The 60,948-nt window shown below is 47.2% G+C and overlaps 1 protein-coding gene across 4 annotated transcripts; it reads left to right on the forward strand.

Annotated features, from left to right (window-relative positions):
- The first annotated feature begins 11,609 nt into the window (after positions 1-11,609).
- LZTS1 (leucine zipper tumor suppressor 1) lies at positions 11,610-52,848 on the forward strand. Of its 4 annotated transcripts, none has more exons than XM_063931828.1 (4): positions 11,610-11,716; positions 46,345-46,821; positions 49,167-49,793; positions 51,269-52,848. In XM_063931828.1, the coding sequence occupies exons 2-4, from the start codon at positions 46,456-46,458 to the stop codon at positions 51,773-51,775; spliced, it is 1,500 nt and encodes a 499-aa protein (XP_063787898.1). In that variant the 5' UTR covers positions 11,610-11,716; positions 46,345-46,455; the 3' UTR covers positions 51,776-52,848. The 4 variants fall into 4 exon arrangements, with proteins under 4 accessions (XP_063787898.1, XP_063787901.1, XP_063787900.1 ...); XM_063931831.1 differs by having other exon boundaries at positions 49,167-49,727; XM_063931830.1 differs by lacking the exon at positions 11,610-11,716 and adding an exon at positions 12,122-12,156.
- The last annotated feature ends 8,100 nt before the right edge of the window (positions 52,849-60,948 follow it).

Genomic DNA, 60,948 nt, shown 5'->3' on the forward strand with positions numbered 1-60,948 from the left:
TAAACATATCATAATAAATTAATTAATAATACACAAACATAATAGAACCAGTACTGCACTTTCTAAGCACACATTCTCCCACCTCGTGGTAAGGCTCCTGTCTCTTCTTCCTGGTAGCTACTCTCTGGTCCAGAGCACTGATGGAGGACTCAGATCCACACACACAGCAAACTTGGTAGAAGAAGCTACTACCACTGGGCATGTGCAGTGGTAAACGTGTGATGTGGCGCTAGCTCTAGTAATCATATTATATACCATTGCTGTTGTTGCCATAATGTGAGCCACTTGCCAAGAGGAGGGGGGTTTTCGTGCAACCGGAAACCCCCCCTGCGTTTGCCTATGCAACGTGCGCAGTTATGATATCCCAGATGCATTTGAGGATAACATGGCTGCGGAGGGTCCAGGTTTTGGGGGTTCTGTACCCCCCAGTCAGTTTGTAAAAATGGGGGCACATCAGGGCCCGCCTTGGTCTGCCTTTTCTAATTTACTGACTACGCTGGTAACTAGACTTGTGCCCCCTATGGGACCTCCTGTGCCTTATCAGCCTTATATGGTCCCTGCGGTTAATCCGCCATGGATAGATACTCTGTCCACTCAGTTACAGCACTTGAATAACTCTTTGGATAAACGTATTCCTCACCCTGTCCCGCCTAAGACTAAACCTAAGAAGACCTCTAAGCGGGCTGTTACTTCCTCTCAATCCACGCATGTTCCGGATACCTCTTCCGATGAAGATGGCATGTATACTAACTCCACAGACTCTGATTATGACGTTTCTGATGGGGAATCTATTTCACAGGTGGATGTTCCTGATCTTTTAGAGGCTTTCAGGCTCATTCTTCAGATTGATAATGATCCTGAGCCTGCTACTACATCTAAGAAACCGGACAGGTTCAAATGTCAGAAGGTTACTAAATTGGTTTTACCTCAATTTGACCACTTGCTTGACATACTGTATGTCAGGAATCCTGGGAGAACCCAGGAAAGAAATTCACCCCGCACAAGAAGATGCTAGCCCGCTATCCCCTGGCATCAGAAATTAGTAAAAATTGGGAAATGCCACCGCCGGTGGACTCGCAAATCGCTCGGCTGGTGGTGTCATCTGCTCTGCCTGTCACTACTGTCACTTCTCTCAAGGAGCTGACGGATAAACGTGTGGAGGGCTGCTTAGAAGCTATCTATACCCTTGCAAGGGCTGCGCATAGGCCCACCATTGCGGCTTCTTGGGCCGCAGAAGCTATTGAGGCGTGGGCTCAGGAAATGGAGGCTGAGTTTCCGTCCGATTTTCCTGAGCATGCCAGAAAATGTCCCCCTTATATTGTCACAGCATCTCATTACATTAAAGAAGCAGCTTCAGATGCCAGTGTTCTGGCGGCCAAGGATGCTACGACATCCATTTTGGCTCGCTGTATTCTCTGGTTACGGTCCTGGTTGGTGGACTTGGACTGTAAGAAAACCCTGGAGGTACTCCCGTTTAAAGGAAATATCCTCTTTGGTGAGGATCTCAACAAGACTGTCGCTCACTTGGCGTCTGCTAAGACTGCATGTCTACCTAGTACTACTCCTTTGGCCCCGAAGGCTAAGATTACTTCCTTTCATTCCTTTCGCCCTCCGGGTAAAGTCAAACGTACCCGAAACAGTCTCGCACTTCCAAAACCACCAAGCCCAAGTCTAAACGTGCCTGGGCTGCCCGTCAGCCTGCTTCCAAATCTGAAAAGCCTGTGGCATGACGGAGCGGGCCTCCCCCTGGGGGATCCCAGGGTGGGAGGCCGACTTCTATGGGAAGTCGTCACTCACGTATACGCTATAACCTTCAAGACACGTCTCCCTCCTCGCTGTTGCCTGACGGACATCCCTTCGGATTAGGTGAGGGCAACAACTCTCCGTTTAGTGGTACAATCCCTCCTGGACACCGGGGTGGTAGTGCTAGTGCCTCTGGCTCAGAGGGGCAGGGGGTACTATTCAACACTGTTCCTAGTCCCCAAACCGAATGGTTCCTCCCGGCCCATTCTCAACCTCAAATCTTTGAACAAGTTTGTGAGGGTCTCCAAATTTCGTATGGAGACCCTTCACTCTATTGTCCTGGCTTTGGAACCAGGAGACTATATGGTATCCCTGGATATACAGGATGCTTACCTGCATATACCTATTGCCATGTCACATCAGCAATACCTGCGGTTTGCTATTGTCAATCTCCATTACCAATTCCAGACCTTACCGTTTGGTCTGACCACAGCTCCGCAAATTTTCACCAAGGTCATGGCATTTATGATGGCTTCACTCCGCCGTTGGGGCATCAGGATCCTGCCTTATCTGGATGACCTGCTGATCCTGGCCAATTCCCCAGAAGTTCACCTCCATCATTTGGATCTGACGGTAGAGTTTCTGCAAGCCCACGGGTGGCTCATCAACTGGAAGAAATCATCCCTGGTCCCTGCACAGAGCATGTTGATCTGGGAGCATAGTTGGACACACACAACCAGAGGTTGTTTTTGTCACAGGAGAAAGTCCTGAAGCATCAGGACAAGATACATCGCTTCCTCTCTCGTCTGCGTATGTTGATACACTCGGCGATGCAAGTACTAGGCCTCATGGTGTCGGATTTCGACATGGTGGAGTACGCTCAATTTCATTTCCGCCCTCTGCAGAAACTGATTCTTGCCAAGTGGGATGGCCTGCCTCACCGGATCAGGTCTCAAATGATCTCCTCGTCTCCGGAGGTCCGTCTGTCACTGACCTGGTGGCTGCAGGACCAACGATTGAGCAGGGGTTGTCCCTTCTGGATCTCCAACTGGGTCCTTCTGATGACGGATGCCAGTCTGAGGGTTTTGGGCGCGGTGTTGGAGCAACACTCTCTTCAGGGTCGGTGGACCAGGAGTCTCTCCTCCTGATAATCATTCTAAAATTGCGGGTAGTGTTCAATGCTCTGAAACTGGCCCAGCATCTGGTACTGAACAGGCCTGTTCAAGTACAGTCAGACAACGCCATCACGGTGGCGTACATAAATCATCAAGGCGGCACTCGAAGCCGCATGGCAATGATGGAAGTGTCAAAGATTCTTCAATGGGCGGAACGCCATCTGTCAGCCATATCGGCAGTGTTCATTCCGGGGGTCCTCAACTGGGAAGCGGACTTCCTCAGTCGTCAGGACGTACACGCCAGAGAGTGGAGCCTTCATCCAGAAGTATTTCAACTCCTAGTGGACAAGTGGGGCCTACCAGATGTAGACCTGATGGTGTCTCGACACAATCACAAGGTTCGGAGCAAGAACAAGGGATCCTCAAGCGGCGTTCGTGGATGCACTGGCAATTCCATGGAACTTTCGGCTGCCGTACGTGTTCCCTCCGGTGTCACTCCTGCCCAGAGTAGTGAGGAAGTTAAAGCAAGAAGGAGGAATCCTTCTTCTAATAGCTCCAGCGTGGCCCAGATGGCATTGGTTCTCAGACCTACAGGGTCTCTCGCAAGAGTGTCATCTTCTGCTTCCGCAACGACCAGACCTCCTCGTTCAGGGCCCTTGTGTTTACCAGGATTTGGCACGACTGGCTTTGACGGCGTGGCTCTTGAAGCTTCCGTACTGAGGGCCAAAGGATCTGAGGCGGTCATTCAAACTATGTCAAAGACCCGTAAGCCGGCTTCTGCTCGGATTTACAATAGGGACTGGAATTCTTACTTTGCTTGGTGCGCATCTAACAATCATGACGTTTACAAGTTTAGTACGGCCAACCTTTTGGCCTTCCTACAACAGGGCTTGGACTTGGGCCTTCGGCTGGCCTCTCCCAAGGTTCATATTTCTGCCTTGTTGATATGGTTTCAGAGAAAAATTGCGACTCTGCCTGATGTTCATACATTCACTCAGGGTGTTTTACGTATTCAACCTCCCTATGGGGGTAATTCTGAGTTGATCGCAGCAGGAACTTTGTTAGCAGTTGGGCAAAACCATGTGCACTGCAGGGGAGGCAGATATAACATGTGCAGAGAGAGTTAGATTTGGGTGTGGTGTGTTCAATCTGCAATCTAAATTGCAGTGTAAAAATAAAGCAGCCAGTATTTACCCTGCACAGAAACAAAATAACCCACCCAAACCTAACTCTCTCTGCACATGTTATATCTGCCTCCCCTGCAGTGCACATGGTTTTGCTCAACTGCTAACAAAATTCCTGCTGCGATCAACTTGGAATTACCCCCATAGAGTAGTGTGTGGTGTGCAGCTTGACAGTGTAGAAGAAGAACGTGGAACAGAGGCAGGAAGGTACACATCATAGGAGTGAGGGAATAGAACATGGAGTAAAACTAGGAGGATGCAGAGCATTATAGTGAGTGAGAAGAACATGGAACGGAGTTATAATGGTGTGCAGCATGACAGCGGGGAGGAAAAAATAAGATTTTACTTACCGGTAAATCTATTTCTCGTAGTCCGTAGTGGATGCTGGGGACTCCGTAAGGACCATGGGAATAGACGGGCTCCGCAGGAGACATGGGCACTTTAAGAAAGAATTTGGATACTGGTGTGCTCTGGCTCCTCCCTCTATGTCCCTCCTCCAGACCTCAGTTAGAGAAACTGTGCCCGGAAGAGCTGACAGTACAAGGAAAGGATTTTGGAAATCCAGGGCAAGACTCATACCAGCCACACCAATCACACCGTATAACTTGTGATAAACTTACCCAGTCAACAGTATGAACAACAACAGAGCATCAGTTCAACCCTTATGCAACAATAACATAGCCCTTATTGCAGCAATAACTATATACAAGTATTGCAGAAGAAGTCCGCACTTGGGACGGGCGCCCAGCATCCACTACAGACTACGAGAAATAGATTTACCGGTAAGTAAAATCTTATTTTCTCTAACGTCCTAGTGGATGCTGGGGACTCCGTAAGGACCATGGGGATTATACCAAAGCTCCCAAACGGGCGGGAGAGTGCGGATGACTCTGCAGCACCGATTGAGCAAACAATAGGTCCTCATCAGCCAGGGTATCAAACTTGTAGAACTTCGCAAAAGTGTTTGAACCTGACCAAGTAGCAGCTCGGCATAGTTGTAATGCCGAGACCCCTCGGGCAGCCGCCCAAGAAGAGCCCACCTTCCTAGTGGAATGGGCTTTAACTGATTTTGGCAGCGGCAATCCTGCCGCAGAATGAGCCTGCTGAATCGTGTTACAGATCCAGCGAGCAATAGTTTGCTTTGAAGCAGGAGCACCCAGCTTGTTGGATGTATACAGGATAAACAGCGACTACGTTTTCCTGACTCTAGCCGTTCTGGCTACATAAACCTTCAAAGCCCTGACCACATCCAGTAACTCAGAATCCTCCAAGTCACGAGTAGCCACAGGCACCACAATAGGTTGGTTCATATGAAAAGATGACACCACTTTTGGCAGAAATTGTGGACGGGTCCGCAATTCTGCTCTATCCATATGGAAAACCAGATAGGGGCTTTTATGTGACAAAGCCGCTAAATCTGACACACGCCTAGCCGAAGCCAAGGCTAATAGCATGACCACCTTCCACGTGAGATATTTTAACCGTTTTAAGTGGTTCAAACCAGTGTGATTTCAGTAAACTTAACACTACGTTAAGATCCCAAGGTGCCACTGGAGGCACAAAAGGAGGCTGAATATGCAGCACTCCCTTTACAAACGTCTGAACTTCTGGTAGAGAAGCCAACTCTTTTTGAAAGAAAATGGATAGGGCCGAAATCTGGACCTTAATGGAGCCCAATTTTAGACCCAAATTCACTCCTGACTGTAGGAAGTGAAGGAAACGGCCCAGCTGGAATTCCTCTGTAGGAGCATTCCTGGCCTCCCACCAAGAAACATATTTTCGCCATATACGGTGATAATGTTTAGCTGTCACGTCCTTCCTAGCCTTTATCAGCGTAGGAATGACCTCGTCCGGAATGCCCTTTTCTGCTAGGATCCAGCATTCAACCGCCATGCCGTCAAAAGCAGCCGCGGTAAGACTTGGAACAGACAGGGCCCCTGTTGCAACAGGTCCTGTCTTAGAGGAAGAGGCCACGGGTCCTCTGTGAGCATTTCTTGCAGATCTGGATACCAGGTCCTTCGTGGCCAATCTGGAACAATGAGGATTGTTCTCACTCCTCCTTTTCTTATTATCCTCAGCACCTTGGGAATGAGAGGAAGAGGAGGAAATACAGAGACCGACTGGAACACCCACGGTGTCACCAGGGCGTCTACCGCTATTTCCTGAGGGTCTCTTGACCTGACGCAATACCTCTGTAGTTTTTTGTTGAGGCGGGATGCCATCATGTCCACCTGTGGCAGTTCCCACCGATATGTGATCTGTGTGAAGACTTCCTGATGAAGTCCCCACTCTCCCGGGTGGAGGTCGTGTCTGCTGAGGAAGTCTGCTTCCCAGTTGTCCACTCCCGGAATGAACACTGCTGACAGAGCGCTTACGTGATTCTCCGCCCAGCGAAGAATTCTGGTGGCTTCTGCCATCGCCACTCTGCTCCTTGTGCCGCCTTGGCGGTTCACCTGAGCCACTGCGGTGATGTTGTCTGACTTCTTGGCCAATCCGGAGCCACGAGTATAGTCTTTACTCCTCTCCTTCTTATGATTCTCAGTACTTTTGGTATGAGAGGAAGAGGAGGGAACACATACACTGACTGGTACACCCACGGTGTTACCAGAGCGTCCACAGCTATTGCCTGAGGGTCCCTTGACCTGGCGCAATATCTGTCCAGTTTTTTGTTGAGGCGGGACGCCATCATGTCCACCTTTGGTTTTTCCCAACGGTTCACAATCATGTGGAAGACTTCTGGGTGAAGTCCCCACTCCCCCGGGTGAAGATCGTGTCTGCTGAGGAAGTCTGCTTCCCAGTTGTCCACTCCCGGAATGAACACTGCTGACAGAGCGCTTACGTGATTCTCCGCCCAGCGAAGAATTCTGGTGGCTTCTGCCATCGCCACTCTGCTCCTTGTGCCGCCTTGGCGGTTCACCTGAGCCACTGCGGTGATGTTGTCTGACTGAATCAGAACCAGTTGGTCGCGAAGCAAGTGCTCCGCTTGACGTAGGACGTTGTATACGGCCCTTAGTTCCAGGATGTTGATGTGAAGGCAAGTCTCTTGACTTGACCACAGACCTTGGAAATTTCTTCCCTGTGTGACTGCTCCCCACCCTCAGAGGCTAGCGTCCGTAGTCACCAGGACCCAGTCCTGAATTCCGAATCTGCGTCCCTCTAGAAGATGAGAACTCTGCAGCCACCACAGGAGTGACAGCCTGGCCCTGGGGGACAGGGTGATTAACCGATGCATCTGAAGATGTGATCCGGACCACTTGTCCAGTAAGTCCCATTGGAAGGTCCTCGCATGGAACCTGCCGAAGGGAATGGCCTCGTATGACGCCACCATCCTTCCCAGGACTCGAGTGCAGTGATGCACTGACACCTGTTTTGGTTTTAATAGATTCCTGACCAGTGTCATGAGCTCCTGAGCTCTCTCTATCGGGAGATAAACCCTTTTCTGGTCTGTGTCCAGAATCATGCCTAGAAAAGGCAGATGAGCCGTAGGAACCAACTGCGACTTTGGAATATATAGAATCCAGCCGTGTTGCCGTTACACTTCCAGAGAAAGTGATACGCTGTTCAGCAACTGCTCTCTTGATCTCGCTTTTATGAGGAGATCGTCCAAGTACGGGATAATTGTGACACCTTGCTTCCGCAGGAGCACGATCATTTCCGCCATTACCTTGGTGAAGATTCTCGGGGCCGTGGAGAGACCAAACGGCAACGTCTGAAATTGGTAATGACAATCCTGTACCGCAAATCTGAGGTACGCCTGATGAGGTGGATAATTGGGGACATGAAGGTATGCATCCTTTATGTCCAGAGACACCATAAAATCTCCCCCTCTCAGGCTTGCGATGACCGCTCTTAGCGATTCCATCTTGAACTTGAGCCTTTTCAGGTATATGTTCAGGGATTTTAAATTCAATATGGGTCTGACCGAACCGTCCGGTTTCGGGACTACAACATGGTCGAATAATAACCCCCTCCTTGTTGAAGGAGGGGAACCTTGACCACCACCTGTTGAAGATACAATTTGTGAATTGCAGTTAACACTATTTCCCTCTCGTGGGGGGAAGCCGGCAGGGCCGTCGGTGAGGGGGCATCTCCTCAAAGTCCAGCTTGTATCCCTGAGACACAATATCTATTGCCCAGGGATCCAACAGGGAGTGAACCCACTTGTGGCTGAACTTACGAAGACGTGCCCCCAACGGGCCTAGCTCCGCCTGTGGAGCCCCAGCGACATGCGGTGGATTTTGTAGAGGCTGGGGAGGACTTCTGTTCCTGGGAACTAGCTGTGTTGTGCAGCTTCTTTCCTCTGCCCCTGCCTCTGGCAAGAAAGGACGCACCTCGGACTTTCTTGTTTCTTTGTGTTCGAAAGGCTGCATTTGATAATGTCGTGCTTTCCTAGGCTCTGCAGGAATATAAGGCAAAAGATCAGAATTACCAGCTATAGCTGTGGAGACCAGGTCCGAGATCCCTTCTCCACACAATCCTCAGCCTTCCATATGCCTCTTAAGTCGGCATCACCTGTCCATTGCATATTCTACAGGACACGTCAAGCAGAAATCGACATAGCGTTGACTCTAGAACCCAGTAGACTAATGTCTCTTTGGGCATGTTTTATATATATATATCTCTTAAGACAGCATCTTTAATATATATATCTCTATATATACATATATATATATATACATACTAGGGTCTCAATCTCTGCTGATAAGGTACCTGTCCACGCTGCTACAGCGCTATAAACCCATGCCGACACAATCGCCGGTCTGAGTAGTGTACCAGAATGTGCACGCTATCTGCAGGATCCCTGAGGATAGCTGTTAAGTCAGGGCTACCTTTTGGGCAAACGTGACACCCTAGTGGAAGATTCCCATCGTATCCTGGCCCTAGTAGGGAAAGGATACTCCCTGAGAATTCTTTGTGGGAAACTGCAGTCTCTTGTCTGGAGATTCCCGCTCTTTTTCATCATGAGAGGAGGGAAATTTACCTCAGCTTTCTTCCCCTTAAACCTGTGTACCCTTGTGTCAGGGACAGATGAGTCATCAGTGATATGCAAATCATCTTTTATTACAATAATCATATATTGAATACTTTCCTGCCATTTTGGCTGTAACTTTGCATTATCGTAGTCGACACTGGAGTCAGACTCCGTGTCGATATCAGTGTCTATTATTTTGGATAGTGAGCATTGAGAGACTCTGAAGGTCTCTACGACATAGGGACAGACATGGGTAGATTCCCTGTCTGTTCTCTAATCTTTTGTGCAATAAATTCACCTTAGCACTTAATTACACATGTCCAAACAAGTGTCGGCGTTGTCGACGGAGACACCCCTCACACACACATTTGCTCCATCTCCTCCTTAGGGGAGCCTTTTACCTCAGACATGTCGACACACACGTACCGACTCACCACACACTCAGGGAATGCTCATCTGAAGACAATTCCCCCATAAGGCCCTTTGGAGAGACAGAGAGAGAGTAAGCCAGCAAACACCCCAGCGCTATTAACCCAGGAATAACACAGTAACTTAATGTTAACCCAGTAGCTGCTGTTTATATTGATTTTTGCGCCTAATTATGTGCCCCCCTCTCTTTTTACCCTCTTCTACCGTGTAACTGCAGGGGAGAGGCTGGGGAGCTTCCTCTCAGCGGTGCTGTGGAGAAAAAACATGGCGCTGGTGAGTGCTGAGGAAGAAGCCCCGCCCCCTCGACGGCGGGCTTCTGTCCCGCTTAAATATACATTTACTTGGCGGGGGCTCATACATATATACAGTGCCCAACTGTACATATGCTAAACTTTTGCCAAAGAGGTCCCAATTGCTGCCCAGGGCGCCCCCCCCCCCCCCCCCTACGCCCTGCACCCTTACAGTGACCGGAGTATGTGAGGTGTGTGTGGGAGCAATGGCGAACAGCTGCAGTGCTGTGCACTACCTCAGTGAAGACCGGAGTCTTCTGCCGCCGATTTCGAAGTCTTCTTGCTTCTTATGCTCACCCGGCTTCTGTCTTCCGGCTCTGCGAGGGGGACGGCGGCGCGGCTCTGGGATCGGACGACGAGGGTGAGATCCTGTGTACGATCCCTCTGGAGCTAATGGTGTCCAATAGCCTAAGAAGCAGGACCTATCTTCAGAGAGTAGGGCTGCTTCTCTCCCCTCAGTCCCACGATGCAGGGAGTCTGTTGCCAGCAGAGCTCCCTGAAAATAAAAAACCTAACAAAATACTTTCTTATAGCAAGCTCAGGAGAGCTCACTGAACAGCACCCAGCTCGTCCGGGCACAGATTCAAACTGAGGTCTGGAGGAGGGACATAGAGGGAGGAGCCAGAGCACACCAGAATCTAAATTCTTTCTTAAAGTGCCCATGTCTCCTGCGGAGCCCGTCTATTCCCATGGTCCTTACGGAGTCCCCAGCATCCACTAGGACGTTAGAGAAACATGGGGGGTCATTCCGAGTTGTTCGCTCAGTAATTTTTTTCGCATCGCAGCGATTTTCCGCTTAGTGCGCATGCGCAATGTCCGCAGTGCGACTGCGCCAAGTAAATTTGCTATGCAGTTAGGAATTTTACTCACGGCTTTTTCTTCGTTCTGGTGATCGTAGTGTGATTGACAGGAAGTGGGTGTTACTGGGCGGAAACTGGCCGTTTTATGGGTGTGTGCGGAAAAACGCTACCGTTTCTGGGAAAAACGCGGGAGTGGTTGGAGAAACGGAGGAGTGTCTGGGCGAACGCTGGGTGTGTTTATGACGTCAAACCAGGAACGACAAGCACTGAACTGATCGCAGATGCCGAGTAAGTCTGGAGCTACTCAGAAACTGCTAAGAGAGGTGTAATCGCAATATTGCGAATACGTCGGTCGCAATTTTAAGAAGCTAAGATTCACTCCCAGTAGGCGGCGGCTTAGCGTGAGTAAATCTGCTAAAAGCAGCTTGCGAGCGAACAACTCGGAATGAGGGCCATGGAGTAGAGTTTAGAAGGTGTGCATAACAAAAGTAAGCAAGGAGAACATGGAAGGGAGTACAGTATGAAGGAGTGCAGCATGAGAGTGTGAGAAGAGACTATGGTAGGAAATCATTACAAATATAGAATGTGAGTGGTGAGATGGGGTATTGTGAGTGTGAGTGTAGACTGGCAGACTGACGTAGCTACTTTGTAGTCAATGCATAGGCTGCCTCCACTTGTGCAGATAACTGGTGTATTTCTTCGTAGACAATCTAACAGTCTGATTTAAGGCTATTATCATTATTGTTTGTTTTGCTTTTTTTTTTTAAATAAGCCTGAATCTGTAGCTGCAGATATGTATCTGTCTCTTATTAACTGTTATTGCCACTGCTTTAGGGAGGAGAGCGTAACAGACTGAGGGATAAGTGCATGATAAAATGAATTTGGGAGAGTTGATTGACTGTAAAACAAACTAATTCTTAAGTGAGTGCGGGAAAGTAGCAAAATAAAGTGAGAAATGTGAGATATTACTGAGTGTGTGAGGGAGGAGAGGAGAAGTGTGTGGGAGTCAGATGGGGTCTCATGTAAATACTGCCTTTTTCTGTGCCCAATCAGAGGGAAGACTGAATCCTATTCCAGCCCCTCATTGCTTGCCAATTTGGCTACCAGACTATGCTGTCAGTGGATAATCGCATCCTCTGAGCTACAGGTCTGGCACCTGACCGGCAACTATAAATGGCAGCAGGTAAGTGAAGAGGGTAATGGGAGCTTGTTCTGCGCAGAGGGGGGCAGTTGTGGTCTCAGGATAAATGCTGTCAGCTATAAGAAGGCAAAGCTGCATGTAGTAGTTTGCAATAGTTATTTAATAAGAACAGAAATTGGGAATGGTGCTGTGCAGCAATGCTTTCTATAACTTGGGTATAGGATTCTCAATGAAGAGACAGATGAAATAGAACACACATTTTCAGGAGTGGACTCTTCAATTGGCTGTACTGTAAATAAATCCTAATTAGCAATACTTAAAGGAGTAATAGTCTGTAAGGTAAAACCTGAGGCGCTGACACTTTGTTCAGTGGGAGAGGAAAAGGATCACTTTAGATGAAGAAGTTGATGTTCTGCATAGATGAGGGGGAGTAAGTAATGCGCGACATTCTGCATGGGCAAAAAGAGAGCAACATTCTGCAGGTAGGCAACATTAATACTCTGCACACAGGTGTAGATGGAAGTGGACTTACTGTAGGTTATTGGAGCAATGCTCTGCATGTCTTTGGAACAGGGGTAGGCAATCTGATTTCACAGCTACTGTGGAACTACAAGCAACAAAACACGGCTGACAGTGCATGCTGTGTCTTGTAGTTCCACAACAACTAGCGCTGTGTAGAATCCTAGTGTGAAGGTATCTGTGAGTTCAGATGTGATGGAGAAATCAGTGTACGACAGCTGGTCTTTGACAGAAGAGAGGTAAATGGACATGGAACAGGGGGTTGCGGAGACTGAACAGTCTGTCTTATTGTGTGTCTTTATGGAATTATGTTCTGCAGGTTTATTTTAATAGAAATGACAATGGAGCGTTGTTTGATGAGATGACGAAGGCGTGATGCTCTGCAGACCACTTCTTTGGTTACGTTTTGCATGTATCTTAGTCAAAATATTAATGGAGCAATGCTATGGAAAACATTGGTAGTATAAATGCTCTGCATCCATAATAACTCCAATTGTAAAGCGCAATCCGATATGCTGGTCCTATCTATCTATCTATCTATCTATCTATCTATCTATCTATCTATCTATCTATCTATCTATCTATTAATAAAACTATCTTTGGCTCTATTATGGCTTAAATGGAGTAATGCTCTGCTTAGCAACTATCTTGAACAAAGATACCCTGCAGGAATTGGAAGAATGGTTACTGGAGCAATGCTCTGTTGGTGAAGACGTCAGTGGAGTGATGCTGTTCTGTGCCTATTTGTGGAGTAGCTCTCTGCTAGTAATAGTGTTAATAATGAAACATACATATCTGGTAGAGAATGTAAAGCAACATATTCAGACCCGTTCACAGCCAAGTTCCCGTCTGTTCATCAGCTCTGAAAGAGTAAGGCTACACAAGTGGAGGGGTTAATGGAGGGATGGTCTGCAGGTTACAGGTGGGGAGGGATTAATGGAGTGATGTACTGAGGAGCTTCGGAATCAGGGATCAGCAATGTTCGTGTGGTCTCGCAGAGGCTGAGGTGAGATGTTAATGTAATGTGTGTCTCTCACAGGGGAAGAATTAAAGAGTCGTTCTTTCTAATCTGTAGCAGGAGAGATAATGTGCTGCTGGTCTCTGTCATAGAACTCTTAGCAGCAGCATATATGGGAATTGGTGTCTGGGGGGTGATGTTATAACTGGGGGAAATGTGTCCTTACGGTTATCAGAAACATTGAATTGTTATTTTTAAAGGAGTGTCAAAAAAGGGCTATTATATCTAGAAAGCTTGTATTTAAAAAACAAACAAACATTTTTTATTATTTATTATCTATTTATTTTAAAGATTTGGGATTACTGCAAGAGAATATATATCAATGCTAGCATTTGGCTGCAGCTTGGCTCGCGTGGATGGCTTCTGAAAATTGTTTGTCTTCTCCATAGTTCATAAAACTCCCTAGAAGTATATTTCTCCCCACAAATTTATATTTCTATAGTACATATAGTTATTTTGGACTTGAGGAGCCTGCGTCTGTTCTTTCCTTTCCTGATGTCACATTGAGATCATACATACCTCAGTTTCTTTCTAGGTATACAATAGTGAGAACGCCATCCGAATTCATCCCATAGTTTTTGTGTGATGCCGAAACGAACAAACAAAAATGACAATAATATTATATATATATATATATATATATATATATAGGTATAGATTTTACCTCCATCTGTTTTTTTTTTAATTGATAGATTTCTGTTGTCCAGATTTTCACTGGGATGTGATTTCAGACTTGTAAATGACCGGGGTTTTATGGTAGATGCTAGAATCAAGTGGGCTAAGGGACCTTTTCCGTAAGGGGGAGGAGTTACGACGCAAGGGGGAGGAGCTAGGCCAGCGGGATAGTTCCTCTACTATCCACGCCACCAACTATTACCTTTAGTAATTAGGTGGTGAGCGAAGCGGAGCGGAGCGAGCCACCGTGCCCGAAGCGTGGCGAGCGAAGCGAGCCCGCGAGGGTACTTTTCGGGTACCCTGTTCGCCCGTAGCTCCTCCCCCTGGTGACGTAGCTCCTCCCCTCAATACGTCACAAGGTCCCTTCAGCCCCTCCGATATAGAACCAACCGGGTTTTATTGCAGCAGTAGGTCATTATTGCTATGGGATTTTTTTTGTTATTACTGTGCTAAAATTTCCTTTTCTAGTTTAGCAACCATCCATTTAATTCCCAATTAAGTTGTAAGTTGTTTCTGCTTAGATTTGCTAAAATTAATTTGTTGGGCTTGATATAATAAGCAGCTAATGACCTCCTAAATGTTGGGGTGTTCTTTTAAACGTGTGGGTCTGTTGCCATAGGATGCTGTCAGGAATTGACATGATCTGGGTAAGTGGCTCCAGTTTCTGATGCTTGCTCCAGCCTGACTCATACAGCACAGAGTGTGCGTGGGAGGAACAAGCTACCTCTAAGACTATACAGTTTAAAAATCAGGGACAAGGAGAATTTCTTAGGGTTGAACGGAGGAGTGTGTGGGAGCTCTCTGCCTGTCTGGAAGAGTTCTGCCTAACCTGTCTCCGGGATTCTTGTTCTCTCTGAGCCAGAGCGCCTCAAGCCTTCTGTTCACAATCACCCCCTTATGTAATACCCTGCCAGATGCAGGGACAGATTCCATTCAGCAACTTAGCATGTATTTTTAAAGGAATAGATATGTTTTACCGGCGGCCGGGATCACGGCTGTCATGATCCCGACAGCGGGATACCGGCCACCAGTATGCCGGTAGCGGGGGGAACGCTAGAAAGCTGCGGGCACGGTGACGCGCTGCGCTCGCCACAGGTTATATTCTCCCTCTATGGGTGTTGTGGACACCCATATAGGGAGAAAAGCCTGTGGCGCCAGTATTCCGGCGGCAACATTTCACTGCCAGTCGGTATTCCGGCGGCGGCATTGTGAACGCTGGGATCCCGCCAGGCGGTCTCATGATTGCCTTCTTTTTTAAGGCAATACCAACAAGGTTTTGCCTGTCAAGTTATTGCAGATTTAAAAATAGCGGCTAACTCACCAGAATTGCGCCCTTGCCTGCAGGCTATTACATAAGGTCCGCTATGTATATAAATGTTTACCAAGTCATCCCTAGTACCAATCAAATCCTGACTTAAGTTTAAATATGTGCTTAGTACCCGCATTAGATCTGTAAATAGCTAACAACTACTGCTTTGTGTTTAAAATGTTTGGCATATACCTTATTATACAGCCCTTGTTAGAGACGCTCTAAGTAATAATATGAACCAGTGTGAACAGGATCGTAACTAAGGGTGTCTGGGTGGTGTCATTGACTAGGGTGCTGGATCCTTGGGTGACACAGTTGCTGTCCTATGGGACCAGCATTTGGCTTGCAGTGTGCCTGGAGCCTGTAGCACCGTTGCAGCGGTGCCTGGAGCGTCCCCTGGAAGCTCTGGGGAGAGCTCTACTTCCTAGTGCTGGTGGCCCCACCCCCTAGACATAACATAATGATATCACAGGTTAGGGGAGCATTGCTGGCATAGGACGGCATAGAGATAAGCTTGGACCCTGAGTCTGAAGTTCACTTGGGTTTGTCTGTTACTCAGAGGCATCATTAGGGGGGTGCGGGATGCTCCCGGGACCAAAATATCAGCTCATTACGTATATCACTCGGCTCCTGTAACAGTGAAATAGCCACAGAAGTCTCCGGGGGCAGCTCAGCATCTCCCGGACCCCGCGAGTGATGGAAACAGGAGCGGGGCTGTTAGGCCACACCCCTTTTTCCTCAAAATCACACCCCTTTTCCGCAAGACCATGCTGCAGGGGAGACTTATAGCGAAGCGAGTTTCATAGGGCATAGGAATGTCCCTGCTGTTAATATGGTGAACTTGAGTGCGGTATGAGAATGATTTTGGTCCCATTTGGTTTCAGTTTGACTGCTGTGTCCCAGGTCTGAAGACCGCGGCTTAGAGTTCAAATTTGCAGTCTTAAAAGTGTTACAGTAAACCAATGCTTCTTACATCCAGTCCTCGGGACACACTAACAGGGCATGCTTTACAGGTTTACTCACAATTTGCACATAATGGCCCTCATTCCGAGTTGTTCGCTCGCAAGTGAATTTTAGCAGATTTGCTCATGCTAAGCCGCTGCCTACTGGGAGTGAATCTTAGCTTCTTAAAATTGCGAACGATGTATTCGCAATATTGCGATTACACACCTCGTAGCAGTTTCAGAGTAGCTCCAGACTTACTCGGCATCTGCGATCAGTTCAGTGCTTGGCGTTCCTGGTTTGACGTCACAAACACACCCAGCGTTCGCCCAGACACTCCCCCGTTTCTCCGGCCACTCCTGCGTTTTTTCCGGAAACGGTAGCGTTTTTTCCCACACGCCCATAAAACGGCCTGTTTCCGCCCAGTAACACCCATTTCCTGTCAATCACATTACGATCACCAGAACGATGAAAAAGCCGTGAGTAAAAATCCTAACTGCATAGCAAATTTACTTGGCGCAGTCGCAGTGCGGACATTGCGCATGCGCATTAAGCGGAAAATCGCTGCGATGCGAAGATTTTTACCGAGCGAACAACTCGGAATGAGGGCCAATAAGTGAAAATAATAAGAAACACCTGCGGATATATTTTAAAATGTGTCAGTCAGTAAAGAATGCGCCTCTGTTCCAGCAAGGAGCTATGGATAACATTCAGTGTTATGGGTATATTTACTAAAGTGCAGGTCTATAGAAGTGGACATGTTGCCCATAGCAACCAATCAGATTTTAGCTATTATCTTTTAGAAGGTGCTAGAAAATAATATGAACCTGATTGGTTGCTATGGGCAACATCTCCACTTCTAAAAACCTGCAATTTAGTAAATATATACCTTAGTGTGTCCATAAGGCAAGCCATACCTGCCAGCTTTATGGTTTCAGGGGACGGGAAGCTTGCACGGCACACCTGCGTGCGACCCGATAAAGGGGTGTGGCCTCGAGTGGAATGGACATGACCTCGCCCGAGGGCGTGGCCTCATCTGAGTGGGCGTGTCCTAGCAACACTGCCCAGCGCCCCCGAAGCAGCTGGACAGCCACCTGCTCACCTCCCAGCGGTGAATACATTATTATTATTATTACATTTTATTTATAATGCACCACAAGTGTTTCGCAGCGCCGTACAAAGTACAGTACAGGAAAACAAAACTTAGCATTACACTAAATAAATAACAGGTAACAAAGAGCACCACAATTCTCAAGACATAATACAGCTAAATGTAAGTAGTGAGGGAGTAGTCATCGTACTACTTGGGGCTGGTGGCCATAGATGGAGATGAGCCTTTACCAGCAGGAGAAAAAGCGGGTAAAGATGGTCGCTGAGTAGGAGAGCTGCGAGTGAAATGTGTCGAGAAGAGGGCTTAGATAACAAGAGGAAAGAGGGCCCTGCTCTGAAGAGCTAACAATCTAGTGGGAAGGGTCGACAGACAGATGACATGAGGTGCAAGCAAGCGGGAGGTAGCCTCATTGCAGTATGTAAGCAAAGCTGAGATGTTCAAGGCATGAGGCAGGGGGATGGAGGAGCGGCCTCAGGATTAGGTTATGCGTCGGGAGGGTATGCTTTGATGAATAGGTGGGTTTTTAGTGCCCGTTTGAAGCTTTGCAAGGTCGGGGAGAGTCTAATGGCGCGGGGGAGAGCGTTCCACTGAAGGTGTGCAGCATGGGCATAGTATTGAACTCGAGCATGGGAAGCATTGACCAGGGCGGTGGGGAGGCGATAGTCATTGGTCGACCGTAGGGGACGGGAGGGAATGTGGAGGGAGAGGATGTAGAGAGCAGTGGAATTAGAGATGGCCTTGTATGTGAGGGTGAGGAGTTTAAAGAGGATTCTGTAGATTTTGTCGAAGGGGAGTGGCAGATGTGGAGCGGCAGGAGAGGAAGATAAGCCTAGCTGTTGAGTTCCGGACAGATTGGAGGGGAGCAAGATGGGAGCAAGCGAGGCCAGTGAGAACACTGCAGTAGTTGAGTCATGAGATGACCAGTGAGTGGATAATAAGTTTAGTTGCAATCTGGGAGAGAAATGGCCTGATGCGAGCAATGTTGCGTAGCTGGAACCGCCAGGATTGTGCCAGAGCTTGGATGTGGGGTGCAAAGGAGAGGGAGGAGTGAAGAGTGATGCCCAAGCAGCGGAGTTGGGGAACGGGGGAGATGGTGGTGTTGTCAACAGTGATAGAGATATTGATAGGGGGTGTTGCTCTGGATGGGGGAAAGATGATAAGTTCAGTTTTGTCCATGTTGAGCTTCAGAGAACGCTCAGACATCCAGGAGGAGATTGCGGAGACGCAGCTGGAAACCTGAGAGAGGACAGAGGGGGACCGATCAGGAGAGGAGAGGTAGAGTTGTGTGTCATCAGCATGGAGGTGGTATTGAAGGCCAAAGGAGTTAATGAACACACCCAGGGAAGAGGTATACAGGGAGAACAGAAGAGGGCCAAGGACAGAATCCTGAGGGACACCAACAGGAAGGATGGAAGGGTGTGAGGTGGTGCCGAAGGCAGACACAGAGAAGGAGCGGTTAGTGAGGTAAGAAGAAAACCAGTCAAGGATAGTGCTAGAGAGGCCAGCGTTTTGGAGTGTGCGGAGGAGCGGATGATCCACAGTGTCAAAGGCAGCAGAGAGGTCCAGAAGGATGAGCAGAGAGAAGTGGCCCCTGGATGTGGCTGAAAGCAGGTCATTGGTGACTTTCACCAGGGCAGTCTCAGTGAAGTGGAGTGGGCGAAAGCCAGATTGTAGTGGATCAAGGATGGAGTTGTCATAGAGGTAGCTTGTGAGACGGCTGTAGACCAGTCGTTCAAGTAGTTTGGAGGCGAAAGGGAGAAGAGAGATGGGGCGGTAGTTAGTGGGTGATGAAGGGTCGAGGTTGGGTTTTTTGAGAATAGTTGAGACCAGAGCATGTTTGAATGGTGAGGGGAAGATGCCGATAGGTTAAAGAGGTGAGCAAGGTGGGAGCAGGCAGTGGGGGAGAGGGAGCGGAGAAGATGGGAGGGAAGGGGGTCCGAGGGCAGGTGGAGGAGGGGGGGAGTATAAGATGAGGGAGTGGACTTCCTTGTCTGAAGTGGGACGGATGGAGGAAAGGGTGGGATAAATGGAGGGGAGGGATGATGGGTGCAGGGGGGGGGGGGGGCAGCAGAGGGGTGACGGGGAGAGATGTCATGTTGGATATCCTCAATTTTGGAGATGAAGAAGGAGGCAAAGTCAGTGGCAGTGAGGGAGGATGGGAGGGGAGGAGGAGGTGGGCGAAGGAGAGTGTTGAAAGTTTCAAAGGGACGGTGTGGACAGGATGACTGAGAAGAGATGAGTACTTGGAAAAGGATTGCTTGGCAAGGGAAAGAGCAGAGCTGTAGGAGGAGAGAATAAACTTGAAATGGAGGAAGTCTGGCAGAGAGTGAGATTTCCTCCAGGAGAGTTCAGCAGAGCATGAGCATTTTTGTAAGAAGCGTGTTAGTTTGGTGTGCCAGGGTTGGGGTCTGGAGCAGCGGAGGGGGACAGAGGAGAGGGGGGCCACAGAGTCAAGAGCAGCGGTTAGGGGAGAGTTATAAAAGGAGGCTGCTTGGTTGGGACAGGTTATGGTGGAAAGAGGAGAGAGGAAAGTCTCGAGGGAGGACATCTGGTGATGGTGGATCTGGGCGTAGAGAGGAGAAAGGAGGATGAGAGGGTGAAAGAAAGCAGATGGTGGTCAGAGAGAGGGAAGGGAGAGTTTGAGAAATCAGAGAGATCACATCAGAGGGTGAAGACAAGGTCGAGGAAGTGGCCAAAATTGTGAGTAGGGGTGAAGGTCCATTGAGAAAGTCCAAAGGAGGTGGAAAGGGTAAGAAGATTAGTGGAAGCAGCATTAGTGATGTCAATAGGTATGTTAAAGTCGCCGAGGATGACAGAGGGGAGTTCGGAGGAGAGAAAGTAGGGAAGCCCGGCCGCAAAGTTGTCAAGGAAAGGTGAACAGTGGCCATGCAGCGTGAGTGCGCACAGCATGTATTCAGTGATCACTCGCTGCTTTGCAGAGCAGGCGGGTGATCAAAGCCTCGCCAACTGCCTCCCCCCCCCCCCACCCGCGGGACTCTGCTGCCTGCGGGAGGGACAGCAGGACAGTGTCCGAATAGAGGGACTGTCCCGCTGGATTTGGGACAGTTGTGAGATATGAGCAAACACTGCAATAATCATAGTTCCGGTTATTATCTCCCAGCAACTTCCAGGAGAGTAGGCACGTATGCTTCCTGGTCTGCTGTTCACTTTGAAAAAAAATATTGCCATTAAGCTCAAACATATTTTAACTTGGTCATGTTTAGGGTTGGCCATCGGCCATTGATGGTTAACCACCAATGGTAGATGATTTGCTATTGATGGTAGATAGCCGACGGTTCTCCACCATCGATGGTACAGAGCCCTCCCCACCAATGTTTTTGTTTCTTACTTGGCCTAGCTCCGCCACCCAACTCTTCCACGAAACCTTGTCTCCAAGCTCTGATTGGCTAGCAGCCCATTAGTAATAGAGCTGGAATGACCATCGGTGGGTGAAACCATTGCCGGTTCCGCTGAGAATTGTTTTATATAATCAAGGTAAACCACCAATGGTTAACTCATAGATGGCCATCCCTAGTCACATTGCTTGAATTTTGCTCCAATATTTTAATCTATCTAGGCTTCCTGCTAAGTTTTGATCTTTGAAACAAACCTCTTTGAGAATCACTTTTAAACAGTTTTGAACATCTCTACACATTGGGGGTAATTCAGATCTGATCGCTGGGCTGCTAATTTTGCTGTCCTGCGATCAGTTAGTCGCCGCCTCCAGGGAGAGTGTATATTTGCCGTGCAAGTGTGCGATCCACTTTGTGCAGTCTCTGCGCAACCCAGGATTTACTCCTCCAGTGCGATGACAACAGGCTGATCGGGCACGGAGCTGATGTCAGACACCCTCCCTGAGAACGCTTGGGCACGCCTGCGTTTTTCCGGACACTTCCTATAAACGGTCAGTTGCCAGCCACAAACGGCCTCTTCCTGCCAATCACCTTGCGGAAACCTGTGTGATCGTATTTTTTGCACCATCCCGTCGCTGGCTAGTGATGCCCATTGTTGTCCAACACACGTGCGTTTTGCGGTGCATACGCAGTTAGGACCTGATCACCCACTGTGCGAAAACGCACAGCAGCAATCAGATCTGAATTACCCCCGTTGTCTATGAATGATTACAAAGCTCCATTCTAAATTTAAATAATGAACAATTTCCAGAACAGGATCTATTACCTTTTAAAAATCTGGCATACAGAAAGCATGTACGTCATATCTGAGCATATCTATGCTGACAAACAACTGATGTTTATTTTTAGCATCTCACCAAATGTTCAGTCATTCAGTCATTTCAATGTGGTAAACTATTATTATCTGATTTGTATAGCTCCACTGTGTATGGCTCTATTTATTAATCATTTCTTATCGCAGCGATATACATCACTTATAACCATAGTTAATGTTCAGCTGCCAGCGAGACTAGATTCGCAAAGGAGGACTCAGGGGATATATCCATGAGGGCTCAGGATTGGGCATCCAGACCACCAATAAAACTGTGGGCTAAATGTAACACCTCCGAGCTGCTGGAGGCGTGGGACTTTGGGGGTCATTCCGAGTTGATCGCTCGCTAGCAACTTTTTGCGTATGTACTGCAATGCGCAGGCGCATCGTACGGGTACAAAGAGGATCGGTGCTGGGCGATGGATTTAATGAAGAATCCATTTGCACAGTCGATCGCAAGGAGATTGACAGAAAGAGGGCGTTTATGGGTGTCAACTGACCGTTTTCTGGGAGTGTTTGGGAAAACGTAGGCATGTCCAAGCGTTTGCTGGGCGGGTGTCTGACGTCAATTTCCGGTCTCAGACAGGCTGAAGTGATCGCAGCGACTGAGTAAGTCCTGGGCAACTCAGAAACTGCACAAAACTTTTTTGTACCGCTCGGCTGCACATGCGTTCGCACACTTGCAAAGCAATAATACACTTCCCTGTGGGCGGCGACTATCTTCTCGCAGCAGTGCAAAAAAATCCCTAGCGAGCGATCAGGTCTGAATTAGGCCCATTGTTCCGATGTTAGCTTCCAAATAGTGCAGACCTGCAGGTAGGTTCATTCATACTTGATGACTTTTTTGATCTCCTCCCCGGGAGACGCCCAGAGAGGAGATACCGGTTGCAGCTGATGCAGACAGGGCCAGACTATTTGCTTCATTAGAACTGCATCATATTGGCCCCACCCTCTTCTTATGAACCCGCTTTTTCCGAGGCCCGGGCTTGCTGGAGGGGCACGGCGGTGGCGCAGGTCATTGCAGTTTTGATTGTGATGTTTGGAAAGAGCCCCAGGTGTTGTGGAGTATGCATAGAGTCATACCTGTTATGATGTCTGCTCCATCTTCTGGCAGTGAGCCGGATTCAGAGGTGGATGCTGGACTGATGTTTGCGCAGTTGAGCCATTATTTGTGTGCTGTGCATGCGTCAGAGTCACACTACACAAGTGCCGTGATTGATTAGTGACATCTGACAAAGTGAAGGTTTATTCTCAAACTCAGAGCCGGATGTAATGAAGTATGAGTTGGCCGGAGGTGCGGGTTGCCGGCCGAACTCGGACTTTGGGCTAGATGCATCATCGCTTGGAAAGTGATAAAATGGAGAGTGATAAAGCACCAGCCAATCAGCTTCTAACTGACATTTTTCAAACACAGCCTGTGACATGGCAGTTAGGAGCTGATTGGCTGGTGCTTTTTCACTCTCCATTTTATCACTTTCCAAGCGATGATGCATCTAGCTTTATATTAAAGCGGCAATCATCTACACGGCAGGCTTATGCCTTGTACATGATTGCCATTTTAAAAACACGCCTGAATTCTACCTGGATCCGCACCTCCGGCCAACTCAGACTCCATTATATCCGGCCCTTAGTTATGAATGCAACTGCGACCACCTCTGGATCAGCCCAGTATACCATAGGGCAGAGAATTAGAAATAGCAGTAGCCACCTGGCATTTTAGCCTGAATTATATATGCAGTCATTTTATCATTAGTATTATTTTCCAATTCATAAAACTGCCTGGCTAGATTTGATATGAAGTCATGTGACAGGGCCCCTCTGTGTTGTTCCATCCCATAGCAGTCACATGAACGGGTATGGCTGTAGTTAATTTACTGTATTACCCGTAAGTGTTACTTTGGGGTCTATTTATTAAACCGTGAAAACCCTGGCAAACACAGCTGTGTTTTGATGGAATTAGAGCGTCTTACAGCTGCCACAAGTTTTTCAGCAGTAGCCATATCCAGTAATGTGGCAGCCATACGAGTAACAAGAACAGCTGCTGTTCTCCAACCACTGTAAAATATTCATCTTGGAGCACAAGTTTGCTCCAAGATGAATATATATATATATATATGTTGAAGTATATATATATATATATATATATATATATATATATGAAGTGTACATATATATGAAGTATATATATATATATATATATATATATATATATATATATATATTTGCAGTCTAATATTCATCTTGGAGCACGTTTGCATGTATAACTCCACGGGCCAAATGTAATAAAACGAGAGTTTCAGAAAGTGAGAGATTTGGTAAGGTTTTGCCGTTTTTTTTTTTTTAAGTGGCAATCATTTACACAGCAAGATCAACCTGGTTTTGCAGTGTAAATGATTGCCACTTTAAAACAAACTGAAAAACCTTACCAAATCTCTCACTTTCTGAAACTCTCACTCTATTACATTTGACCCCACAGTGTGCTTCAAGTTCCTGGCTGTCTCTATACAGTGTGCCACAGATAGATCTTATACCAGTGGCATGCATATCCAGAGCGGGTCAGGGCTTATTCCAGTGTCACCATATGAACTTGGATAACATGCTCACCACTGAAGTCATTCATCCATACGGCAGTCGTGAACACACCGACCAGAATATGGGTGAATAATGCAGTCTTCTGCAGATGAATGGAAGAATCTCCATAGAAAATGCTAGGCCATTAGTAAACATGTAAAAGCCAAGGTAATGCCAGTTGGTGCTGCAGCTGCTGCCTTTCCTATGGATTAACTCTGGTTTTTCCTGCCTGTCCCATTCTTCCAGTCTGCCAGGTGGCGATCTAACTGGATAAATAAAAATCCTAGTGATATTTGGTGGACCCCCTTCCTTCAAAGTATTCATTACCTTCAAACCCAGAAATAAAGACACGGAGACTTGAATTTTGGCAGAAAAATTGCTAGCTATTTATTTGACCCTAACCAATAGCAGACCTGTAATAGAAAATTTTATTAAGATGCCGATCCAGCCGGCATATGGTGGCAGCAAAAAGAACGGCTCTATTAACCTAAATTAACCGTAAAATACTAAAAATTCGAAACCATCCTAATTTTACTACAACTATCAAAAAACCGGTAATAGGTGACAACTCAACCCCCACAGTGACTACCCACCCTGATGGGTGCCCTGCCGCTGCCTTCCCGGACGGGTGGTCAAGCGGCCAATAAGTCGATGGAGGTGAGTGCACCTAAACCACACCAAACTGTAAAACACTACAGCTTACCATACAAATACAAACTGCCGTTCTTTTCCGCCAACAGCGAAAGACTCATCCCCAAAGTCTTCGCACCGCCACCATAACCTACCCTAACTCCTGCAAAGCGAAACCCAGATCCTCCAGGAAAAACATCATCCCCTCATAGGATAGATGCACACCATCAGGCCGAAAAAGGTGACTGTCTCTGAACCGAATCCTAGGGTGGCAAACCACTTGGCCTCCGTGGGACAACACCCACTTCGCCACCGCCCCATTCACCTTCTGCCTGGCCTCCTCAATTTCGCGACCGTCCGCCACACCTTGCCAACTCAACCTTGGCACCATCAAGGAGAACACCAATACACAATTGGTCCATGCTGCGGCCAAACTTGCCAGATCCTGTATCATGGCCCACCGCATCTCCAAAGAAGTCCTCTTCCCCAGGTCGTTGCCACCTAAATGGACAACCAACACCCTAGGGCTCCATGCTTGCTGGCCTGACTCACTAGTCTACTTCTCAACTCCGTCCACATCTTCCCTTGCCAACCAACTCCTCGAGCCCTAGGAAACATCTGTGCCCCCTCCGAGGCCAAAACTGGGCGGCCCAATACACATAAGAGTGGCCAACCCCCCAAATGGCAAGTCATCTTCCAACCAACCTGAAGAGGAGGAAAAGGGGGTAAAAGTGGTTACTAATCATCTATACCATTGTTTAATTTACTGCATTAACCTGAAGGATCTGCCAAAAAGAAAAATTTTGTTACCGTATATTGCAGCAGTCTCGGCCTAGCCGATTCTGCACGAGCTTCCAGCCAATTTGAAGCAGAACATGAACACACAAATGGGAAAGATGAAAACAAAATTAAGAAAATAAACACAAAGGGTCAGGCGGCATCGGCGCGACTCGCGCCCATCCTTTCATCGCCGTCAGCAGAATCCCACGCTTAGTCACGTCGGGGACGCCCTGTATTTTGCTGAAAACGAAATCCCAGCCAAGTATCGGGATACCACCGCTCTGGACCTACCCGAAACAATACAGCTGCCAAATAAAAGAAAGCATCATCCGATGCCCGCTCTTACCTTGTGAATTTCATCCTTGAACAAAACTCCTCCCATTCGCTCCAAGCTTGCCTGTAAGCCTTAAACGTGGTTGCCGCGACTGACCGCAACGCTAGACCCTCCAGTCCGGTCCGATCACCTGCCAAACATAACCGGGACAATGAAAACAATGCTCGTCGGCCTCGGGTGCCAACAAACAAAACCTTTCCCACTGCCCTCATGACAACGCGTCAGCAATTCCGTTCTCCAGCCCCGGCACACGTGTTCCGATGTAGGCATGTCAACAGCAACTGCCCCAGCATCCGCAGAACCACCAGCGACTTCGCCCTCTGCTTATTTATCGCATGCACCACGCCCAGATTGTCACATCTAAACAAGATGCTGCGATGAGCCAGGCGATCGCCCCAGACCTCCAGCGCCACCATAATGGGGAAAAGCTCAAGAAGCAAAAGGTCCTTAGTTAAAACTTTCGCAACGCATTCCGCCGGCCACGAAGCCGCGCACCAAGATCCCTCCAGATAGCAACCGAATCCAGCGGCCCCCGCTGCATCGGTGAACAGCTGCAACCTAGCGCTGTCCACCGTTGGGGCCTGCCCTATACACACCCCGTTGAAGTCCTACAGGAACGAGGCCCCTACGGCCAATCCCTCTTAATCTCTGAGGACAAACGCACTAAATGGTGTGGTCTGGCACACCCCGCAGTCGCCCTTTCTAGCTTCCGGCAGAAACCCCGCCCATCGGGATTACCTTACAAGCAAAGTTCAACATGCCCAGCAAGGATTGCGCCTGCCGCAGTTTTACCTTGCGCAACCCCTCGAACCGGCAAATGGCGTCGCGGAGCTTGACCACTTTGTCTCTAGGCAGACGGCACGATCCCGCCACCGTGTAATCTCGATCCCCAAAATTGACAAACAGGAGACCGGCCCCTTTGTTTTATCTTCGGCCACGAGAACTCCGAAGTGACAAAACAGAGCTCGGATGCTGAAAAGCAAGTTGCCGCATCGCGGTGAGTTAGCTGGTCCCGTACACAGGAAGTCATCGAGGTAATGGCGCGACCCCATGACCTCCCGACGAAGACTCCACGCACAATGTAGAAATGTGCTAAATCGTTCGAAACATGAGCATGAAACGGAACACCCCATAGGCAAGCATTTGTCGATGAAATATTCCGTTCCAATCCGGAAACCCATAAAACGAAATGAGTCCGGATGTAGCGGCAGCAACCGAAAAGCGGACTCAACGTAAATCTTAGCCATGAAGGCCCCAGCACCGTAGCTGCGGGCCAGCTCCCACGCCTCGTCAAACGATTGATACCCCACCGAGCAATGAGCCGGTGGTATCGCGTTGTTGACCGACGCCCCCGACGGGTAAGAAAATTGCTGGATAAGCCTAAAAGCGCCTGGAGTCTTCTTGGGAACCACACCCACTGGGGAGATGACTAAGCCTTCCACCGGGGTTGATGGAAACGGCCCCTCCATCCTGCTCAGCCTGACCTCCTTGTCTACCTTCTCCCGCAGTACCAAAGGCAAGGCACGAGCAGACTGGAGGTTCCTTTGGGCCCTCGCCGTAACCTCGCTCGCAACAGGCAAGCGAAAACCAAAACGCAAACCTGAAAACAAAAATAACGCGTCGACCCTATTTGGATACCAATACAACCCCCTGCCCATTGTATCCAAATTAATTGGCGTTGGCGCTCTGCGGAGCGCTCCCGGCCGATCTTGGGTAAGTTTGCTTACCCCGGGTACCTTGACGACTACCTTTGAAGCAGGAGGAGGCCGGGTGGGAACCGCCACATTGCAGGCATGAGTGTCGAATCCGACACTGCTTGCCAAAGGAACAAGTCGCGTTGTTAAACGCGAAGCATTTTCCCTTTGTGGCGGCCTGTCCCCCTGCACGGACGGCCGACCTACCTGGCTTTGCCGATCCGCCGTCCGCGCCGGGCCCCTGGGCGGACGACCATGCGCGGAGCCCGTCCGCCCCCGCGTTCCGGGGCTCCTTGCCCTGTTGCGAGGCCCGAGTGACCTTGAGCCAGACTTCCACGTCCTTAAAACCCAAAGTCCATCACCTGTAATCCGTCCTGCTTCTCCCGGAACTCCTAATCATATCTACGCCATTCAGTGCCCGACGACGTGCGTTGCATATCATGTACGAGATGCAGATACCGAATAATATTCATGTGCTCGTCCGGCCTATCTTCTAGGTAACAAGCCGCGAAGACCCAAAACCAGCCAGCCAGTTATCGAAGGTACGGAAGGCCTCGACCCCGATGCCCTTCTTTGCTGCCGCCGCTTTAAAGTCCTTCTTCGCGTCTTTTGTCAAGACGACACATCGACCTAGTCCCCCCTGCGAATCTTTCTGCGGCAGCTGTCCCATAGCCCCCGCATAACGGCAGTGTATTCGCAGCGAACTACACCGGCGGGAAGGTCGCGACGCTTCTTGGCCCTGCGAGCGTCCTTGCTAAGCCGCCTTCACCTCTTCCGCCTCGCCTGCCGCCCCGCCGCCCTCTTGACGAATTTCGTCGCGCGTTTCTTCGCCCTAGTCGTGCTACTGACTTGGGACGCTTGCAACGGCAGGGGGGAAGAAGAGGAGGAATAGGAAGAAGAAGAGGAGCTGCGGGAACTCGATCGCGTGCAAGAGCCCGACCCCAACTGCTCCGTCTCACCTGATGCCGTTGACTGCTCAGATCCGGAATCCTCCGGCATGACAGAACCGACATCCTCATCTTCCGACTCCGTCATCTCCGCGCTCACCTGAAGGAGAAAAAGGGGAAGAGGGCCCAAACAGCAGTTGCGGCACGCGCCTCGCACCCCGGGGGGCAGGCGTTCCCTCTAAAAGCTCCCACTCGCGCCGCCGGGGCTGCTGATGGAGTTGCGTCGCGGCCACTCCTAGCTCGCGGCAGGCGCGAGCAACCCGCTGGGCTGCAGACATTGCGCGCGAACTGGAACCGCCCGCCGCCGGCGGCGCACCGGAACCGCTTGCAAACTCTGGGGCCGACACAACCGCTGCCAGGGCCGACGCCAGCGTACCGGGAGGGTCCGTACCAACCCAGGACGTGGCGCCGACCACCGCGGGCTCCCGGGCCGGCGGCGGCGTGCGCCGATCCACCCGGCGCCCAAGAGTTGTCCCACGGTGCCCCGCTGCCTGGCGCCCAGATGGCCCAGTCGGGGAACCGCCTGCGCCCCTGAGGTGCCGTGGCCCGGTCCCCCGCCCGGAACCTCCGGCACCTGCAGCCTGGCCTGTGCCATGCCCTTGGTAATTCCCTGGGGGCACCCACCCCCCGCCAGGCTGGAGCTACCTCCGACCTGCCGGGTGGCCCCCGCGTCGGGAGATATCACTTATACCCTGCTTATACCTGATTGATCGTTGCCCCTCCTCCTCCCCCCCCGACCCTCGCCGGGTTTCGGCTGAAGGGGAGAGGGATGGGGAGACGAGGAGGCCTGAGGTGCGCGCACGCCGTGCGCGCGTCTCACTGCCTCCCGCCCGCGATCCTCCGGCAGGGACCTCCGAAACTTCCGCCGGGCGAGGCCCCGCGACAGGCCTCGCTCGGCTAAACAATGTCTCCCGCCCGGCTCCCCCCCCTGCCTGGCACCACCACTCGGCCTCGGCAAGGGGGACGTAGTCGGAGCCGATTGCGGCTCAACGGAAAGGCGCGCGGCGCGCATGCGCGCGCCCATGGGCACTGGCCACCAATGTCTCCTCCGCAGTATTCGGAGGTGAGGGCTGCTGCCCTATCACCTCTGGGCGACCCGGCGAAGCCCCCGGCCCACCCCGCCGCTTGCGCCCAGACGGCAACGCTGCCCTGGCCTCAAGCGGCGAGGCCGACCCGTCCCGCCGTCCCGCTTGCCTTCCCGCACCTGTGGAGGTCCCAGGGGACGGGCCCCGTCCCCCAGGCCAGCCACCCCGTCTTCAAGCCCAGCCCCACCGCCGGACATGCGGTATCGGGCTGGGGTCCCAGCTTACCTACGAGGACGGGAAGACATTGCTAAAGGACTCTTACCTTGATTTTGTAAGTAAGTGCTGCCCTATAATAAAACTTTGGGGAATATTCTGCACTGCAGACTCACCCAGCACAAGGCAAATCACCACAAGAGAGAGCTAAAATGACCTCACCTTCCCTATATATATTAAACCCTCCCCTTCCAAAAAAGGCTGTACTTTCCTCACAGCTAGGTCCACCCCTCACCAGATGTTTAACTCTTTCCTTTCCTATGCAGTCAATTCTCTCTCCTACAGGCAATACGGACTTATAACTGTTCACCTGTCCTGGTCCAGATCCACCATTGTAACAGGATTTCTGACTGGACCAGTAACAATTCTGTGGAGCCTCATGAAAACGACAGAGACTGAATACTGTACAACATAGTTAAGCCACCTGTATCCCCCTTCTACCCAAGAATGGCTTGGCATGCTGGGGCTTGCAGTTCTTATGAGTAGCTGAAGACCCACATATTGCCGCTAGTCACTATAAAGCTGCTGAATGGATCATGCATCTATATAATCTCATGGTATATCCCCCAAACTTGGCATTGCTGGTGCTGATACCATGACACCTAATGCAGTTTAACCCTTTCCCTGCACTTCAGCAGAATCTATTGTCCTGCTCTTTACAGAAGGCGTCAGACTTCCTGTTGCCACGGAAACTGAGAGTGCGCAGCTTGGAACACAGCGTACAGTGTGTGTATTTTTTACTGTGGCCTTTGTGATTGACAAACTGTTGCATTGTGCTAGTTCACAGGATATTATTATTATATGATACAAATGCCTGCCTTCTCATGGTGTTTCTTGCATATTTCCAGATCAGTATATTCAACATCTCATGTAACTATTACATGTAAATATATGATTTATATCGGAATGTAATGAGGTACTTTCCCATAGTACTACAATTTCTGTGTCATTATATACATTTGTGTACATCCAGTGCGATGCATACCAATACACAGCTTCATATACAATATACTGCAATACACTGCATCATCTCTGCATAGTATAAAATAAAGTTCCCCGTAGGCGTCTGTCTGTCTGTTAGGGCTAATCTTGAAAATCACTGGACGGATTTAGATGCAGTTTTCACAGTTTTATAGAGCATTTGTTGAGGAAGGTTTTGGTGCATGAAACATGACAAAAGGGAGCCAAGCAGTGATGATTTTAGTGAAGTAAGTCAAAGTAAAAAATTCCGTCATAGTGCTTTCTTGCCTTATGCTGCCTAAACCGTTATATCACAGCGATGAACTTTATTTCATACTATTTAGAGATTGATACTGTACATATTGGGGGTAATTCCAAGTTGATCGCAGCAGGATTTTTTTTAGCAGTTGGGCAAAACCATGTGCACTGCAGGGGGGGCAGATATAACATGTGCAGAGAGAGTTAGATTTGGGTGGGTTATTTTGTTTCTGTGCAGGGTAAATACTGGCTGCTTTATTTTTACACTGCAATTTAGATTTCAGTTTGAATACACCCCACCCAAATCTAACTCTCTCTGCACATGTTATATCTGCCCCCCCTGCAGTACACATGGTTTTGCCCAACTGCTAAAAAATTTCCTGCTGCGATCAACTTGGAATTACCCCCCTTATCTGGTTTCTCCAGATAAATTGATGTAAGCCCTGTGTACTGATACAAAATGTCAGCTTTTCCCTATTTTTCCCGTTCTTATTTCATTTTATGTGAAAAACAATTATTTTTCCTCAAAGTAACATTCATTTTGAATGTTTGTTTTTCTATAAGTTTTTCTACGTTTTACATTTTTGTATACGATTCAGCTAAAGTCAATAGGCACGAAAGTCAAAAGGTGAAGGACAAATCATCAGAGGACAGGGGAGGGGCAATCGTAGGCACATGTGCATCCAGCTGACGTGAGAGTATACACGGCGCTCACCCATAAACACAAACTGATTTTGAAAGTGTTGGTTCCTATTATATAATTACGTAATCTAAACCCGCCGAAGTTAAACAATGGGACCTGTGTGGGATATCCCGGGGGCATCTGAGTCAGTTGCCACCGGGCTCCATCTCTGAAGGGAACACCCGGCCTGACCTTCTCCATTGGCTCTGATGAGCTCCAACCTCTGTGTGTCAGACACTTACTGTGTAGTGTGTATGAGAGCAGTGGTGCAATGCTTAGCAGCGTCACTCCAAAATCTCAGTGGGTGGAGGAGGAGAGGTTTGTCGACAGTGTCAGGCAATGCAGTTGCCTCCTGACAGCCCTACTGCTCGTCTCCCACCAGCTCTCTCTCCACCAGCCCTGGGCCCTCAGTGGCTCATGCTGTCTTGGAGTCAGATGGCTGCTCTCAGACGACGCCTCTTCAATTCATACACGGTATAGGTGAGGAGTGGCAGAAGTGGTGGCAGTATTTGGGACACTGACTGTGTGAGTATATGGGGCTATGTGTGTACATATGGGGCTGTGTATATGTATCATTCCTCCCAACATTTTAAAATCACCAAGAGGGACTCCCGTGGGTGACCAAAAAGGGGGTGTGTCTTATACAAAGGGGCATGGCCTCATGGCAGTGACGCAACCGTGAGTCATGCCCCCGTTTACCGTCACTGAAGGGGGTATGACCAGCACTCTGTGAGCTTCTGGCCATGCCCCAATCCCTCTTGTCTCCATAGAATAGACGCTGTGCGCATGCAGGAGACTAACATTGCCCCCCACCACCAACGCGGGACACTGGGGACCCCGGGTGGGACAGTCCCCAAAAAACGGAACTGTCCCGCAAAAATTCGGGACAGTTGGAAGGTATGATGTATGTATGTATGTATGTGTGTGTGTGTGTATGTATGTGCATATGTGTGTGCGTACTGTATGTGGGGGTGTGTGCATATGTGGCTGTGTGTATATATGTGTGGCTGTGTGTGTACATCAGCTATAGTTATACATAGGTTTTGATTGAAACCTCTCACATGCTGATGATCTGATTTACATTGTTCTGTGCTAAACTTTGGACTGGGTGTAATTTAGGAACATCTCAGGTGACGGTTATTCTGCATTGTACTGTATTAGGATGGTCAGCCACTAGCCTGAAGAAAGCGGGGGGATGGGGGGGGGGGGGCACACCATTGTCACACTTTCATCTCCAGACCTCTGGTATGAACTTACGCTCCTGAATGGAACGCTATTGCTAATAAAAACTTAGAAAAACTTTTTGATTTAAGCTATTTTAACTGATTGTGGGACTGGAGAAATACAGAGAATTCCAATGATTCCATCAGATTTGGCGTTTAATTTTAAACCTGTCCAATTTCCGATAAGAGTCTGCTTCGGCATGACAGTAAATAAAGCACAGGGACAGACATTTAACGTGGCTGGAGTTGACCTAAGTGGAAAATGTTTTTTCATGGACAACTTTAGACGTCAAAATTAAAATGTTTTTGCGTTGTCGTTTTACAAATTACTAATGTTGTCTACAAGGAAATCTTTTAAGACCTCGGTTAAAAAAGTCTATTGCTGTAAATTTTAAATTACTCCTGTATGAAGCTGGGGCGGGTCACTAGTATAATAATAAAAAAGTTTTTTTGAGAAGTTGTGAAGCTTTAATATTTGCACAAAAGTTCATATGTTTCTGCCCAGCCTATCATAGGTACACCAGGTATATCAGGAAGCTGAAGCCAGAAATTTCAGATTGAACTCTACTTTTTGCAAATTTGACGACCTGATCTGAAATGCAGAAACAGTGAAATATACACTGCTGATCCACGGCAAAGCAAGCCCCATAGATTCCGGTGGGATGCGAAGTGCCCATATGCAGCAAGTTCAGCTTTCTGGAGCTTCTGCCCAATGGCGCTGCCCATAGAAGCCTATGGACTTCTTTTTGCAACAAGACTCCAGATAGTGATGCTGGCTGATGGTTGGCCATTTGTATTGGACTCCCGAGTCATACACTCAAAGTCTTCTCTCACTGAGACAGCTGTACATTAGAAGAGCTTGTCCTGGCAGGTAAATTATCATGCATATCGGCATATGAAAAGGGATAGAATATATCGCAAATGGTATAAATGATGCATCCCTGTAAGTACTGGTGCCGTTTGTTAAGTTCTCACAATTGCACATGATTTCAATTCAATTTATAGATGAAAAAAAACCATAAGAAATATATAGTTTATTATATCAGTAAGTAGTCCGCCACTTGTGACAATACCACACAAGGGAAAAATGGTGCATGATTATAAACTCCCACAAAGATAAAGGAGCAGAGCATCTAAACATCAATCAGCGTATCTACCCTTACGTGAATTAAATAGAAAAGGAACATATTGACATATTTTTGTCTTCCTATAAAATCAGAAAATTAATTTTTTTTTTCCAAATTTTTTTATTGACAGATGGTTACAGAATGTAGTAACAAATAACAAATAACAAATGTATTCAGTGCCAAACCGCTTGGCGATACCTACAGATTTTGGTACTCCGCCACATTTTAACATCATTGGTCATATATTTAAGACAGTTAATTATGTAAGATTGAACAAGGTACTATAAAACCACATCAGCTCATGTAGAAATTATGTAAAGACAGTTATATAGATAAAGCCCAAAGTCAGAAAGGAGCCGCAGAGTTAAGCGTCTCCAGTAGATACCATCTGGTATCTTGAAAACATTGTCGTAGAGCAGCCTTTATCAGTGGAGGTAAGGTTATAACATATGGCAGCCAAGTTTGGAAGTGTTTTTCAGTTAACTTGTCTTTCTGCAGTGTAGTGTTGGTCCAATCCAGGTGGAAGAGATGGGAGATTCTAGGATGTAGCAGTGAGATAGGGATTGGGTCTGCGGAGACCCATTGAGAGAGGATTGTTTTTTTTGTTGCAGCGGCTAGTTTGATTAATAGGATGCGATTACCTTTGGTTAGCGTGTTGGATGGGGAGGATGGATAAATGCCCCAGAATGCCCAGGTTTCAGTTATGATGAATTGTATTTTCAGCTCTGTAGTTATGTATGATTGAAGTGCCTGCCATAAGACCTGTACTTTAGGGCATGACCAGAGGCAATGAACTATATCTGCTTCCAAAGCAGTGCACTTGTAACAGCATGATGAGGGGGCAGCTCTTTTAAGAAATCTTAATCTAGGGGTGACGTATGCTCTGTGTAATATTTTCTGGTGCATCTCTGTGTATGTGACGGAGCCCAGTGTCTTATCTAGGTAGCTGTTGGCGTCCAGGATAGCTCTTAGTGTAAGGTCCGGGAATTCTCTTGTCCATTTCAGTAGGCCCACCGTGCCAGAGTCTATATTTAGTAATGGGCGGGAGTGTGTGTGTATGAATGCTATTGAGAAATGACCTTTTGGGTTAAGTCGAGCAGATCTGTCCAACGCATTGGAAATATCTTGGGAAGATAAAAGGGATAATGATTTTCTTACAAAGCTGCTCGCTTGGAGAAAGGGGAACAGTGGTATGGATAGGTTCGAGAAACGTTCTATGATCTGCGAGTGTGTGAGTAGTGTTAAATTTTGGGTATCTAAGAAGTGATATATATATTTCAGCCCCCCTTCGTGCCAATTACGGAATATCGGAGAGGTGACATGTGGCTTAAAATCAGGGTTGCCCCAGAGAGGTGTGAAGAGTGATGTCTGACTCGAGAGTTTTAGTTGAGAGCGGATTTGTCGCCAAGCAGCACAGGCAGAAGAGATAAGCATATTGTCTTTTATATGGTCAGGTATGTTATTCGGGGAGGTGTGTAGCAGGGATGTCAAGTTCCAGGTGGGTATGAAAGATTGTTCTAGTTGTGCGGTGGTGTATTTGTTTTGTCCACTAACCCAGTCCAGGGCGATCCTGTAATTTGCTGCTAATGCGTATGCATGGAGGCATGGCAAGTTTAGACCACCGAGTGATCTCGGTTGCCGCAATTTGAATAAGGAAAATCGTGGGCGTTTACCCGCCCAAATAAATTTAGTCAGCGCTTTGTCTAGTTGAACAAATGTACTTTTGTTTGGGATCATCAGGAGCATTTGTAACACATATAAGAGGCGTGGGAAGCTGATCATCTTATACAAGTGACCTCTGCCTGTGTATGTTAGCGGAAGATGAGCCCATCTGGTGAAATCTGCGTAGGTTCTGGCAAGGAGTGGGAGAAAGTTAAGAGAGTATAATTTGGAAGGGTGATCTGGGATTATGATGCCCAGATAGGTGAGACGGTTGTTCCTTGCCCACTGGAATGGAAATGTGTCACCCCACCCCAATTTAGCTGCCGGGAAGAAGGCTAATGCTTCTGTCTTTGCGTAATTAATTTTGAATCCTGACACTGCTTCAAAAGAGTTAAGTATGTTGAGCAAATGTGGCATGGCCTCGTGAGGATTGCTCACATAAAGTAATATATCATCCGCAAATGCTGAAAATTTAAGTTCCTGGTTGGCTAGTTTAATACCTTTCCATTTTTTTTCTTTGAAGAAGTGTCTGAGGAGGGGGTCCATAGCTAGGTTAATTAAGAGAGGGGATAGAGGACAGCCTTGTCTGGTTCCGCGTTGTAGTGTGAAACGTTTGGAGTTGTGGGCATTGATTGTCAAGAAGGCTTGGGGGTTTTGGTATAGTGTTTGAAAGACATGTGAAAAGGCGGGATCAAAGTTCTGATGCCTAATTATTCTATTGATATGGGCCCAAGACACCCTATCAAAGGCCTTGTCTGCGTCACAGCTAAGGATTATGTTTCCCATCTCTCGTGATTCGTGGGTTTTGATCATGGCTGCTAATAAAGATCGGACATTGATCACTGAGTGTTTATTACGTAGAAATCCTGTCTGTGCAGGGTGAAGTAGTGTGGGCCGTATCAGTTGGAGGCGGGAGGCGAGGATCTTTGTAAATATTTTAAAGTCTTGGTTTAGCAGCGAGATGGGTCTGTAAGACGAGACCAGAGTATGGTCTTTGTTTGGTTTGGGTAAAACAATGATTCTGGCTGTATTGAAGTCTGGCGGAGCCGGACCTCCAGTCAGAATTGAGTTATAGAGGGCCCCTAGATGTTTTTTGATGTGTGGAAGGAGTGTTTTATAATAGGCTGCTGACAGACCGTCTGGGCCTGGAGATTTTCCATTAGGGAGGGATTTTATGGTTAATTCCAGCTCCTCATCTGTAATGGGGGCGGTAAGACAAATTTTTTCGGTGTCACTAAGAGTAGGGAGGTCAGCTTGCAGTAAGAAGTCCTCTCCCATCTCAGGCTGGTCAGGGGGTGCTGTGTAGAGGTTTTCAAAGAATTTCAGGAAAGTATTACTAATTGCTTCTTGGGTCAGTGAAGGCTTAGTGTGACTGTCTCGAATGGAGGGGATGTGTTTGGGGGTGTCCTGGGTCCTTACCATGTTAGCTAGTAATTTTCCTGGCCTGTTGCCCCAGCGGAAATATTTATTAGTTTGGAAAGAAAGGAATAGCTTGGCTTGTTCTGTGCATAGAGTGTCATGAACTAATTTGGCATCCTTGTATTGTAGCCTGTTGGTTTCAGTGGGGTCGGCCAATAATCTTGAGTATGTGGTGGTCACCTGTTGGGAAGCTGCGGACATCCTTTCCTTAAGGCGTTTTTTCTTTGTGGCAACATAAGATAGTATTTGGCCTCTGAGAACAGGTTTAGAAGCTTGCCAGAAAAGGTTTATGTCATTTGTGTGTGTTGCATTGTCTTGCGCGTAGTTTAAGAAGGACTGAGACAGGTAGAGCTTAAAGTCTTCTGAGGTGGCTAAGTATTCTGGGAAGCGCCAATTGTAAGAGATTGTGCGAGGCGTGGCTAATGTGATTGTTAAAGAGATGGGAGCATGATCAGATAGTAGGATATTAGCTATGGCTGAATCTTCTACTCTGTGTATTAAGGAGGCCGATACTAGCCAATAATCTAATCTAGAGAATGTTTTGTGCGGGTGAGAGAAGAAAGAGTATTCCCTGGCGTCGGGGTGTGTGAACCTCCAGGGATCAAGAAGTTGTAGGGAGTCTAGCATCAATGCCAGTGTGGGTGGTATTGACCTACTGGAGCCTGACTGTTTAGGACTTCCTGATACATCTAACTGAGGGTCCAGGACTATGTTAAGGTCTCCTCCCAAAATCAATGAGCCCTCAATCCAACCCTGTAGATTAACAAATATGTTTGAGAAGAAGCATGTGTTTGACCCCGTGGGGGCATAGATACACGCTAAGGTAAATCTTTCACCTTCAATGTCTATCTTCAATAATAAAAATCGACCTTCAGGGTCTATCCACTCTTCCCGTATTTCGTAATGTAATGATTTGCGAAAGAGTATTAAGACCCCTCGTGTCTTAGTGCTATATGAGGCACTTCTAAAATCACTCACCCAAACATCTCTCAGTGTATTTGGATCTGAAATACGCCAGTGTGTCTCTTGTAGAAACACTACATCTGGGTGAAATTTTTTAAGATGATTTAGGATTTTCTTCCTCTTAATCGGTGTGTTCAGGCCCTCCACGTTCCATGAGACTAATTTGAGTGATGTCTTTGAGGCATCTACAGATGTCTCAGCTGCTCGTGAGTCTGTCATTATCCAATACCCAGTCTAACGGAACTTGGAGAGAGAAGCCACAAGTAAAGGTCCAACCCCCCGTCCCAGCGAGCGGAGGTAGGACAGAAGGAGTGTAATATGGCAGCATGTGGGGGAGCATTTAGGTAACCATGGTGCACTGTAATACATGTAAACTGTAACAACAAAAACAGTATAAGCCATCGGTCAAAACATTTTTGAAATATCTGAACCCAAGAGGATGGTTCTAGGAACCATCTGTATGTAACTGAATCTATGAAAAGGTTAGACAAAGGGAAAATGGTAAGCATAGACAGAGAGGGTGGGTAAGCATTCTTCCCCCTCCCCTGTCCCAACATCATACCTGAAAACCACATATTTATCTGTAACCAGGCTAATCGACTGTATATATTTGGCAGTATGTTAGCCATTAGAAAAATATAGAAGGTCATTTATGACAAAAGGATACTTGTTATTCCAGGACACTCAGTCCGCGTCATCCATACAGGAGTTTGATCCATGGGTGTCAAGCGATTTGAGAAAGTTCCGTGCTGATTCTGGGGATTCAAAATAATTTGGTTTTCCTGCGTGGAAGATTCTCAATTTTGCGGGGTATAAGAGTGCAAATCTAATGTTCCGAGAGAATAGTTCCTTGCATATTGGGGAGAATTCCCTTCGTTGTGAGGAGACCTGGAAGGAGAAGTCCTGGAAGAGGAGGATCTTGGAGCCTTCATAGCAGAGACCGGAGCTCTTGCGGTACAGTTCCATAATTTTCACCTTGTCCAGGTAATTTAGCAATTTGAAAATTACCGGTCTGGGACGTGATTGAGCAGATTGGGAGGACTGCCCTTCGGGGCCGATGCGGTGAACTCGTTCCACTAGATATGAGGTTGGTGAAGAAGGGAGATCTAAGGTTGAGGGGAGCCAGCGGGTGACTAAGTCCATCAAATCCTTCTGCCTGACCGTCTCCGGGAGCCCAACGAGACGCAAATTGTTTAGACGGTTGCGATTTTCCAAATCTTCAATTTTATCATTCATGGCTGTTAGCGTGTTGTTGTGAGCTTGTAATTGTGATTGGATCGCATGTTGGTCGTCTTCCAATGTAGAGATCCGGTCCTCAGCTTCTGTTAATCGTTGAGTGTGTTGTGTTATTTGGGCCGCAGCTGAGTTGATAGCCTCTAATAAGGGTGCCAGTTTCGTGTCAAACAAGGGTGATATGATTTCCGTAATCTCCCTGGTCCTTTGTACAGCAGATGGGCTGGCCCTGAGGTCAGTTGAAGATAAGTCGTCCGCATCTCTGTCGCTCGGCGAGGAGGGTGACCGCTGTTGGAGTGGGCTTTGCTCTTTGGGCGCCGGTTTGTTTTCATTTTGAGAGTTTTTATTTGCCCGGAGCGTTTTGGCCACGTATTTTTCCATGATCTGGACGCGGCGAGGGCTATAAGATGTATTGTCGTGTGAAAGCGATACAGATGATGTAGAAGGTATAGGACGACCAGTGAAACTTCCGGATATGGGGCAACAGGGGGAGTGAGGGAAGGCAAGGAGGTCAGCAGGGCCCTGCGCGTAGGTTTATTTGGTCAGACTTTGAGGTCTAAATATTAGGCTCACCTGATGTTGCCGTGGATTACAGGCAGCGACCAGCGCGGTACCTGTGGGATCCACCGTGTGAGGTGGCGATTCACTTCTCTGTGGTTGTGCCTGTAGTTTGCTAAAAGCAGTCAGGAATGAGGTGTTATGGGCCTCAGAACATTGGGTATACTCAGGCAGGGTATCCTCAGTCAAGGCTCTGTAGCGGGGATACGGAGGGGAATGCCGCCAGCCCGGCCCTCCAGCGACTCTGCAACGCTGACTGTGTGATCCCTTCCAGCTGCTCCGGGACCGACCCAGATGAAGTATGGAGCAGGTCAGCGGCGTTCCCAGGGAGGGAATCGCGGGCCTCGGCCGAGGTCCGCGGTGTGGTGAGGGAGACCGGAGCTCGAGCGGCGGCTTCCGTGAAGGGTGGTGGGGGGAGACGCCGCCAGTCTGTCTCTCCAGAACACTTGCTAGCTGCTCTGAGTGTCAGGCAGGCCGGACTCGGATGGTCGCGAGTCTCAAAATGGCCGCCGCTGTGCCGGGCACTAGTCGTGTGCCGCTTTCGGTGGGCTCAAAGGAGGAGGGGAGCGAGCCGGGGAGAATACCTCTTTGCTCCCTGTTATCTCCGCGCCCCGTAGATGTGGAGAAGGGGCTCCTGGACCAAATATAGCCGGTGAAGTGAGCTATATTGGCGAGGTGCACGGAGAGCTCTTTGCTAAAAGCAGCCGTTCCGTTCGGCCCGCCCACCGGAAGTCCGAAAAATTAATTTAATGGAGCCTATAACAAGTACTAAATAGATGGATTCTTGCTATGTTTGCTTTCCTATGGATCCCGGACTGGTCCTTCAGTTCTGTGGTGGGGAGACCTCTTAAGTCCTGGACAGGACTTCACATTTAGAAGTGTTGGTGGGGCCACAGTGACACAATCGCGTCATCAAGACAGCCTACTTCTCTGGGAAGTGGGTGGATCTGGGAGACTGGCCTACTCTCTCAAGGGTCTGAGATAGACCTCCAAAATTTAAGAGCCTCCTGGATATTCCAGGAGAGCTGGCAAGTATGGAATATGTTACTTCAAAGTCCCTCTTACCATTATAAGACAGTTATGTGTGCACTTATTTAGCAGTGGCTCACATTGCCAAATGTGTACATTAAAATTCCCATATCACCACGAAGGTTTGGAGTTGTGTAGAATGAGAGAGCATTGAATTACCGTCATCTGGCTATAACGCAACCAATCTCATCCTCAATGAAAGACTACCCTAATCTCTCACTCTCCTCACTGACATGGTACTACTCTAATAAACCCTACTCACGAAATCTTCTGTCCCATATAATTCCAATCTGGCGAAGTCCACCATTTACATTTCAAAGATCTGGATAAGGGCCACTCAAGGTTCCTAAATTATTTGGTGCTTCCTCAATGCTTTCTTCCCTTTTTCCAAGATCCAAGTGAGATTGGTTATGGCAAACAGCTTGTTCTACAATATCTTAAAATCTGTTACTTCTACCCTATTAGAGCAGATCTATAACTGCATTTGAAACACTCTGCTTTAGAAATCCAACCTCCAGAGGCCTAATCCCATGTTTATGTTCTGCTATTTCCATTCTCAACTTGTTCTTTAAAGACACAACACAAAGTGGGCAACTTAGAATGGATCTAAGTGGATGGTAGTATCTCCCCAGTGTCTCTCTAGCCTCATCTGTGTATCTCCAGCCTCATGCCGCCCATGTCTCTTCACAGCCTCATGCCACCTTGTCTCTCCACAGCCTTATACTACCCTGTGTCTCTACTTAAGAGACCTCATGCTACCCCGTGTCTCTCTACAGCAGGCTTTCCCAACCACGGTCCTCAAGGCACACCAACAGTGCAGGTTTTAGTGATATCCAGGCTTCAGCACAGGTGACTTAATTAGTAGCTCAGTTATTTTGATTTAACCATCTGTGCTGCAGCCTGGATATCACTAAAACCTGCACTGTTAGTGTGCCTTGAGGACCGTGGTTGGGAATGCCTGCTCTACAGCCTCATGCCACACCATGTTTCTCCAGCCTTATGGCCCCTCCCTGCGTCTTTCCAGTCTTATGCCTCCCCCATGTCTCTACAGCCTCATTCTTCAACTTGTTTCTCTCTAGTTGCATACCCCCATGTTTCTCCATCCACATGCCACCCCTTTGTCTCTGGACAGCCTCATGCCAACCATGTGTCTGTCCACAGCATCATGACACCCCCATGTCTCTATATCCTCATGCCACCCGTGTCTCTGCACAGCATTATGCCTCCTCCATGTCTCTACAGACTCATTCTTCAACTTGTGTCTCTCCAGTTGCATGTCCCTGTATCTCTCCAGCCTCATGCCAACGTGTCCCTCCACAGCCTCATGCCACCCCCATGTCTCTCCACAGTCTCATGCCACTCATGAGTCTCTGCAGCGTCATGTCCCTCTCTGTCTATATCAACTCAGTCCCCACTCCATCTCTGTTATCTGTTACCCCCTCCCCCATATGTTTCTCATCTCTGCCGACTCCCCCCACCTCAGTCTCCCTCTCTCTGTGGTTCCTGTCAGGTACCACGAGTCTGAGTGTGTGTGTGGAGAGGTGGGGGGCATATGCTGAGAGTGGGGGTTGGGCACAAGTAAGTGTGTGTGCGTGGTGGTGGGGAAGGGAAGGGGGGGGGGGAGCTCCAAGTGCTGACAAGACTCTGACCTCCCCATATCTCTGATTGCCGACTGTGGAGACGGAATTCACACTGCCTCTATTATGAATGCTACTATGTACATTCTGTTATACTAAAAAGAACACATGTTGTATGTGCTGTTTATTATGTACACGTATCTATTTTTTAAGAAAGAAAGATTCTCTGACACTCATGTAGCTGTATTATTACCTTTTATTTTAAGACGGCAATACTATACTGTAATTTCTGCAGCGCCATATAAAGAACACACATAGTAACAATGTAACTTGACTTTACAATGCAGTGTAAGCTGATATATATAGGAATAACATACAGCAATGTGACAAAGTGGAATGAGGATATGGCCGAAAGGGAAACTCAGGGGTAAATTTACTAAGATTCGTATTTTCCCGTTTCAGGTCAAAGTTCAATCACGAATGACATCGAAAGTGTAAAACTGCAACTTTTTGAATTGATTACGACTAATTTACTAAGCTGTCGTATTCGGGTTTTTCTTTTGTTCCGATGTCATTCGTGGTTTTTTTTCTATTTTTACGGCAGTGATTAGCAAAACACTGCCGACTTTTTTACAATGAATCTCGGCCGGATCTGTGTGATCCGTGCTGGGGTTCTTTTTTTTTGTTTTTTTTAAATTAAACACTGTCAAATATTTAAAAAAAAATTGCGTGGGGTCCCCCCTCCTAAGCATAACCAGCCTCGGGCTCTTTGAGCCGATCCTGGTTGCCGAAATATGGGGGAAAAAATGACAGGGGTTCCCCCATATTTAAGCAACCAGCATCGGGCTCTGCGCCTGGTCCTGGTTCCAAAAATACGGGGGACAAAAAGAGTAGGGGTCCCCCGTATTTTTAAAACCAGCACCGGGCTCCACTAGCTGGACAGATAATGCCACAGCCGGGGGTCACTTTTATATAGTGCCCTGCGGCCGTGGCATCAAAAATCCAACTAGTCACCCCTGGCCGGGGTACCCTGGGGAAGTGGGGACCCCTTCAATCAAGGGGTCCCCCCCCCAGCCACCCAAGGGCCAGGGGTGAAGCCCGAGGCTGTCCCCCCCCCCATCCAATGGGCTGCGGATGGGGGGGCTGATAGCCTTTGTTGTAAAAGAAAAGATATTGTTTTTAGTAGCAGTACTACAAGTCCCAGCAAGCCTCTCCCGCATGCTGGTACTTGGAGAACCACAAGTACCAGCATGCGGCGGAAAAACGGGCCCGCTGGTACCTGTAGTACTACTACTAAAAAAATACCCAAAAAAACACAAGACACACACACCGTGAAAGTATAATTTTATTACATACATACACACATACATACATACTTACCTTATGTTCCCACGCAGGTCGGTCCTCTTCTCCAGTAGAATCCAAGGGGTACCTGTTGAAGAAATTATACTCACGAGATCCAGGGGTCCAGGGTCCTCGGGGAATCCAGGTGTAATCCACGTACTTGAAAAAAATAACAAAACGGACACCCGAGCCACGCACTAAAAGGGGACCCATGTTTGCACATGGATCCCCTTTTCCCGACTGCCAGAAACCCACTCTGACTGATGTCTAAGTGGGTTTCTTCAGCCAATCAGGGAGTGCCACGTTGTAGCACTCTCCTGATCGGCTGTGTGCTCCTGTACTGAGTGACAGGCGGCACACGGCAGTGTTACAATGTAGCGCCTATGCGCTCCATTGTAACCAATGCTGGGAACTTTCTGCCCTGCGGTTGACCTAAAGTGACGTCACCGCTGAGCAGAAAGTTCCCAGCATTGGTTACAATGGAGCGCATAGGCGCAACATTGTAACACTGCCGTGTGCCGCCTGTCACTCAGTACAGGAGCACACAGCCGATCAGGAGAGTGCTACAACGTGGCACTCCCCGATTGGCTGAAGAAACCCACTTAGACATCAGTCAGAGTGGGTTTCTGGCAGTCGGGAAAAGGGGATCCATGTGCAAACATGGGTCCCCTTTTAGTGCGTGGCTCGGGTGTCCGTTTTGTTATTTTTTTTCAAGTACGTGGATTACACCTGGATTCCCAGAGGACCCTGGACCCCTGGATCTCGTGAGTATAATTTCTTCAACAGGTACCCCTTGGATTCTACTGGAGAAGAGGACCGACCTGCGTGGGAACATAAGGTAAGTATGTATGTATGTGTGTATGTATGTAATAAAATTATACTTTCACGGTGTGTGTGTCTTGTGTTTTTTGGGGTATTTTTTTAGTAGTAGTACTACAGGTACCAGTGGGCCCGTTTTTCCGCCGCATGCTGGTACTTGTGGTTCTCCAAGTACCAGCATGCGGGGGAGGCTTGCTGGGACTTGTAGTACTGCTACTAAAAACAATATCTTTTCTTTTACAACAAAGGCTATCAGCCCCCCCATCCGCAGCCCATTGGATGGGGGGGGACAGCCTCGGGCTTCACCCCTGGCCCTTGGGTGGCTGGAGGGGGGGGGCCCTTGATTGAAGGGGTCCCCACTCCCCCAGGGTACCCCGGCCAGGGGTGACTAGTTGGATTTTTGATGCCACGGCCGCAGGGCACTATATAAAAGTGACCCCGGGCTGTGGCATTATCTGTCCAGCTAGTGGAGCCCGGTGCTGGTTTTAAAAATACGGGGGACCCCTACTCTTTTTGTCCCCCGTATTTTTGGAACCAGGACCAGGCGCAGAGCCCGATGCTGGTTGCTTAAATATGGGGGAACCCCTGTCAATTTTTTCACCATATTTCTGCAACCAGGATCGGCTCAAAGAGCCCGAGGCTGGTTATGCTTAGGAGGGGGGACCCCACGCAATTTTTTTTGAAAAAATAAGCACTTTCCCACCCCTTCCCACTGATATACATGCACGGATCTCATGGATCCGTGCATGCCTATCCAATCACGAATAAAAAAAAAAGGTCTGTTTTTTTTTAGCACTTTTTTACGAGTTGTAGTTTTTCACGGCAGTGTTTGTTTTTTTTTTGCTTTGCACTTCTTAGTAAATGACCGAGATTCATACTTAAACAGCCGCGTTTTGACCGATGGTGTATTCATTCGTGATTTTTTTCCTAGGACTTCAAAATATTACGAATGCCCTCATCACTGCCGTGATTATTGCTTAGTAAATTACCGAGATGACACTTTGATGAAAAAACGGCATCTCGGTCAAAATCGGGAGCTTAGTAAATTTACCCCTCAGTGTGTTGTAATACAAGCAGTACAGGTAGTATATCATTGTATCATTGTGAGGGGAAGCCACCCCGGCCTCAGTAAGCCTGTACACACGGTAAGGGTGAACTTAAAGTATCAAAATTGATTAAATAGACAAAGACAAAAGACCTTGGAACACAGGTGGCACGGATAGTGCTAAGGGGACCGCATGAGGAAAGAGGGTCCCGTCTATGAGAACTTCGATACTAAAGGGAGGAGTGAACAATTGGAGGGTGAACTGGGAATATGGCAGGTAAAGGGCAGAGAGGTAAGTAGATGCTTAGGAGGTGGGCTAGGAGGCGTTAATGTAAAGATGTGTTTAGAGTGCAGTTTTGAAGCTGATGAGACTGGAAGACTTGGCGAGTGAGTTCCAGAGTAGGGGAATGGAGCATGGGGTTGGCATAAGAGAAGATAAGCAGGGTGGAGGGGGCAGAAGGGGGCGAGGACAGAAATGAGATTATACATGTAGGAGGAGAAGGAGTGTTAAGGGCTTTACATGCATGGGTGAAAAGTTTGGACTGGCACTCAAAGATACACAGGAGGAATACTATGTAAGATACATACAAATACATGACAAAATTACATTTAATGCATACCTATACAAATACTTTAGATATATATCTTAGTGATTTATTATAATTACACAAAAAAATGAATTTATATCTTTTATTTATCTCTACCTTCTTCTTTCTCAGGATCATTTTACCAAGGGATGAGTGACCCCTGGATATGACCTTTACCCCCTCCTTTTTCTTTTTGGCTTCTTGCTTACCAGGCTCCCTTCTCTGTCCATACTGGGGGGCACAATGGGGAGTGTGGGCAGCCTCCTCTCTGGGCATGGCTTCAGCAGCAAGCACGGAAGAGGCTCTCAGCACCGTAGCCGAAAAGCACCGCACCTCAAAAAGCTGAGTCGTTGCTCAGATGGCATTCTCCGATTTGGCTTCTCCCAGGAATCAGGACACAACATGGGAGGGGGATCTAAGATGGGCCGGAGCGAAGACTTCTTCTACATCAAAGTAAGCCAGAAATCACATGTAGGACCAAGGCAGGAGTACCATGGAGGAGTGACCAACACTGAGCCGGAAAGCCAACCGGTCCAGGAGTATACTGTACCACCGAACAAGACCTGTAACCAACCCAGCATGATTCACTTTCCCAAACGGCTAGAGCTGGTAAGATCGAGTTATTGTGTCTAACTATTGTATATGCATAATAAATGCACAGAACATATATGACAAACTATTAATAACCAGTGAAACCTCTCAAGAAATGTTGCTAAAATTCAGTATATCATTTTTACAAGTATTGAATGAGCAATATATATGCATTATACAGTATTACGTGTCATATTATAGGGAATGCATTGGAGAATAGAGCTTAGTACTCATTGAACACTAGGGGTACGCAAGAAAAACAGCCATGTTGAGCCTATTGTAATAAGTGAATACTGTATGTGTGCATCTGAAGACCGCGGGATGTCCGGCAGCACATGGTCAACATGGTCAAAAGGTCAACAGGTCAAAGGTAGACAGTGCTTAAGATCGACAGGTTCAAAAGGCTCACATGACAATGTTCAACACACATATGGTCAACACAAGTTTTTTCAACTTTTTCATCCTTTACCATCTACGTGGACTACGACTGGGAATAGTAACCTGTGTCAAGCTAATTGGGGTCACATGTGGTTAAACTTTGAACATGACACCAGAAAAACATTAAAAAACTTGTGTCAACCTTTCTTGTGTTGACTATTTCCATGTTGACCTGTTGACGATTTGAGGTCAACCTACTGACTGTCTATCTTTTCCATGTAGATCTATTCCACCCTGTCTGGAAGGTAGAATTTCAGTTAAAGTGACTGTGGATGGACAGTAATATGTCTGCTGAGGTGTCCATATTCTGTAATATTGTCGCCGATATCGATCAATTGTTTAGATATTGCAAAATGTGGTCCTAAAAATGACCTGGATACACATATAAATACAGACTCTTTTTTAGGGATACGGTCATTAGGTCGACAAGACTTAGGTCAACAGTCATTAGGTCGACCACCATTGGTCGACATGCATTAGGTCGACGTGGTCATTAGGTCGACATGGGAAAAAAGGTCGACATGCGTTTTCCACTTTTTTTTCTTTCTTTTTTACTTTTTCATACTTCACGATCCACGTGGACTACGATTGGGAATAGTAACCTGTGCTGAGTGCAGCAGTAGTGGAGCGAGGCACCTTGCCCGAAGCATTGCAAGCAAATTGAGCCATGCGAGGGGACACAGTGCACTAATTGGGGTTCCCCGTCACTTTACAAAGAAAACTACACCCAGAAAAAAGTAAAAAAAACTAATGTCAACCTTTTTCCATTTCGACCTAATGCATGTCGACCAATAGTGGTCGACCTAATAATTGTCGACCCAAGTCTTGTCGACCTAATGACCCATAACCCTTTTTTATAGGTTTTTGCATTTTGTCTCGAGAGGTGATTTCTGTGAGATTTGTTTTTTTTTTCCTTTATTGTTTTATTTTATTTCTTAAAATATTTCATTCATTATTAATAGCAATATTTTTAACTCAAATTGCATTCTTCCATAATTATCTGATCAAAATAAATAGGATTATATCAGGATGGTTTAAATGCACTTACACACCCCAATGACAATGGAAGTAATCCAGTGGCTCAACACAAGAGACCAGTGACTAGATTTTGCATGCCATGTGTGGTCAAATTGTACCTTATCAGTTGACTCTAAGTTTGAGGATATTGGGGGTCATTCCGAGTTGATCGCTAGCTGCTTTCGTTCGCTGCGCAGCAATCAGGCAAAAAAATGGCACTCCTGCGCATGCGTATGCGGCGCAATGCACACGTGCTTCGTACTATTACAACGAACGATGTAGTTTCACACAAGGTCTTGCAAAGCTTTTCAGTCGCACTGCTGGCCGCAGAGTGATTGACAGGAAGAGGGCGTTTCTGGGTGTCAACTGACTGTTTTCAGGGAGTGTTCGAAAAAACGCAGGCGTGCCAGGAAAAACACAGGCATGGCTGGGCGAACGCAGGGCGTGTTTGTGACGTCAAAACAGGAACTGAACAGTCTGAAGTGATCGCAAGCGCTGAGTTGGTCTGAAGCTACTCTGAAACTGCACAAAATTATTTTGTAGCCGCTCTGTGATCCTTTCGTTCACACTTCTGCTAAGCTAAAATACACTCCCAGTGGGAGGCGGCATAGTGTTTGCACGGCTGCTAAAAACTGCTAGCGAGCGAACAACACGGAATGACCACCATTAAGTAAAATTTCAGGAGTATTTATAAGAACAGGGACAAGAAAGAAAGTTTGTGTGAAAATAATGAAAATATTAAGAAAACAAAGTAATAGCAAGGAAATGGGCAGTAAAAAGTGAGGAATGTGAAAGGAGGGGAGATAGTAAAAACTGACATATGATTGGTATGAAGAATTGGTGTATAAACTGATGAATATAGAAGACAGAACATATAAAGATGTGTCATTTTACTTTTTCCCATTCAGGAAATGAATGCCCTGCGCCCCTCACCCCTGAAGCCTGGAATGCGCAGGAACTCGGCTGTCACATGTTACCCAGCTGCGGAAAGTGGTCCGCAACTCTCTCTATACTACCGGCCAGACCGTGCACGGGAGGCGGAGAGCAGGGCTGGACACTGCATGGGAGGCATGTCGGAATCTGGCAGAAACTCCATGTCCAGCCTTCCAACTCATCCCAGCAAGTTGGGCACTGCATGTCAACTGGATGCTTTATTAATGCCAACAGGGCGTTTTGGAGGCAGTGCCCACAACATCACCCAGAGCTCCCGAAGCAACATGCTGAGCCTTAGAGCTATGTCCTTGTCAGATGGTGGGAATGCTAATAAAATAATAAGTGTCCCCACTAAATCAGGCCTAAGGTCTCCTCCGTCTTGTGAAGACTTGGCAAGAGCAGAGCCTGGGGAAAGCGCAGATGAAGGTCACAGAGGAGGTATATCCAGGTCCAGGCAGAGTTCGCAGAGAGGACAGAGAGGCCAGCACATGCTACAGATTCAGGTGGCACAGGAGAGGGAATCCATGGAGAGCAAGGTACGAGGGTATGAAAAGGAGAAGAAGATTGCCATTAGCCCATCACTTGAAGAGACACAGTGGGAGGTGAGACTATACGGGGTGTTGGAACACAAGGCACTAAGGAAAGAAAGGAATAAATAGTGATGGGAGCGTTAAAAATAAAGGTATAAGTGGACAAAAGAGGCACATGCATTTTTGGGAGGACAAAATCCATATAAAATACATTCTGGCCGAGTTTAAGCATCTATAGTTCACATTCTACAGATTTGTTCTTTATCTGAGAAATTAGAAGAATGGGTTTGAAAAGACGCATTGACCAAATATACTTTATGCATAGCACAAAATTCCATGTGCCAGAGTGCCTGGACAGGGACACTGAATACTCATTATCTGGGCTTGGACCTATGTGAGGGCCCGGGAGTGCAGGGATTACATCACTGTGATGCCACAACCATGCCTCCTGATGCGCATGTGGTCGCTTCCCAGCGGTACGCACCATAGGATTATACACCAAGGTGGCCTAACCAGACCCACTCCTGTAGCCATGCTCCCCCAGTATCAAAGACCATGCAGTATGTCAGCAGCCCTGCGCTTGGATGGCCACCCCATGCACTTCAGGCTGCACACCTAAACTTTACTTATGTTTTAGGCAAATACTGTAGGTACTGTAGCGTACTTGTGTATGTAGAAACATTTATGGAATGTACAGTGAAAACTGTAAATGTTCTATGAGAGTTCGAACTCCCACCACTTTAGAGTTACCCCCATTCGATTAAATGGCTCAGTTTAATAATAGTTCTGAATTCATTTAATTATTGCAGTTAGTGGATGTTGTTATTCTTTCATGCCTATTTTCCCAGAATATTAGGGAGACTCCTTAATCTCAGGGATCTCTCCTGGATTTTGAGAGATCACAACAGATTCCTGGATCCCTCCCACCTCACTTGATGATGATATGTACATTTAAGTGCGCCATTGTTGCCTTGTCCCACTGTACAATGCCATAGATTGCGTGGGTGGGGCCATGAAGGTCATAGAAATATGATCCCACACCTCTACCTGGATACCCTCTCTAGGTTTCTCATTGGGGGTAATTTATATAGTGCATACATACAGTATTTAGTCATTCACATCGGTCCCTGCCCAAGTGGAGCCTACAATCTAAATTCCGTATCACATGTACACAATGGTTAATTTATATTAAAAGTTAATTAACCTACCTGTATATTTTTGGACTTTCAGGGGAATTCATGCAAGTATGGGGAGAACATAAAACTCCATGCATATAGGGCCTTGGTGGGAATGGAACACAAGACCTCAATGTTGTTATTACTTCAAGCTGGTAAAAGTAATCGAGTCCTTAATCTGTAATCAACACCCCTAAAAATGCATCTGTTCACTTCTGCAGATTTGCAATCTTTGCCATGTATACACACACACACACACACACGTTGGGTAAGAATTATGAGATTAGAAAGAGATGACAAGAGTGATAGTCTAGGTAGATGGAATAAGATAATAAGAGGCCTAATTTCTAAATTCTTTACCTCTTCCTGTAGGTATGCCAGAAATCAGGGGAGATTGCATCACTGCGTCAGCAGTTACGGGAGACCCAGGAGGAGTCTTCCCTTCGTGCCAGTGAAATTCTCAGTTTGAAAGCCCAACTGCGGGAGACTAAAGGCCGAGCGGAGGCCCAAGAGCAGCGGGCTAGAGAAGCAGAGGAAAGACTACGTGTAGCAGAGTCAGAAAGGGGGGACAGGGAAGACACTGTATTATCTGAGGCTGAGCTGGAGACCCTCCGCACAGAGCTTGAGGCAGAACGTCAGAACAATGAGCAGATGACAGATGTGTTCCAGAGGGAGAGGAAAACATGGCGAGACGAGAAGGAGAAGGTCATCCGTTACCAGCGCCAGCTGCAGCAAAACTACCTTCATATGTGTCAACGATGTCAGGCCCTTGAGCAAAGGCTGCGGGCTTTGAGTGGAGAAGACCTGGACGACGGACCCATCATGACTCTGCCTGATATGGAGCTCTCCTTCCAGGACATATTAGCTACTGAGATCTGACTGGGGTAGGAAATGGAGTATGTAGGGGCAAATATGAGTCAGGATGAATGTGCTGTAAGTAAGACAGAATGTATGGAGCATGGAAGCATATTGTGAGAGGGCAAATGTGAATCAAAGAAACATGAGTACTATGGCCATGAGGAAGATGTATCAAACCTTCAAAAGTGATAAAGTGGAGAAGCTGTCCATAGCAACCATTTTATCTCTCAAAGGTTTGATATATCTCCCCAGAGTGAGAATATACAGTATGGACCACATAAGTAGAGTATGAGTGAGAGGGTGAGTGCATTGTGTGTACCTTGTGTGTCTACTGTGTGATTTGTACAAAGTGGTTGTATACTGCCATGCGAGTACACACACAATATATTGTGTGTGTAAAGAGCTCTTCTTATTACACCCTATGTGGTTCTCTTTGTTCCTTGATCATTTTGTGCATATCACCACAACACCACAACTGGTCCATGTGTTGTGGAACTTGTGCCGAACACAGTCTGTATGTGGTTTGGTGCACTAGTAGGAGTAAAGATATCCTAGTGAAATTTCAGGGTAGGTTATCAACAGGGTCCAACAGAACAGTCCTCTATGGGACATTGTAGTCCTCTACGAGACATCTGGAGAAAGAAGAGTCAGAAAAGAGCCACCTATGGAGGAAAGTGGTGCTAATGGAATAATACTGTGCTGGTTTTTCACAGATTGGGCCTGATGAGCAACTTGGATCTGGTGGAAGGCGGAGCTAAGGGAACATTGCTCTTGTGATGTCAGATCATGGTGGGTGGAGTTAGCAGATAACTCTCTTTATAGTGGGTTAGACAAGCTGACAATGGACTGCGCTGGCCTCTCGCAGGCCGGATATAGCTACAGGTGGATGCACTGTGAGGGAATTCAGTGACTATTGTGATGCTAAGCCTTCGTGAATGTGGGGTGGTGGAAATGTTACGCCAAACCCTCTTGTTAATATTTGGGTCGGGAAGCCATAACTCTTTGTGTCTGGTGCAGCCTGGAAGCTGCTAACTGGGTAACACAATTTGAGATTTGATGTTTATATTATTTAAATAAAGAAATCTCCCAGATTATGTCCCACTGTATTATATACACACATAGTGCTGCTATTATTATGTATTTACAATTATATATTGCAAAATGTTATTTTAGACAGATCAGTACATCTGCTATGGATGTGGATTGTCATTGCTATGTAGCATAGTGAGTACTTTCTCCTGTCTTAATAAATGTCAATTAAAGGACCATTTTACCTAAAGTATAAATTGGGTTTGTTTAAAATATCAGGGTTGTTCCTCTCATGAGGTGAAGTCAGAATTTTGTCTTATCCAGCACAACTGTACAAGCAGCAGAATTATGCCACAGCCTAGGCCTGCTCTGCTCAGCCTTCCTGACTGTCCACTGGTCAGCATGCTTACTGCAGGAGTGCAGAGTGCCACCAACCAGCGAGCCCACTCCCGCAATCAATGATCTCCCTGCCGCACTCAGAGCACTCCCTCCTGCAATGATCTCCCTCCCGCTATCAATGATCTCCCTCCTGCACTCAGGGCACTCCCGTCCCTCCCGCAATCAATGATCTCCCTCCCGCAATCAATGATCTCCCTCCTGCACTCAGGGCACTCCCGTCCCTCCCGCAATCAATGATCTCCCTCCTGCACTCAGGGCACTCCCGTCCCTCCTACAATCAATGATCTACCTCCCACAATCAATGATCTCCCTCCCACAATCAATGATCTCCCTCCTGCACTCACTCCCGTAATCAATGATCTCCCTCCCACAATCAGTACTTTTGCTCCTGTAGTCTCTGGGGCTGATTCAGTAAGGATCACTATTGTGATCACCAGTGCATCCCATCTGTGCTCTCCCTTACGCAGTCAGGGCCTTATTCAAAGTTGATCACTATGACCGTGCAAATAGACACTTTCTGGATGTCTGCGGCAGGCAGTGTTAGGGGGAAGTGCACCAGGAAACGCAGGAGTGTCATGGACGTTTCTGGGGCTGGCCGATGGCTTCCCTTGCATTTCCTGATATCGGAAACACAGCCATGCTGCATAGGCAGGGGTCAATCTCTATTTGAGGTTTTTGCAATGCAATTGAATTGCAATCGCATCGCGAGTGGTGCCATACATGCTGGCCGTCCCCCACCACGCGATTTTAGTGGTCCCAGATTTTACTAAAATAGCAAACTCTGCGACTGAGTCTGAATAACCCCATCAGTGCACTGCCTCCTGCAATCATTGCTTTCAGTCCTACAATCAGTGCTGCTCTCCCTCCAGCAATTAGTGCATTGCCTCAAGTAATCAGTTCTCTCGCTCCCGCAATCAGTGCTATTCCTCCCACCATCAAAGCTTTCCCTACCGCAGTCTCAGTGCTCTCCCGTCCGCAGTCAGTCTTCTCGTTACAGTAATTAGGACAGCCTCCTGCTTTGAGTCCTACAATCAGTGCTCTCCCTCTTACAATTAGTATGCTCCCAGCTGCAATCAGTTCAACAAATACTATTTATTTACTGTAGAAGTACTGTACATAATACTCCTGAGGGGTCAGTTGTGGTATCTTGCCCATATCACAGTACACAAAATGCTGTACCAGAGCTAAGACGCGGGAAACGCTAATACTAGCGACAGTTCAGTCAGCATTCTTTAGATCAGTGGTTCTCAAACTCGGTCCTCAGGATCCCACACGGTTCACGTTTTCCATGTCACCCGGCAGCTGCACTGTGTATCACCAACTGTCACATTTGAAAAATCTACAGGTGACCTGCAAAACATGAACCGTGTGGGGTCCTGAGGACGGAGTTTGAGAACCTGTGCTTTAGATCAATCGGAATATTTAATGTAGGGAAGTAATGGGAGACTCCATGCTAAGAGAATGACATGTATTATTTCCTTTCATTATGGAATGACATTTCATTAATAGGTCTTCGGATACCATAATCGACATATTAACATATTTAATGTACAGTATAACCTAACCTGCTACATTTGGAGTGTGCGGAATTGGTGGTACCCAACAATTTCTAAGCAACATGGATACTTATGACCACAGGGTCCTAAATAAGGCAATTGGGGGAAATGTACTAAGCCCTTTGAAAGAGATAAAGTACCAGCCAGTCAGCTCCTAACTGCCATGTTACAGGAGATGGTTGGTTGGTACGTTACCTCTTTCCACTTTATCGCTCTCCAGAGCTTAGTACATTATTATTTATTATCATTTATTATATGGCGCCACAAGGGTTCCACAGCACCTAACAAAGTACATAAACAAATGAGCAAAACATAGACCCCTGCACAGTCTATGTTAGAAGCTGATTGGTTAGTACTTTATCTCTCTCCATTTTATCTCTCTCCAGGGCTTAGTACATCTCCCCAAGTATCATTTACTAGGAGAAATAATTTAAATATGCTTGGGCTAGGCTAAAAAAAGGGTCACACTAGATGGGCCAAGTGGTTCTTGGCCCTCATTCCGAGTTGTTCGCTCGGTAATTTTCTTCGCATCGCAGCGATTTTCCGCTATTTGCGCATGCCAAATGTTCGCACTGCGACTGCGCCAAGTAAATTTACTGTGCAGTTAGGTATTTTACTCACGGCATTACGAGGTTTTTTCTTCGTTCTGGTGATCGTAATGTGATTGACAGGAAGTGGGTGTTTCTGGGCGGAAACTGGCCGTTTTATGGGTGTGTGTGAAAAAACGCTGCCGTTTCTGGGAAAAACGCGGGAGTGTCTGAAGAAACGGGGGAGTGTCTGGGCGAACGCTGGGTGTGTTTGTGACGTCAAACCAGGAACGAAACTGACTGAACTGATCGCAGTTGCAGAGTAAGTATGGAGCTACTCAGAAACTGCTAAGAAGTGTCTATTCGCAATTCTGCTAATCTTTCGTTCGCAATTTTACTATGCTAAGATTCACTCCCAGTTGGCGGCGGCTTAGCGTGTGCAAAGCTGCTAAAAGCAGCTTGCGAGCGAACAACTCGGAATGACCACCCTTATCCGCAGTGAAATCCTATGTTTCTATGAAGTAGGTGGTTACACTGCCAAATGTTGTTCTCTTGAAAGCTCATGCGCTTGAGAATCCTTGCTGCTGCAGTAACACCCAATGTATACGGACAACAATCTGAGTCCTTTAGGTCTGTTTTTCCATAAGATTACCTGTCTTAGGGCCCATTTATCACCATCTGCCTCTAAGGATGCGGATGTGAGGTGATAAAGTCGGGCAAATTCGCAATGCGATTAATGATGACATCACATGGATATATCAATAATCATATGCAGGAGTAAGCTCTGTCCCTGCAATGCCTCTCCACAGCACTATCTGGGTAATTTTTGTGAAAGATAACCAGAGTGTGTGCTGCGCATGAGCCACCACCCGGCTACTTCCCCACTACCATTGCCGCCAGCACCCCCTCCCCATCACGACGGCACCCTTTTGCACATTATTTTTAGTAAAAAAAAAGGTTAATACATACAGTATGCCCCTTATTATTGGTAATTTGATGCAGACCTTGGTCCCCATGGGGCCATAGGAATGATACCGGAATAGGGCCATATTTACTAATTATCGTGTTTTAGACCTGGTAATTCTAATTTCTTATCGCTTTTCACAGAAATAAGAAATTATACATTGCCGGAATGAACTACAGTATTCGTCACATGCAGGTATAGGAAGATTTGCATTCCGGAGGTTGCCCTATAGGAACATGAGAGTTGCTGCTGCTGCTGTTGGAAACGGAGGGACTGCGGCATATGTGCAGATATCTGCTGCGTTTTCTGCTACATACATTCGTAGGATCCTAAATATTTGCAGGTAACTGGTGTTATGGGGGCTATGAAGCAGGTATTCAATGATAAACAGCCCCCTTAGTGCCTCTCCACTCTTCATTTGAAATTAAAGAAAAAAACACATAAAAATGGGTTCGAGTAATCTGACCTGATGGAAAACAGAACAGACCGGGAGTGTATGTAATAGGATCCGAGTTGGCTGGAGGTGCGGGATGCCGGCCGACCTCGGAGATTATTTTAAAGCGGCAATCATTTAAAAGACAAAACCATGCCTGGTAAATGATTGCCGCTTTAAAAAATTGTCCGAGATCAGCCATCAATCCGCAACTCCAGCAAACACGGACCCTATTACATATGACCCCTGGTGTTTGCACTAGATGTAGTTATGTTACTGGTGGTCGGGATACTGCCGGTCAGTATACCGACGCCGGCATTCCGACCACCACACAGCTGGACAGTCGGTATGCTGACTAACAGGGACTATTCCCACTCGTAGGTGTCCACCACATCCATAGAGTGGGAATACAACCTGTGGCGAGTGCAGCGAGCCCACAAGGGGGTTCTTTCCCGCAATCCCAAACCCTTTGCGCAGCAGGGGTTAAGCAACAAATATTGTCGTACCGCTTGTTGCATTGTGGGAAAGCTGTAGGAAGAGTATACATGTATGGAAAGAAATGCTGCCACATTTTTTCTTTTCATTATTATAACTAGGTCCAGAAACAACAAGAAATTCAATAAAAATAATGTCAGAAATTAAGTGTCTGAAGAACTATCCAGAGTATGGAAGCTACGACAGTATAAATCTTGTATCACATTGTAATGCTCGGTGAGTACCTTTTACTTCAGTAAGGGGTTTATTCATGAAGCTGTCAAAAGAGTGGAGGAGTGAGCCAGTGGAGAAGTTGTCCATGGCAACCAATCAGTGTTGAGGTAACAAGTATAAAGTACATTATATAAAATTATATGTAGCAGCTGATTGGCTGCCATGGGCAATTTCTTCACTGGCTCACTTCTCCACACTTTTCACTGCTTCATGAATAGACCCCTACGTAGTGTAACCCTATGATGCTACAAAACCCTTGTGGCACCTTATAAATAAAAGATAATAATAGTCGGAAACCACAATATAGGCAAATAAAAGAAGAAATGTACAATGATGCCAATATGTCCCCTGTAGTATTACTGAGTAGGGGTATGGAAGCATAGAGCACTGTATGGGCCTTAAACACATGTTCAAACTGTTTTCTTTTCCAATTCTTTGCAATTCAATCACCTCAAGTCGATGCATGTAAACACTGCACTATGTGTACAGAAAACAGAAGTGTGTCTCACAGCTACAGTATGTAAGTACAGCGTCCAGTCAGTGCGCCCTGACAATACAAGCGGAATGTAAAGCAGATGATATAACACGGTACACATGGCTGCCAAATCCATATCTGTACACAATGCCCAATGAGCAGCTCTCAGCTACATAGTACAGTGCCCATAGCCTGATCTGTATCTGCACGTACACGTGTGTAGTGAGAGCTCACAGCCGCAGTCATGCGCACACATGTACAGCGTGAGGGCCAGCATGTATAGTAAAGTGCTGCGCTCACTATACACCGTGTGCTCTGCTTTCCTCAGCCCACACACAACAGATGAACATGCTAATGAGCTATAATTGTTCTTCAGAGAGAAATTCTCACCGATCTGATTATTAGGAGAGTGGGGGGTTAGAAAGTGGGCACTAATTCATCACACTTTTAGGCAAATACACCTATCCCAATGTTCTTCCTCAGTACAGTGCATTATGCATCTATCAGCAGTAGAGACTTGGCTCTCTATCCGCTAACCGCAGCCTCTCATTAGGAGTAACTCGGGCTCAGTTGTCCTCTGGGGTTATTGTTCTCCCTAGTAATCATCAGTATAAGATACTGCAGAGCCCTCTGGTATTTGATACAGAATGCTGAATGTGTGTTATTTCCCCTCCAGCTCTGCTGACTTTGCTTTACTTCTATACGAATCAGAAGAATGTGAGCACATGGTCTGACTCAGAGATGGCCGGTATCCATGTTGGATGCAGTGGAAGGATTTTTTTCTGCTGCGCATGTGACGCTATGGTCTAGCGATGGTGGTGCAGTGAGGATGTATTTGCAAAGTGATCAGACAGTGTTTGTGGGAAGTAACTGGGTAATGGCAACTCTAACGGAGGCGTGTTGCGACCATTTGGAGGGGGGGTGTGTGGCCCAGCTTGCAACGGGATCCGTTCAATTTGCCGGCTGTTGGGATCCTGGTGGTCAGGATACAGACGCCGGAATCCTGCCAGCCGGCAATGCCGCCAGCCGAAATACCAGTGCACAAGGGCTATTTCCACTCGTGGGTGTCCACGGCACCGAGTGGGAATAGAACCTGGGGCGAGCACAGCTCGCCACCGAGCCCACAAGGGGACTCATACCGCTCACTCTGCTGCCAGGCGGGATGCCACTGTCGGGATACTGTCATTCGGCATCCCTGCCAGCGGGATTATGTGTGTAATCCCTGAAACTGCCATCCTGTAAGCAGTTATTGGCTTTGGCATCTTACTTCTGACAGCCATGCTGCTCAACTTTAGGATTAATCTGAAGGTTGCTATAGACCGATGTGCGTCCGATGGTTGGGTCTTTGTGCACAAGAGGCGAATCTGAGATCCTGCTGAAGGGTCTCTAATTACAAATACCGGCAGCTGCGACATTTGCATATTTTCACACAGCTGCTGCATACGGGATGGCAGCTGTGGCGGCACTTCCTCCCATCTCTGAATCAGAACCGTAGTATTGAACCACAATGTGGAGCGAGAGTCAGTCCAAGTGTTGAAGCCTCTCCACCCTAGCTTGCTCAGTGTTAATGTCTTGACCTAAAGGGACAAGGTTTATAGCATTATATAAGAATGACAAACTTGGTTTAGTTTGGTCTTAACCCCAGAGAGGAGTGGAAACCTCCCCAGATGCCATCAGTAAGTAGAACTGTTGATGACATGTTCCTGGGATGGCTCACAAAGAAATTTCAAAGAATTGTCAAATCATTCCATACATGGAAGATGCTCAAAAAAGTATTGAACCCTAGGTAACCATCCAAGGATCTTCACGCATCTGTCAGACTGAACATACAGTACGTGGGCTATACGAGAGGTCAGGCATGAAGAAGCATGAGCAAAGTTTGCTGGAAATTACTATATAGAGATATACTGTATTTCTGAAATCATATGCTCTCAGCAGATGAGCCAAAGGTGAGATATACTGATCACAATGCCAGACACAAAGCAAAAACATTCCTGGTGGTGGACACAGCGAGGCCGCTCTTCTGGTTCAGGCCCAGGCCCATGTAGCTTACTACAGTTTGGAAGAACAGAAAACTTGAGTATAATGTGAAGCCATTCGTCAAAAAGCTGAACCAAAAATAGATCAGATAGGACAATAATCCAGAACATTTTTATTAATCCGCAACAAAAGCACATGGAGTTTGCAGTGGCTGTTTCAAAGCTAGGACCTAAATCCTATGGCAGTGCTGTGAGAGAGTTGAAGCATGTACAGTATGTGTCAGTAAGCCATCAGGCAGGTGAAATGGTTCTGTGCAGCGTAGTAGGCCCAATGTCCTATCTGACATATAAGAGACTCATAAAAAAACGAGTATATGAATAAATGATCAGTAATTACAGCTAGAATGTCACATTTCCCACAAAAAGTAATTATTTTGATTTTTTTTAACCAGTAATTATGAGTACTGTAGCACACGTGGAGGCCTAACCAGCACGCAATATGGCGAAACATGTACCACCTTTATACTGTCCTGTTATCTCTGTCTCAGGATGGCAATAATTGTGATTAAAGCTATTTCGAAACTTGACGAGTGACATAATTTCAACGTGCTCATACAAAAGTATTGAGATTGTGGGGATGTAACCAGGAGATATCAGGGATACCCCCATTGGACTTCTCAACCCTCCAGTAACACCCCCTCACAAACGGAGGCTGAAGATTGGAGCCGCTAATATGCTGCTGCAGAATCTCATTTGCCCAAAATTCTGCTTCAAGACTTGTACGTGCTATTTACAAGCATCTATAATCAGCTAAACAAACATACGGGGTAACTGCAGTGTGCTGGGGGATTTTGTGTGATAACCTTCAACCAAATGTTGAGCAGCTTCCATTTTTGTTTTGCTGATGTTTCCAGCGCTCAGAGATCATAGTTCCATCCTATGCTTTACATTTTGGATGGAGTTCTCTGTTTAAAAAAAATAAAATAAGTATAGTTTTCTCTGGTATCCAGGTGATGGACAGTGTCTAGTTACACAGTCAATAGCTAGACACCATATGTTAGACCGACATTAGGTTGACAGGATCAAAAGGTTGACATGAAAAAATGGTAGAGAGGGTCAAAAGG

Source organism: Pseudophryne corroboree, chromosome 6 (genome assembly GCF_028390025.1).
Source record: "Pseudophryne corroboree isolate aPseCor3 chromosome 6, aPseCor3.hap2, whole genome shotgun sequence".
NCBI lineage: Eukaryota > Metazoa > Chordata > Amphibia > Anura > Myobatrachidae > Pseudophryne > Pseudophryne corroboree.

What these genes read in the sequence shown, in the direction of transcription:
- LZTS1 (XM_063931828.1), top strand. Translation starts at nt 46,456, where the DNA reads ATGGGGAGTGTGGGCAGCCTCCTCTCTGGGCATGGCTTCAGCAGCAAG. An exon ending in TTCCCAAACGGCTAGAGCTG is followed by an intron (nt 46,822 to 49,166) that starts GTAAGATCGAGT and finishes TTTCCCATTCAG; the next exon opens with GAAATGAATGCCCTGCGCCC. An exon ending in TTGAAGAGACACAGTGGGAG is followed by an intron (nt 49,794 to 51,268) that starts GTGAGACTATAC and finishes CTCTTCCTGTAG; the next exon opens with GTATGCCAGAAATCAGGGGA.